General features: G+C 35.5%; 1 protein-coding gene across 3 annotated transcripts; it reads left to right on the top strand.

Annotated features, from left to right (window-relative positions):
- The first annotated feature begins 25,154 nt into the window (after positions 1-25,154).
- On the top strand, positions 25,155-64,072 carry Eip93F (Ecdysone-induced protein 93F). Of its 3 annotated transcripts, none has more exons than XM_081734686.1 (4): positions 25,155-25,730; positions 33,229-33,386; positions 49,098-49,543; positions 60,474-64,072. In XM_081734686.1, exons 1-4 carry the CDS (start codon positions 25,637-25,639, stop codon positions 62,806-62,808), a joined length of 3,033 nt encoding a protein of 1,010 aa, XP_081590812.1. In that variant the 5' UTR covers positions 25,155-25,636; the 3' UTR covers positions 62,809-64,072. The 3 variants fall into 3 exon arrangements, with proteins under 3 accessions (XP_081590812.1, XP_081590813.1, XP_081590814.1); XM_081734687.1 differs by lacking the exon at positions 25,155-25,730 and adding an exon at positions 25,753-26,110; XM_081734688.1 differs by lacking the exon at positions 25,155-25,730 and adding an exon at positions 26,203-26,546.
- Positions 64,073-72,089: the final 8,017 nt, after the last annotated feature.

Below are 72,089 nucleotides of genomic sequence, written 5' to 3'. Positions count from 1 at the left end.
ACCATTCATAATTGGATGTTTTCTTATTATACTGTTTCTATTAAAAAAAAAAAAAGTTGATAGGGAATATAAGAAAAGATCTGACCTATATCCACTGATGGTCCGGATTGAAAATTTCCAAAGGCTTTTTTTTTTTTTTTTTTTTTTTTTTTGTAATATTGTAGGCATTAACATTGTGCACTTCCATTATGAAGAGTGGACATAAGAAAAGTAAATGTCCCAATAGAATTAACATTGTTCTAAAACATATTTTTCTTTTAAAAAATCGTATAGACCTATTTTTACTTTTCTTTGTGCCGACAGTTTGTCAATCTGCACGTTAGGGAGTTTATATTGTGTATAATTGCTTATTAAGGTGAATTACATGATAACGACGTTTAGATTAATTATTTGATTTCCACCTTATCACTTAGAGATTTAGCGCTTTTAGAAATAAGTTCCTTAGATATTAGTCTTTCTTTATGAACTTTCTTGATTTTACTCGTAGTTTCCTAAACGCATTTCCATATTCTAAATCTGTACACTTTCTCACCAACTTTATTAGTTGCTAAAATATTTTATAATTGTAAATAAGTTTACAGCCACTGTCCTTATCTGTACTAGACTTTAAAATACACCATTTGCTTCACGCGTTTGTATAGAAAAAAACATGACGATCACCATGGTAGCGGAGAGGAAATGACGACATCACTATTTCAGTCTATTGTATTTAACTTGTAAATTGTATCTAACTATCTACTATATTATTGTTTTATGCTTGTAAAATAAACTGACAAACCGGCAGGGCTGGATTAACCCATCTGTAGGCCAGGGGCTAGACAAAATATGTGGCCCCTGCTGATTTCACCTAATACATTTTTGTGAAAGTACAATAGGAAAGTTAATAGAATATGTTTCATATTTTTTGTCATATTTTATTTTATGATGATGATTGTATCTTCATGATTCTTTTTAGATAGCCATTTGAGATTTTGATCAATGTAGGTCCCTGTCCACCTGTAGGCCCGGGGGACTATAAACCTCCATCACTTAATCCGACCCTGCAAATTGATACACTACTAGCTATTACTATTGCGGGAGTATTTTTCCTTACTAAGAACCCGTTAAATTATTATGATTATTGTACTTTATTCATTATTAGCTTATATGTAATACTAAATCTAAATTTGATATATTGTATTTGATTGATAACTTTCACTGTTTTATATCTAATGTACCGATTGAACTCTGTTATGAAACATGAAAGTAAATTACAAATTCATTGAGGATAAAATTATGACTTCTTATGCTTGGTAAGATCTGGTGTTTGTTTAACATTTGTGAATCTGTACCCCTCTTCTAACTGGACGCCCGAAAATATCCACTATTTGCGTGGCGAATAAGAAGGTTTTTTTTTTTTTTTTTTTTTTTTACAATACCGGAGTAACGCACATATCCCAGTACCGGAAATGTCGATACCGAAAGTGTCGCACTTCCGTTTTATAGAGGTAGATTTCCCTTGTTCTTAAGTGAATCTTGGTTGTACGTGATAATGTTAATCATTGTTATATTAAAGATGATATGATACGTATGATACGATGAAATATGATGAATAAATACTCAATAAACCGTGTAAAATTGCTAAATATTACAAAATCTCCATACCTCTTTCCGCCATCTTGAAAGCTCCAAACCCCCCATCATTTTATTTCCTCTTATTCGTTCACTCACATTTCTTCTTCCTTAGGAGCCTGACATACTAAAAACAATACAAACTTTACAATTTTTCTTTTGTTTGTTTTTCATAAGTGAAAGAAGATAATGAAATGCAACTTACCACAACTACAGATAATATTATTCTACAACTGAAAATATGAACCTGAAGAATTTTCAGTGTTGCCAGAATAACATTTCCCCAAAATCTAACTTAAGGTAGCGACTAGAGGAACGAACTCAACTGCATTTGATTATGTATCATGTTGGTTTGGAATCCTGTGAACTACTTTTTGTTGAGTTGATTGAGTTGATTTTAGTTTAGCGTCCCGTTCAGCAGCGAGGCTATATAAGACTTGGACCTATTGATTAACGTTGAATCCGAACCACATGAGCTCCCGCCGGGAATGGAGCCCGGGTCTCCCACGCCAAAGGCGCGTACGCTAACCGCTTAGCCACGAGGGAGCTCTGAACTATTTTTTATATAACATTATTATTTAATTTTAATAACTGTATGTTAAAACTATTTTGTTTATTACAAAATGAATAAAACTATTACTTAAAAAGTAGTTCACAGGATTCCAAGACAACATGATACAGAATCAAATGCAGTTGAGTTCGTTCCTCTAGTCACAGTCTTATCTTGGAGTTTGGGGTAAATGTTATTCTGGCAACACTGTAATTTCTATAGATGACATCACTGAAATTTTTTCTAGTTCATATTTTCTGTTGTAGAATAACATTATCTATGATTGTGGTAAGTTGTATTTCATTATCTCCTTTCACTTATGAACAACGAGCAAAAGAAAAATGGTAAATTTTGTATTATTTTTAGTATGAGAGGCTCTTAACCTCAATTAAGGTTTCACATGTATAAGATTTCACATGGTTTCACATGTACCTATGGCTCAGTTATCTTTGTCAACAAACATTGTTGAATTCAATGTAAAAATTGATGAAAATGGTTAATCATGGTGGGTAGCGACTTATGCTGCACTCGATATCCGTATGTAGATATATTATATTCATAAGTGTAATTGTAGTTGCTAGAATCCATAGAATCAAACTGAATAAAAATTGCTTACCCAAGTGGCTTAAATCCATTCGAAGTCCATCACGCAAGATACTCCCACAAGATATTTGAAATATTTCTCAGAGATTGTACTTTAACATTTGTGAGACATTGAAATGAGAGTAGATTTGAAATCATGGATATAAACACTTATAAACAGCAGACACTAAAGCTTGAACTGCTGATAGTATTTGAAAACATAAAAATATACATAATTTATAATCGTTATTATATATATATATATATATATATATATATATATATATATATATATATATATATATATATATATATATATATATATATATATATATATATATATATATATATATATAAACCGTTTTCAGGTATTGAGTGTGCAGGTGAAGATAGAAAATGAAAGAATACCTGTTACTATAATTTGCATGGATGGTACTTGCCTTAACAAGCGGACGCCATTAAGTCAGATGCAATACAAGAGAGAGAGAAAAAGAGAGAGAAGCAGTAATCATTCCAGAAATAAAAGCTGTCCGAGGACAGTGTCATGTAAACAAACGACTTAATAAGAAGCTGGAGTAATTCCAGCGACGAGGAGTGACGACTTTGTTTTACGATTAGCCCAACTGCGTCTCCGTTTACATAAAAACAAGAGTTTTTATAACCAATCAAACGAACTTGATATCCTTTCATATCCTTTCATGCTTTGGAACAAAGAGCATGCATGGAACATCTAAGTAAACATCTTGCTTGTTTGTTTGGCAAAACACAACAGTACTATTATAGTAAGCATGTTCTTTGCCTATTAAAAGCCAACAACGTTTCCGTAACAGTTGTAGCAAAAGAAAAAAAAAAAAGAAAAAAAAGTCCAAATTTGCGATGGCTTGAACTATATTATTTTTTTTATTTGTAACAGCGAAACAAAGATCATCTTCTATAACATTTTACAATAGAGATAGATACAGTGGCGTATTTACGATTTTGTTTGGGGGGGGGCTTTGCTAACTTTATTCCTAGAAATGTGAAAATTCTGCAAGATATTTCATTTATTTTAAAATAGTAAATAAAATTTCGGGGGCTTAAGCCCGGAAGCTCCCCGTTAAATACGCCACAGCATAGATATATCACATCTATCATGATATAATTAATTGAACATACTTCAAATTTAGTAAATCTTAGACTTGCAGTAAACTCAAAGAGAATTTTAACGGAAATTCTTGTAAAACTTAAATAAAAAAATATAAAATACCGTAAAATAGGGTGTAAGATGCAACTTCAATTTTTACCTACAATCATACAATTTCGGAAAAAAATTAGGAATGATCCCAAAAAAGGCATCAAAAGATTGCGATCTTGCCCAATAATTAGTTTTTGGATGAGGGGCCATAAAATTTTTAACGGCCCCTAAATCAAGTTTTCTATTTTTTTCGGAATAAGCACATCATACTGAGTTAAGTGATAATTTGGGTTTTGCTACACTATATGTAGTTCTCGAGATATAACGCGAACAAGAAAACTTTTGATTGAAATATATTGAATCTTTTGATGCATTTTTGGATCAGGGCCCACAAAATTTTGGAAATCGAGTTTTCGTATTTTTTACGGAATAAGCACATCATACTGAGTTAAGTGATAATTTGGGTTTGGCTACACTATAAGACGTACAAGATAATTTTTGACTGAAATATAATGTATCTTTTAATTCAAAAAATATAGCCTATACACAGTGCAGTCCATAGGTTCCCGGAGTAGGGCTAAAATAAGAAAGCTGGTGTTATTTTCTAAAGTTTGTTTATTCAAAATAGGCTCCATTTTAAGCAATACACTGCCGAGCACCTATTTCCAAGTCCTCGATGGCTTTGAGAAACTCTTGTCTAGGGAATCCTCATCCTGTTGAGCTGGTCGGTCACAACTTTTTGAATCTTCTTAGTGGTATCGAATTTTTCACCTTTTAGTTACAACTTCATCTTGGGGAACAGAAAATAATCGGGCGGAGACAAGTAAACGGGATGATGCAAGGTTACAGTTTCTTTTTAAAGTCAGAAACTGTATACTTGCTATTTCTGGTTCGTTGTCGAAACGAGACATCACTTTTAGATCTTTGACCATTTTGGCGATGGCGGCAACGTTGTGATGGGTTCGGATTTTGGTGAGCCAACCAGTGAACTCGTCGTCCTTCAGGGCTGCGGTGGCTCAGTGATAGAGCGTTCACCTCTGATGCATGAGGTCCTTGGTTCGATCCCAGTTCGAACGAAGTGAGCTTTGTGATGGACAAACACCTCGTGGGTGAGTTTTTTAAAATGTTTTTTTCGTTTTCTCCCACTTTCTTTATTCCACCATTTTCTTCATTTCTCATCACCGTCTCCTTTAACCTAGCTATTCATAACCGTGGGACGTAAAACTTAAAGATTTCATTTCATTTTTCGTCGTTCTTCAGTGACTCCCTATCCTCTCGAAACCGTTTGTGGCACTCAGGAATGATTGTTTGGCCTTATGCTGCATCACTGTAAGCTTTCTGAAACATTTATTTAAGTATGTCTGTTGTAGACATACCGGCTTTACAGCAGAATTTAATCGCTGCGCGTTGTTCGCCCTTCTCAGTCATTTCACACTTCGACTAAGAAGAGTGGTGTGAATCACATTTCTTGTCTTCTAAACTACTGCAACTACACGAACGCTAATTATCACTCTTATTAAGTGAATCTTGAATTACGTAATTCAATCGCTGTCCTACAAATAGCGTTGATAAGCAAACGCTAAAAAAGGAATCAGTCCGGCAACTTTTGGACCATACTGTGTATGCATTATATAAGGGGCAATTAGCCTAAAAAGTTTTGTATTCTCGTATGTTTAAGACTCCCAGACGTCTCGGTTTAGCCGGGACAGTCCTGGATTTACATTATCTGCCTTCCTCCAAATGTTAAAAACTTCAGATATATCGGTATCTATCCAAAACGTCGGAGATATTTTTAAAATATCGCTCTTGTTAGTTATTTTTGGTGAGTGTTGACCTAGTATTTAATTCTAATATTTCAGTAAAAAAAAAAAAAAAAAAAAGTCCATAATTGTGAATATACTTGTACATTTTTATAGGATATCCCGGTATTTTAGTCTGAAAATCTGGGAGTCCTCCGTAGTAATGATTTCAGATGGCCAGTGGAGTAGGTTTTCGCCTTGGAGCTGAGAATTCACCCCAGGGCAAATCATCAATCATGTCCGACAAGGGTTACCACCAATATTTTTGCAGTAGTATTTTAGAACCCAATGTATTAAAATTCCTCCCCCAGGGGGGATCGTCTGAAATCATCACTGACACTACCAAGGATGTTATAAAATAGAGGATCTGCCCATATGTATCTTCATCATATGAACTCAATGAAGCCAAAAAAACAACTGAGCATCGTCTGAGCCGGCACGTCTGATTGGCTACTCTCGTTTCCGCCATAATTGTTGGCTCGAAACATTGCGATGTTAGTGGCGCGGAGTGGGCAGAGTAGGTGTGGCAAAGCTGTGAAGTATGGCTTCAAGATTTTCTTGTATGGGCAGATCCTCTATTTTATAATATTCTTGGACACTACGCATGTTGGATTCATTTACATCAAAACGACATATGCTGTAGCTCTGTATCCGATTTCTGCAGCAACTTGTATAACTTGCAGTTTAAAACAATCACTGTAGCTAATTCTTTTGCTGTGCATCTTTCGTTAAACAGACCAGAAAACGACTAACTACTCCCACAGGACCAAGTAATAGTGGCGTGGTCCTGTAATTCAGCTAGAGATGTTTTAAAAGCAATTTTTCGGAGGCTCTTTTGTATAAAAAGTCTTTTTTGGGCGAGAGATGAGAAATTTTCGCTTTTTTAAAAAAATGATTTTCTTATTCAAATACCACCTTCGTTTTCCTGTAGTGAATTCTACAATTACAAAAGTGTTTTTACAATATTTATTACTCATAAGTAGACTTCGGATTTTTGCATATTTGCATGTTTTTTTCCTGATGTGATATTGATATGCTCTTTAAAAAGAAATTCGTTTCAGTTGTTTTGGGGTAAAATAGCAGAGTTTTAAAGTGCATATCTGTGCATATTTTGGAGGTTAGTGCATGTTTATATTGTTATTGCATATAAATGCATATTTAAAGGAACGACCAAGTTGATAATTTTTAACTTTCAACAACTTTCCATATAAATGGAATTTCAAGTTTCTCATATAAATAGACTTAAGATCTTTAAATGGTTCAGTGTTGTCGGTTTAGAATATCTTCCAAGGTCGTGTGCAAGTAGAATAACAAAAAGGGTGAGTGATTCTTTATCCCAGCAATGATGCGTGACTGTCACTCTTTTGGAAGAAGATATAGTATCAAATCACCTACAACAAAATTTCCACGTCATCCATCTCGGAAGTTAAAGTTGCTACTGTTGTGTGTGTGTGTATTTGAAATTGTGTAGCCCTGTGGCAGAATAAGAACACCAAAAGAAAAATCTAGGTCCATTTAGTTGTAGTGCGACATCTACAAAATTGAATTTTAACTAGTTCAGGATTTTGTGCAATTTTTGTCCATTTTTGTCCACCCAAGAAAAATTTGTATCATTCAAATAAACGAAGAAGGGCCATTTCAAAATTTCAGCCACTTCGATCACCTGTAGTGCGACATCTTCAAATTCAAATTTTAATTAGCTCAGAATTGTGTCGAATTTTTGAACATTTTTGTACCACCAAGAATAAATTCCGTACCATTGAAATAAACCAGACAGTTATTTAAAAATTTGGCCACTTGGATCACTTGTAGTGAGACATTTTCAAATTCGAATTTCAATTCAATTCGTTCAAATCACTTTATTCCATTTAAAGTATTAATATTATACATTTTAAATTATTGCTGTTTGAAACGGACAGTGTTACGCTAGAAGAAAATATTCTAGGATTTACACATAATTGGATACAAGGAAGTAATTTTAAATGGATTTATTTTCTTTTAAACAAGAACATAAGGTTTTTGAATATAAGGTTTTAATACAGTAAAAGCTGCCTTCAACAGGCCTCTTATTAAAAGGAAATTTATTTTAAACGGAAATATTTCACGGTCCCATGAATTTAAAAGTAAAAGAACATGGTTAAATTCTCTTGATTAGGTCAAACCTGTGTTGCTGAACAACGGATGTTAAAATATATTTTTTAACGGAAATTTTCAAGTTCCGGAATACAGCGTTCAGAAAAATTTTAGACAATTTGTGAGAGGTTAGGCGTATGAACTACGTTGTCTGTAGAGGTCTTCGTTTACCTTTTACTCAACATATTTAACCTGTAGTTCATCGTCATATAAGGCCCCAGATACCGTGCGAGTTTTTGAACGAAGTGCAATTTTCATAGTCATTCTGAAATACAATAACTAGTTCTCTAGCTGGTCTAGAGACATGGAACAAGGAGCATAATATACACAATAAATCAAAAGAGAGCCAAAAGTAGAGGAAGGAGCACTGAAAAGGGCATAGCATCAATTTTTTATCTTGACCTTTGAAACCGTATGTAGGCTTCTTTCTTCTTCTTCTTCTTCTTCTTCTTCTTTTTTTTTACTGTAACTTTTGCGTGCATTAATTCGTAGCATAAATAAATACTGTAATTGAATATGGTACGCCTATGTATAACATTTTATCTCACTATGTCCATTATATGTATGTACCTTATTTATTGTTTTAAAGCATAAATCTATTTTCGTTAATTTTAAAACCTTCAACAGAAATTTTTGCGAGTCCTGTTCAATTTTGCTAGGCAAGTTTTATTATATTTATTTATTTGCCATCAACACAACAGGCATATGCTTATGTTGGCTCATTCTTTTCTATTTGTATATATATATTTATATATATACATATATATATATATATATATATATATATATATATATATATATATATATATATATATATATATATATATATATATCGAGAGAGAGAGAGAGAGAGAGAGAGAGGTTATATAAGTAGATTTATTTTAATTTCACATATGACTATGAACTGTTTGAACCCAAAGAAATCAAATGTATTCAAGAACCCTTGGACGCTTGCGGAGCTGAAAACATTAAATGCGACCTTACGTTTATCAATACTCATTCCATTTCAATTTCAAAGATCATAACGAGATTAGAAGAGCGATGATTAGGACTTTACAGTGCTTTTGAGCTGTTTGATTCAATAATGAAACAGACCCCAAGACCAATCGGACAACCATTTCTTCGAAACGCGCAGTCAATAGACGCGAAAATCCTGGCATAAAATTCTTGTATAATGTAAAGTGGTCCTGGGAACAACGACGCACGAATTTCAGATTTATCGGCAACTAACATTGCTTCTTTGAAACACTGTCTCTTACCGACCCGTGACACGGAAGGAACATTTTCCATATACAGTAATGTTTTAACTGATAAATGCAGGTTTTTGCCAGAAAAAAACGAAAACTACATAGTTGTGTTTAGGCATAAGTGCATCATAGTTATACACCAAGTAAGTATATGTAGTTCAAGTAATACAACTTTCTTCTCTAAAGATAATAAAATTTCTAATTTAACTTTAGCTTTTGATTAGTGCATATTTACCCTTTTTAGTGCATATTTGCATATTTTCAGTGCATATTTTCGTGATTTTTAGCGCATATTTGCATGCATATTTTGCCGTTTTTTAGTGCATATCGATCCGAAGTCTACTCATAAGTTCTCTGTTCGGTGAGAGGTTGGGTATGTGTATTGGTTTTCGAACCGGTATTTCATGGTTGCCAGCAAGTATAAGATATGCAACTCACACATCAGTTTGACCATGTTGGTTGCCTAAGCGCCTTATCAAGTTGCTGAAAATTTTATATATATGCTGCTAATATATTAATTAAAAACTGTTAAACACTCAACTTACAGTATATTGGTGGAGAGTTTTGATTCCCTCTCAAACAAAACCTGAAATATGATTTTAAATAAATAAATAAATAAATTAGACTGCCAAGCAGTGGCGTATCTTGAGGAAAGTCATATAGGTAAAAATTAATTGCTACTGACTAAGGGAACTAGTATACTTTTATCACCATAAGGTTTATGAAAAAAGTTTATTACACATTTATAGTTTTTTCCGTAGTTACTAGCGGTAAAATGCAAATTATACAGATGTTATTTCCCTCAATATCCACCACTAAAAACTAAGGTCTCTGTGGCAGTGAGAGCGTACAAGTCCATTTCATTTCTTTAACATCTTTTCCGAGCGCAACAACGTTTGTTTCCTTTTCGATATTATCTCGTGTCCTAACTTAGCAATAGCAACTCAAAGTCTTATAAGTATACAATATGGCTCCAGGCGACTAAATTGCCTGCTACGCCTCCGGACATAATATACTGTAATTGTTGATATTTTTGTCGTCTTATGAACGTATGTACAAAGAGACCAATCTTAATTTCTGATTGTCATAAACAATCACGTGACTTGATCCAGTTTCTCTGCCAACACCGTAAACTGCTGCATGCGACATTCAAACTAACGGTATTTCTCCTTCGTTTTGGTAAAAATTTCTTGCAAAACTACACGAAAATAACTTGTCCGATATCTTACAGATATACTTATCTACTTTTTTTTTTTTTTTACAAAAATAACACTAATTGGCCGTAAATATAAGGAAGAACTGACTCATTTCTTTTTTGCTTTTTTTTTGCAAGAGGCAATTTTAAAAATGTATATTTTTTTAGATTAAAAAAAATAAAAATGGTAAAAATAAAGTATCAGAACAAAACTGCATTTTACAAAAGTTACGGAAAGGACGAAACTTTGCAAATTCAAGACCCCTGGCTACCTTAATACCGGTTCATCTTTTGGTCAATGCAAACTGGTTTCATACTGCGTAACGGCCTTGGCGAAAAGTGAACTTAATTTGAAAACAGCTGGAAAAAAATGCACTGGTAGAAAAGCTACTAAAAGAACACATTAATACAAAAATCAAGGTAGCAATTAAAAGTGGCACGTGCGATCAGAAAATACATCTTTTTCGAAGCAAGGATTAAATTAAATTTCTCAAGGTGTGGACCCAAACAGACTAGCAAATTAACCAGTAGCTGAAGAAGAAAAGTGGATGTTATGGTCGAAGTTGAGAATATACGAAGAATAGTTTGCTGATGATTGATAACTACCAAATGTCACAAACCATGTGACAAGAACGAAGTCATGTAAGTAGTATCTGGGGACATTATACAAGTATCATATGTGAAGTGCAGGATACCGAGTTCGAGCTCTTCTGACGGTCGTTATAAGTTTGCTTATGTCCTTTTGGTAGTGTTTTTATAAGTCTGTTCGTAGGCCATACGAGCTGCGTAACGATAAAAAAATTTACCTTTTCGGAATTTCTAGTAATATTTTCTTCTTCTGAATAGACATCGTCATCTGTGTGAGTTGCCTGACTTATGACTGTACTTCATGCAATACAGAAGAGTCAAGAAAATCTCGGTTTAATGTGAACCAAAAGGTGGCCGAGTTTGTGAAAATACCGGGTTATCGGGAATGGGGTTAAAAAAAGAATAAGTATGAATGTTTCCTCAGAAAATACAGCACTGTACTTGCAACGGCGCCGACTTTCCAAAATTTATGTGGGGTGCATATCAATGGCGGGACATGTTATATGTTTTCAGGGAAGCCTCGATATTTGATTGATTTATTTTTAGTTAAATTCTTATGAGCACTGTCATAAAGAGATATGCTGTGATAAGGTAAAATGTACCGCTACTATAAAGATAAGTTGGGACTGTCCTAGCTGAGTCGGTAACACGGCTGTCTTAAACGCAATAACAATGGGTTCAAACCCGGGTCCAAATTAAAAGTCTTGTGGGTGCGCCGCATCCACACGATTATTTGTGTGGCTGCCGGAGCCCCGGAGCACCCACATAGTCGGCGCGCATGTGTACATGTATGTGTTGATTGCTTGAGAATATAACAGAGAACAAACTGCTCAATTACCCTTAAATAAAGGAAAAGTACGTACTTTATGAAGGCATAGAGCCTTTACTATATACATGAAAATCATAATTAATGAATTACAGTAAATAACCTGATAAGTCAGGCTTCAGAAAAATACCAGGAAATGACCTTGAACGGGTCTGTGCGCGGGCTTCTTTCGCCCTGCCAGTGTGTGGCCTAGTTGTCCGCACTATCAGGTTATCGAGTGCCGAGTTTTAGGGATTCTACTGTACGTCAGACGACTCAGATAGGGTGTGTTCCTGTTTCGACTACAACTCTGCCCACAATTTATATAATCTCTATCGTAGACGTAGGCGAAACAGGAATTTCTATTTTTGTTTATCTCTATTTCGCCTAAATACAGCTGGCAATTTATATCATTAGCTCTATCTTATATATAGGCGAAACATGAATTCCTATTTAATTTATTCTTATTTCGCCTAAGCTCTCTGGCAATTTATATCATTATTTTATCTTAGATGTAGGCCCAACAAGAATACCTCGAATTTTGTTGCGATATTCGAATAACGGATATCGAAGATTCAATTCTTCGAAGTAATGAATTATGGGGATTTTACCAGGACTAGTGGAAATCCATTTCCACTACCGGCTTCAATATTGGACTCCTAGAGTAAACATATGGTAAAAGAATAAGAAATAGGTACATAATATGAAATCTCTGCTTTAAGGGTAAGTACCATCATGAAGTCCATGCCCTTACTCAAATTAGAAGTGGTGGAAAACTAAGTTTTTCGATTTCAACACTGATCGCCAAAAGAGGAAAACTAATCGATATCGAGAAGCGGGTTTTCGATAAAAGAATTCAAGTGTCTAAAGAATACGAGGTTCGATCTCCACTCTTATATATCTACCAAAACCGGAAGGGGTAAAAAAATTTACTACTACTCTCGTTTTCGACATTTATTCCCTTAGCGGAAACGATAATTAAATTTTACATTTTTTCTTTTTATCAAAAGGTCCAATATATTTCAATCAAAAATTTCGTTGTAGGCCCTATAGAATATCTGGAGAATCACATATAGTGTAGCAAAACCCAAACTATCACTTAACTCAATATGATGTGCTTATTCCGTGAAACCTCGATTTAGGGGCCGTTCAAAAATTTTGTAGCCCCTAATCCAAAAACTAATTATTGGCCAAAATCGCAATTTTTTTGATCCATTTTTAGTTTTCCTAAAATTCTTGTTTAATATATGGAGTCAGGATTGCAAATATATTATTTCTCAACTCTTACTCTTCCATTGAAACCGGGAGTATAAACCAATTATCTTGATACCCTCTTCTTACTTTTAAACTAATACATTCAGTGACGTAACTATAGGGAAACGGGGCTTGTGGGGGGGGGGGGTCGCAAAACTGGCCAAATATTTTTTTTCACTATAAGGTAGGGAAAGGAGGTTTAGCAAAGTAAAGATTAAAAAAAAAAAAACTCAGAAACTTAACAGGACAACAACGACTTACTATAGAGCGCAAGTTAGCTTCAAAGCTATCTTTTGGGGACATCGTAAAAAGCCAAAAAAAGCCCGCAAAGTTAAATTTTAGTTCCAGCTTTCTGTGTTTTTATTTAGCTCCAATTGTATTAAGAGATTTGCAAAATGTCCGAGTATAATACTCGAGACAACAGCTTAACAGTTTGTCGTAATTAAATATTCTATTCTAAAGCAACAGACTGTTGATTCATTCCACTCATGCACATCTTGATAGAATTCTAAAAACGTTGTGATTTGCAGTTATTATGATAAGACTATAAGAATATGTCAAGCATGCTACTCTCAAATTATTTGACAATCAAATACTAATTAGTTTGTTTTCTTTATCTTGTATTAAAAATTGAATTATGTACTACAATTTTGAAATCAAGCTTTACCACTTAAAAAAAAAAAAAAAAAAAAAAAAGGATAAGAGAATTACTGTGTGACAATACGAAGTGTAGTCGGGGAGCGTTTTGGTTTGGTTGGTCAGGGGAGAGGGGCTAAAGCGAGTTCTTGCCCCAGGCGACAACTAGCCTAATTGCGTCGCTGAATACATTAGGAAATACTGAAATTCTGTACTATGCAACTATTGACTGAGGGACATTAATCGACATACTCTGCAATATCACTAGATTAAGAGTGTTGCCAACCAAAATAAAGTTACATATATTCAAATAGCACTACGTCAGGTTGTTAAATATTTGAAATCTATATGTTAAACGCAGTGGCGGATCTAGCCTGGGGCCGCGGAGCTTAACCCCCCCCCCCTCAGTTTTTTAGTGACAAAAATAATTTAAGCTATTATTTACAAATTGTTGGAAGTTTACAGTAATCTCATGATATACCTACCATAGTCTGAAATCTAGCTGGCTCCCCAGTTTTCACCTTGTAAATCCGCCTCTGGTTAAACGAAAACTTACAATACCACACGAGAATACTAGCAAGCAGCTCTGTAAGGTAATAATCGTTCCACTTTTAGCTCACGTGGTTCCTGTGGTAATTTTCGGTAATGACTCGGCATTGTCAGGCAATTACCAGAATTAAAAGGTACGAAACTCTGGTTTAGAAATCCAAAATTAAGTGTGATAACAACCTATAAATTGACCATCCACGACCCACCTTGAATTCATCTGGCTTGCCATAGCCTTAGATATAGCTATACTGTAAATCCAGAAAATGTTATTTATTATTTCTCTAAGAATAAAAAGTTTATTTATGTAAGTGGATACCTTTGACCTAATTGTAATATTCATAAAGAACTCCCTTTTGTAAGCCCCTCTTGTAACCTTTAAAATACTTTTTTAAAAAAGAAAAACAAAAAATGATCGGAAACTGTGAAGGTCAGAGCGACAGTTTTTGTGTAGATGCTCTATGCATATGAAATACACAATTGTCGGTAGCCTGAAATATTGTCCATTTCTTTCTTAACTAATATAAGAGGTAGGGATCGTGTTACCTCCGGTATTTTACAGAACTCTTGCCATAATCTAGCATTTCTTATCTGGCTGGACTTTAAGGTACTCTAAATCTATGACTGTTGACGCGAGTGTATAGCTCAGTGGTATCATCAGGAAATTAACTTTAAAATGATTACGACTGCGTCACTGTGATAAATTCGGATAAATTATCATATTAGCGTTTAACGAAAAAAAAAACCTGAAAGATTATATATATATATATATATATATATATATATATATTAATGAATATATCTCATTGAGCTGAACGAAAACATATAGGTGATTGTCAATCTTCATGCGTAGTTTTTGAGAAAATTGAAACAATTTTTGTAAACCTAATAATACATTGTGAAACCACAAGAATGCCCAGAGAACCAAGTTATAAATGCCTATCCCAGTCACTCTTAATTCAAACCTTCCTCAATTGGAATTGGTTTTACTTCTATACTATACACTAGAACAATCTGAGATTTTGTACATATCTTCAGATCAGGTCGCCGATCTTGGATGTAGAGCGAGATCTCCTCCCGAAGTTTCATCCTAATACGAGGTGGCATGGTTACCATGCAACACCAATTTTTAGATTTACCAAAAAAAAAAGTATTTTTCATTCCCTCGAAAGCAATGCTTGAGGATTTAAACTGCCTCTCATAATTGTGCAAGGACGGCGATCCTGGGGACTTCCCAATGCTCCCATGTATTTTTTATTGTTCTATTTATTGTTATAAGTATGTTTTTATGAATATACAATATTTGGCATAATTTGAATTCACTTTGTCTAAAAAAAATCCTCATATATGCCTTCTTAGACCCTTGTCTGCAACCAAACACACATCTGAGTGCGTCCCCACCAAAATTACAGAGAAATCGGCGCCCATATATATATACAGGGTGTTAATAAACTATACCGACAAACTGTAAGGGGTGATTCCTCACATCAAAATAAGAGAAAAAGTTCGTATGAACCTATAGGGAAAAGTGCATAGTTTCAGATGAGAGATGACCAAAATCGCGAAAAAGCTAAATTTCAACAGGCCCTATTTCGAATTCCGGAAACTGTGGATAGTGGTTCAGGTTAATTTTATTCAAATGTACTGGTAGTTATTGGTGCACCCCCCAGAATATCCTGTATCCGGTCCTATATATATATATATATATATATATATATATATATATATATATATATATATATATAGCGTTTTATTCTTAAAAATAAAAAAATTCCGGTACGCTGGATCTCATAATGGTTAAAAAGTTGCACACCTTTCAGTATAATAATAATAATAATAATAATAATAATAATAATAATAATAATAATAATAATAATAATAATAATAATAATAATAATAAAGTCTAGTAGCATATTACTACAAACTCGTAACTAATATCTCTTACGTACATATATAAAGATGCTTTAAAAATGTCTGATTATTACATCTTAATTCTATAATAGAATAAACGTAATGATAATCAATATTTCTTAGTGATTTGTTTCTTGCTTTTTTCTCTTGGTAAACGGGCTAAAGTAAGCTGATATTGTTTGTTTTCAAAAGGCATCAGAAGTTCCACAAATACTGGAATTTCAATTACAACATAAATACTGTACAATACTGTACATTGTTCACATAATGTTCTTCAGAATACTTATCATGCTACCAAAATGTTCTATAAACCTCTACTAAATTAATGGATAAGCTTTGCGAAAAAAAAATCTAAGGTATGTTGTCAGTTAACGGGAATTAAATAAAGGCTCCAATGCGGAGAAAGTACAGAGATGGAATCCGAACAGAATTTTTGTACTAGCTTTCAGTTTAGTCTATTTGATGCTGTGGAACCAGTGTTCGTAATTTCATGTTAATATCAAGCTTAAATTGTCAACAAAGATAAGAGTAATCGGGAAAGCTTGATTCAAAATGGATTGAATTTCTAACTCTTATTGCAATCAGAGATAATTGGAGGCTCCGGATCAGCTTTAAAAATTTTTAATTGCAATGAGACAGAAGGACCCAAATATTTCTAGTCCCTAAATACAATTAACTGACTTCAAGAAGGAACAAAGATTTGCAACTCTTTTTCTAGAAAGAAAAAAGGAAAACAATGAAAATTCTGATTTTCAATATGGCCCCGCGTAGCGTAGTCGCTAACGCTCTCGCCTTCGGTGCAAGCGGTCCTGGGTTCGATTTCCGGTGCGAACAATGTAAAAGTATAAAAGCTTTTTCAAGCTAGCCATCCTGAATGCGGTTTCCTGCAAATGTCGGGATGGTACCTAATATAGATCCCGCTTCCTTCCTTCCCCAATCTTTTCTTCCTTCCCTTTCCCCGGATAGTCTGCTCGCTGAGCGACATCATCCCTCAAACGTGACCAGCTAATATGGTTATAGATGCCAAAAGCCCAGAAATCTAAATCCTAAATCCTAAGTCTGATTTTCAATGAAACCATATATTTACTATTTGGTATTTTCATTAAACACTAAAAATATTTTGAATTTCAACTCTTTGCACCTAAACCTAAAATAATAATAACAATAGTAACTTTATGAGATTATAGTCCAGGAAGAACTCTGGTCGTCCAGACGAAACATTAGAAAATGTGTGGTCAGAACAAAATACACCATTGTATCTCTCTCTTCGATCGTACTCTGCTATTACGTATTTCATATTTGGGGGCCACGGTGGCTCAGTGGTAGATGGTTTTCTTAAATGTTAAATAGAATTATTGAAATATAATCTCAAAGGAGAAAGACGATGCTTGTTCATGGGCGGCCGAAGAAAATTTTCTAAAGGGGACGTCTCCCTGGTTGTTATACGACGTTTGGTATTTTTTTAAAATTGTATTAAGAAAATCTTAAAAAAAATGAATACATTTTCGTAAACCAGAGGGCCCAGGGCCCCTTGTACTTATGTTTGTTTATATTTTAGCTTTCATGTTCAGCCACTGAGGCTATATAAGGAGCGAAATTATAGTTTAGGGTGAAATCCAGGTCCTACCGGAATCAATGTTCTTGCACCGGGAACTGAATTCGTGACCACGTGCACCAAAGCTGCGCGCGCTAACCACTAGACCATCGGGGAGGATAAGAAGTAGGATGCCTAGCGTTTCCCATTAAAACTTTTACTCTAACTTTGCGGAAATCACTTGTTGCTAGTTTGAACGAGTTGGTACAGAATCATATTTCATTCCCTTTCGGCGTTCAAGAACATCTGGAGAAAAGCGTTTTGCATTTTTATTTCTCATATCATCAATAACAAAATGGAAACGATCTTCCGAGTGGGAAATATGCTACCTGAAATTTTTTTAGGAGGGATATTCACTAAAACCAGAACTGTCAATAGAAAAAGGTAGCAAGGTGCTGCACATGCGCAGTTCCTTCGCCTCTCCCTCTCGCTTTGTTTTCGGTGTGGCGAAAGCAGACGCTTCGCTTCGCTTCGACTTCTTATTCGTCCTGAATCATTCGATTCGCTTTCTCTCCTCGTTCACATTTTGTACACGCCAAAGCTTGTTGCTTGTTTTGCCTGTTTGTTAGGCAACCAGCATTTCGTTAACGTATTGCGGGTTTCATTGGTGTCAGGAAAGTAATATCTTGAACTTCGTTTTCTATCCTTCACATTACATACACACGCACACGGTGAAGCTTGTTACTTGCTTTACTGTCTGTTAGATAACCTACAATTCATTGAAGTGTTGCAGGTTCCATTGTTGTCAGGAAAAGAAATCTCTTGAAGTACTGCATGTGGAATCTGCAGTTAACGCTGCGAATAAAGCCCACCATTGAATTCAATATCATTGGATTCTATATCAATCCAAACCAATAAGAACTTTTGTCATAGTCCCTTCTTAGCCTACCCAAAGGTATTTTTCCTACAGAGCTCTAGTTGACTATATACCGGGCTTAGATGTTGCTATCCTGTTTAATTTGCTTGTTTGCCTCTTTTGGAAGCATTTTTCCCCTTTAAAGTTTGTTTTTAAAACCTTCAATGTCTCTCCTTGGCTAATCAGCGATCAATTTTCATATCCATACAATAGTACGAGTAGAATAAGACGTTTATAGATTTTTACTTATAATTTTCTTAACGTTAGACGGGACGGTAAGAAACTTCACGCGAAATAGTGCAATCCATTTCCTACCTACTTTGTTTAATTTTCCTTTCAAAATGTGGATGTGGAGAAGAATGGAGAGAATTAGCTGGGTCGAATGCAAAACAAATGAGAGGGAGTTAAAAATGGTGGGGGAGAAAAGGAACAATTTTAGATATTATTAAGAAGAGGAACTGGTTGAGACATTGGCTAACAGGGAACTATACCATAAGAGACGTGCTAGAGGATATGGTGGCAGGAAAGAGAGGGAGGGGGCGAAGGAGACTAAAATCAATAGATGACATCAAAACAGAAAAATCGTACATAGAGACGAAGAGATTTAGCGGAAGACCTTAGAGCATGGAAGATTCTCAGTTGCGGCAAGCGACCTGCCAATAATCGCAGAATACATATGATGACGGGGATCGTCACTTAATTGTCATTTGCTACCATTACATCTAAACATTTCAATTCACAATTTAATTCATGAAACCTTAGCGATCTAAACTTACATGGTATTTCTTATGGGTTGATCGATTTTTTTTATTTACGTCTTTACGCCAACCTACGTTGTGTAGGTTCGATCTACTATTTAAATGAACTCCGGACAGCGTCAGGACTTGAATCCGTTCAGTCGGCGAATACACAGACCTATCACAGAAGGTAACGTTCTACAGAACTGGTTCTTACAGACCATTTCATCTCCAACAGAATTGGATTTTAAGACCACTCTACTGCATCTCGGCTTCAAATTCATTTTCGTTCATTAAAAAACAAAATCTATAATTAATGCTTCAAAGTAAATCATTCACCTGTTTGTTTAGTTTCACGTTTACCGAGAGTTGCTGGATCTCGTTGAAATTCATCGAGACTTGACCTGATATAATGAATTATTTATTTATAGACTATTTAGTTATCCAATGCGTAGTTTTTGAGAAAACTATGAAAAACAATTGTTTTTAGTAAATCTAAAGATTTATGCTATGCGATAACCCCGCCGCTTATCGGGATGAAAACTGACTTATACACTCATCGAGCTCTTCATTAACCCACAAGCAAGATTTTAATATGCTACGAAGATGGCATGGACTAATGAAAATTTGACCCACCAAAACCCATCGTCATCAACTCTGACCCATGACCCACGCCCTCCTCTCCACTGACTGAAGAGTTTACAGTTGTAATAAAAGCAAGGCTGTGAAATTATCACTAATCGGAGCTTGATTTTTCACGATCAATCGCTGAAGCACCTCTCTGTTACAATACCGGTGAATCTGACCTTTACGACATATACCTAAAATGGTAAAATAATTGTCATGGACCATATCACGATGAATTTCAATTTAATTATCATATATAATTATTTCTTTGTTGAATTACAGATACTTTTCAGTAGAAAATAGGGTGAATTTTGAAAGTCTCAAATGAAGGTAAAGTAGATCCACGTAAAGGAAGAAAAAAGTGTAAAATTCGACTGTCTCTCGAAAGCCAAGTAGCAAATCCTGTTGCTACTATTACAATTGCAAATATCAATACCCAAAAGTGCCTGAAGTTCTTTTTTCACTTGGATATATTTATCTCAGGTAAGTAAACAGAAACAAATGAAAAAGTAGAAAAAATGAAGGCCTTGAAAGTAAAACGTAGACAAATTCACCAATGTACAGAGGATGTTGTCTACAATCCGCTGAGTAGAGTGGATCAGTGGGTCAGAGTGGGTCATGGTGGGTCGGTGGGTCAGAGTGGGTCATGGTGGGTCAGTGGACGATTCATTGACCCACTCCATCTCTAGCTTGTGTGGTTAGTGAAATATCGTCTAAAATTAGGATTAACCGTTAAACTTTTAATTTTTGTTTAAGTACAATGTTCTCCAAAGATGAAATACATTAATCTGTAGATTACAACGAGCTAAACAAAGTGATCTGCTTTGAGGATCTATTCTCATGAGAAGTTTTCGAGAAACCTGACGCTAAAAAGGTATATTGTTCGTTCCCAGCGACAATACCATTCTTATTCTTCCAGAACATATTGTTTATATATTTACACACTCTACATGTAAAAATATACACTCTCAACTAAAAGAACACATAAGGTTGTAACATTGTTGTTCCTTGTCTCTTAGCAGTGAGACACATACTACTGGTAGCGTCTCGCATCCGAAATGAATACTTAGAATTAGGATTAGAAATTAGATTTCTGGGCTTTCGGCATCTATGGCCATGTTAGCCCGTCACTAGGATTAGGATTAGGAATTAGATTTCTGGGATTTTCGGCATCTATGGCCATGTTAGCCCGTCACTAGAATTAGGATTAGAAATTAGATTTCTGGGATTTTCGGCATCTATGGCCATGTTAGCCCGTCACTAGGATTAGGATTAGGAATTAGATTTCTGGGCTTTCGGCATCTATGGCCAAGTTAACCTGTCACTAGGATTAGGATTAGAAATTAGATTTCTGGGCTTTCGGCATCTATGGCCAAGTTAACCTGTCACTAGGATTAGGATTAGAAATTAGATTTCTGGGATTTTCGGCATCTATGGCCATGTTAGCCCGTTACGTATGAGGGATGCCCCCCTCTGCAAACACACTATCAGAGGAAACGGAAGTAAGAAAGGGTTGAGGAAAGGAAGAAAGCGGTCAGGGACCTGTATGTTAGATACCATCCCGGTATTTACATGATAACCACTCTATCTATTAAGATGAGACTTATGCTCTATATCTATTATTGTTTGCTTCTTCTAACGGCGACACCATACTGCTCGTGGAGGGCTACAACAAGAAAATAAACTCTTTCCGCCGATATATATTTTATATATGTGGGTAATACCACAGCGGACGAGGGAGGGTAATTATGTACTTTTTTTGTTTTTTGCATCAGGATTTTGGGGATGGCATTCCTTCCCCCTTGGGGATACACTCATAAAATGAATATCAATGGAAAGCTTCATTCTTCAGGAACACATTGCTACCAAAATTATTTTCCTAACTTAATTAGAGGCTGAGTTATTGAGGTTTAAATTGAGTCACATTAAGGAGCGACCCGAATGTGACTATTTCACACCATAAGGCGGCTTAATGGCCGTTAACTCTGTAACGATGCATTTCCCGACATATGGTCATATGAACTTTTTTACTTGTCTACTTATAACGAATCCACCCCTGAAATGTTAACGTACCTTTTTGTTGTACCCGATATATATGAAACTCACTGTTTGTGACTTCATAACCACCCAACCGATCTCGGTCAAATTTTCAACATAGATGGAGTTCGGGCCTGAGATGGTCCTTATCATTTTGCTTTGATGCTGCAACTCAGGGGAGCGGGATATATTGAAAAATGATCGAGAATGATCGATATAAGTGTCGAATTCATAGTTTTCGTGGTCGCTGTGATGAACAGTGACACTTCCGATGCCGTTTAAATCCAAATTCAGCCACGCAACATGAGAGAGGAGGGGGGGAGGAAATATAAAAAATAATCGAAAATGAGTAATATCAGAGAGCGTTTCAGTAGTAGTAAAAAGTAACTAACTAACGAAACACGATACTATTTTTTTTCTTATTGTAACCCAGTGAAGGGAGCAATTGACGCTAGTATAAAAGCATGGTAGAAGATAAAAGAGGATAGTAAGAAAAAGGTTTGCAATTAGTAAACTATATTAATGCATATAACGCCAAGTTAATTATTTTTAACTCACGCTGACTTTGGTCCAGATGGTGTATAAGTTAAGTAGAACTCACATTGTAGATTAGAGTCTACATTTTGTGAGTGGGATACTCCTCACATCTCCCGCTCTCGGACAACCTTTCACACTCACTAAAGAAGATTAAAGAAATAAGAAAATACTATTTAAAAAAAAAAAACATGATAATAGTATATTTTTCATTTTTATCTATTTTTTAACCCATGAACCCCGAAACTCGATGAGGCGAAATACTTATTATTATTTAATTTAAGTTAATATATCCGAAAAGCACTATAAACAAAATTTCAACTTAATACGTATATTTTATTTATTTTTTTTTTTTAAAATAGCTTCCTATTTCCGGGACTCCAATTTTCAAAACAATCTAAACTTAACATGTTTGTTGCCAAAGACGAATAAATGTATCACAATGTATTAAAGCAGCTCCTGCGTACTCGAACAAAAAAGTTTCTAAAAAACAAAAATTTTATATTAAAAAAAAATATTTAAAATTTTCTTCAGAAAATAAAGGAAAAATGGGTAAGCATGAACATTTGATTTTATTACAATTCATCTATATACTCTTTCTCTTATAAAAACAATCTAGTTGTATCATTTTTTTCCTGAAAATATAGGTGGGAGTATTTTACAATTACTTACAGAACAATACTCATTCAATACTACATGGACATAGTGGCTTGTAGTAATGGATTGCCCAACAAAAATTTCTGGTTGCGCGCCTGATGAGACACTGATGGGTAATGGGTTAAATGTATTAGTTAGGGTACTTCTCGTGTCAAAATGAAACGTTTAATGAAAATCCTTAGTGCCTGAAAGAAGGCTCTAAAATTGTGATTACTTGTGGTATTATTATTAATAAATTACAATGTTAGATTATTGTTATCATTATTATTATTCGCCTAGTCTATTTTCGTGGACGCCGAAAACCAATGCACGTTATAAGTTATGAATAATCATAAATAATATTTGTCTTGCCTCTTTATATATATATATATAAAAAATTCTAGTGACGCCCATAGTCGCAACCAAGGATCGAACATCCTACCCAATGCTCCGAAGCTGAACGTTAGATATTCAGCCACTCGAACGCAGAGGTTCCAACTGTGACAATACTGCACATGGTATTGCATACGAAGGATATTTTTGTACGTAGCCGAGACTCGCGAGTGTTATAGAACGCCTGAGAAATTCTCTTAAATGCTTTTAGCATAAATAACGGAAAACGAAAAAAAGCCCACTTGTATACCGTCAACCCACTTGTATGCAACTGAGCCATGACTGACTGATGTTTCGTTATACCTGATGCCCTTGTGAGGCGAAAACAGAAAAAAAGAAAGAAAGAAAACTGGTCGAACTTCCTCTCGATCGAGTGAGAAATCGGCAACGTCCCAAATTGCAAATGCAACGAGGTATTATTAGCTGCAGGCAAAATGTACCTAAATGAATCGTCAATATTATTTTGTTTGCAGGTGTGAAGAATAGAGCAGCACTCTTCAAGTATTTGATCGTTTCTTGCAATAGTATTCCGTTAGAAGTATAAATAAATAATACAGGGAGATTTAAGAGGGGAGAAAACTGCATACTAAAGATCAGGATAGTAGCGCGATCGACTACGTGAGCAGAGGAAAAGGTGTTGACGAATGTTTTAACTGTATGCTCCATGTGCCACCGTTGTGCTGACCACACGTCCTTGCCCAGTAAAACCAGCAACCAGCAACCTGTTGCAACATAAGCGCGCGCTCAAAGATAGTAGATAGAATGAAAGAGAGAGACAAAAAAAGCCTGGTTGTTGCATGGCGTATGCACCTCCTTTCAAAGTCACAGGCGAAACGCAATGGCTTTACGAAACTAGACTCGCGTCGGTTCCTCACTCAGCTTACTATCCACTTATAAATTACTTATGCTTTGCCTTGCTTCATACGAAAACCCAATGCCAGTGAATTGTGTGGAGTCGGAGGCTCCTCTAAGCGAGGAATTGCTTCGTTCATTGATTTTTTCCCTTCCTTTTACAATTTTTCGACCACGCAAATAAAAACACTCCCAAAATTAGAAATATTGCAAATATAATTAAATCAATTTCACTAATAAATGAATTAAGAATTACCAAACCAATCAAATGAAATATTCCCGTGCGCGCAATGGATTCATTTTGTTCTGGTTCGTGATGTGAATAAAATTTTGAGTAATATATTAATACATATTTAATAAATAAAAAGAATAATGTTTACGTGTTTATGAACCCTGTACAATATACCCATAAAAGCTAATGTTTATATTTCAACATATTCTTGGTTATATGAATAAATAGCTATTATGTTTCCTGGTACTAAGTGATTAAATTCATCGCCACAGTAAATTAGGCTTTGAAATCATTATTTTAAACAGGAACAGCACCTAAAGAAGTGGATAGGTTAATAGGATCTGCCACTTTTTTCTTTATTTGGAGTTATTGATTTTTTTCTGTTGCAATGGAGAGGGGGGAATCAGTTACGCTTTGGAAAACGTGGACACGCTAATTTTTCCAAATAATTACAGATTTGCACCAAAAATGCCACGTGTCTTGCGCACTTTGTTATGCATTATTCTCTCCTCACCTTTACTGTCCCGTTATACTTTTGTGGACTGGGGTTTATGGAGCGAGTATGATATTTTCTTTTCGTGTTCACCAGGCGTGGCCTACTGCCTGTTAGGCTGAAAAAAAGTAGAAGAAATCGTAGAGGCCATACGAAACAAACGCTTGTTCAAATTTTAGTGATGGTTCTTGTGTTTGTGCTAAATGCTTTAATGTTTAATATTTGCAAGTAATTGACTGACTTCTACTTATTTTGCAACTAATCTCAGCTGGGGCTTATCACTCGTATTTGCTGGCCATTCGGCTAACTTCGTTTGTACGCGATCCATAACAGGCCGTGGTAGTGGGACGTTCGCAATATTTTGGGGAGTGAACTGATGCATATCCTTCTTCTATGTGCGATTATTAGTATCCAGAAAAAAAGTGTGAATAATTATCATAACAAAAGTGCAGTTTCAAATATTTTTAATTGTTCCCATACAGTGCAAATATGATACATTAGGTGAACTCCTTTTGCAAACGAAGGCTCTGCCGAATTTCACAAGTTCCCATCAAAGACGCGGTACAACGTGTTGCGTCATGAGGACATGACGTCACAGCAGGGTGAAGGCAAAAATGGCGGAGTGCTCGTATGCTCGTTGTGTACATGAGCGGCGAGCAATCAAAAAAGAGCTGCAGAGATGGACGAAAAACGTTGTATATCTTGAGGGTGAGTACATGAGAAACCAAGGAATTGAAGACAAGAAGAATGAATATAAAAATCTCAAAAGTGTCTGGTTGAAGTAGCTTCGCTTTGGACCTGTTGCCAAAATTTGTGAAAGAAGGTTCCGTAATTCGGCAAGGGTCATGGTTGCTTGAATCCTGACTCCCTGTAATGTGTAGTGGTTTTCGTGTAATATTATTTTTAAGGTGCAGTGAAAATTATAGTGCAAGGTTATTATGATTAAGAAAAGTTTATAATTGTTCGTCATCTGTTTTTAAGTTTAGAGTGCTGCGAGTAGAAAATGTAAATCGAGAGTGAATCGTCAGCTGGTTGGGGGTGACCGTTGTATATGGAAGAGCCGGGCCTACTTGTCATCGACTGAGTACGTAAGTACTCCAAAACCATTAACAGTAATTGAAACGCCTATGGAGGAAATCCAAATTTAAAAGAAAATTTTCAAGAAAATTAATGAATTAAATCCTATAGTTTCCACTAATTGGTAATCCCTATGAAAGAATTTAAAATGACTTTGCAAGTGCATAATTGCAGTAACCTACTTAAAAGTTATGATTTGTTGTTACTTTGTGTGCTGTTGCTAAATATTTCATTCTTTTCTACTAATATTTACTAGTTTTTAATTCGAGCCGTATAAAATAATAAAATATAACATTATTCTGTGTGCTTTAAATGTAGGATTATGAACAGTAGAAATGCATTGATGCAGTTGGTCCAGGCCAAGTGCATTACGAAAAAAATAAAAATGCGAGTCAACGGTTCGATGGGAAGTTTGGATTTTGTGATGGACGCCCAAATGGCTTTTTGGTAACTGAAGAATAATAGCAAATAATTTTATTAATACTGCTCATTTAATGAAATACTGATTTTAAATTGACTTTGAAGAAAAAAAATATAAAGTGGGTCTGAACGTGCATTTCATGCATTTTAGTAATGTCGTGATACTGAGATTTATATTTTTCTTTCGCGAAGTAGATAATTCGCCATACGGCATTGGGAAGAATGCGGAATAGGTATTAGGTTTTCTGGTGTTTAAAATTAAAATTACTTAATTGCTTGGAGTGTGTATGAAATATCAGTGAAGTGACGTATGGTTCGTTCCTTATGTTGAAGGTTCAAGGTTTTTGGATGGACCAGTGTAATCGACTTTATGTAACACCGTTACGAAATACCGTAGAATCAGTAAGAATATTCATAAATAAAATTTAAGGGTAAACTTTACAATACACGATCCAGATGCACATCGATAAGTAGGGCCGCTTTAAAAGGGTAGAATAGAGTAAGATAGGAATAAGTAGGGTAGGGATAGGAACGGGATACCTTAAGGTTAAGGAAGTTTTGACCCATTTTCGTAAAAGTAATAGAGTGTAATTTCTCGTTTTTGTGTGTGTATAGCTGGAGTGGGCATTGTAAAGCTAACCCTAAATTAATATTGATATCCCTGTTACGGTGTATTATGTTTGCTTGAAGAGATTTACTACTTATTGCTGATTACTTATTTTTGAGATTTTTTAAAATTACGTATTATGCTCCTAAACGCGGTTGTCATTTGCCTGGCTCGAGATAGGGCATTTATTCCGAAGTTGGGCGTCCGCTTTCGCCAGGTTTTTTCGCTGTTATCTCCTTTCCATATTTTCTGCAATTTGTTATTAGGTTCATTAATCCGTGCTCTTCACAAACTTTTAAAAGATTTTGCTCGTTGTCAACGTATTGCTTCATAAATGTTAAAACTGTTAGTCCATTGCCCTTGTACTTTCGCCATGTTGATAACAGAAATGCTCGTTTCTTTCCTACAATGCAACTGTTCAGTTACCTTGCGCCAAGTAGTTCCCTCCGCTCGCTGTATAGTCCCATGTTTATAACCGCTTATATATAAGAAATAAACAGATTTCTCGAGACTCTTATATATTATCAAGCACACAAACGATCAAATTATCCACATCCTTCCTGTAAATTTTAAAAATTTTGCTGCAAACGGACGCCCAACTATGGAAATTAACCCCGAGATAGTAACATATACAGGTCTATCTTATGTAAAAATTGCACTGTACATTGTTCATGTATTCACAGGGGTCATTGATGATTATTTGAGTTAATATTTTCGTGTCACTTTAGATTTTAGTAGCTTGTGCTGAATATAATTTTTAAAGACATTATATTTCACCCAAGACGGCTAGTTCAAAAAAAAGAGGATTTGAAATGGTGCACATTTTGAAGTCTTACAATGATAGTTAGTTTCCATTGCCAACTTTACCCTTGTACTCTTTGTGATTAATGTGTTTTTACATAGAACTTCGTTGAAGATACGTGCATTTGCTCAGGTTCGAATGTTAGGGTTATGGGTGTGGGGAAAAATAAATTTATGCACATAGTGTTTCCATTTATAGATTTTAATACATATATCTCTTTAATACCGTATTGAAAGAAAAGAGAAACTTCGAAGTCTATTAGTATTAACCTAGCTTTCCGTAATGAACACTAGCATAAGGGGAGGCAATTTCAAAGTAGATTGTCAGTTGAAAATAATAGCTCTTTCCTTTGACACAATATTCACACAGAGCATACTGAGCTTTTCAAATACCAGTACAGCATTTATTTTTTTTAAACATAATAACCAGAATATGATCTTTTTCCTTTAGGAATATTTTTGGGTCTTCGTGTTTGGTCCTGTTTACTTTTTCAATAGTTTTTCCTCTTTTTATCGAATTCTTATGTTGTGGGAGAAAGGAAATAAAATAACGCTTCCCATGCGTTGTAAAAAAGGAAATGTTATCGAATTATTGATTTATTATTAAACTCTGTAAGTGTAGTAATAGAATTTGTACAGATCAAATTTAGTTGCCCATTCTTGTCAGGCATCTGTACCACACACTAATGGGGTGCATTTCATTCACATTTCGTGTAGGTGAAGCTTAGGGGAGCCACATACCAGGATAACCTGTCATGAGAGTTAATTTCGTTGTAAATTACTTTATTGCTTTATGCATTTCTTTGGGCGACAATAAGGTTATTTCGTTTATCTTAATTTCTGTTTTGCATCGGATTTTATATATATATATATATATATATAAATAATTAAAGCTCGAATACTTTTATTTCACCTGTATGGCGGTAACTTACTTATGAATACTCTACTAACATTTCAGTTGTGTTGCATGTTTAATTAAGCTATCTTACCCATAAATGTGTCTTCTTGAACTTATGCATCAGTTGTGTAACTAGTGTGATTATATTACTAACTCCTCACATGAAATTGCTTAAAATATGTATGCCTGATGTTCTTTCAGAAAGAAATTGACGTATTTTTTCTACATGAACTATCAATTTGCAAGAGGTCTCTTTCCAATCATGAACCCTTGCACCAAAAATGCAAAATGTTTTTAAAATGATTCAATCTTTGTGTGACAGTGAACAAGACCAGAGCATAAGTAGCCGAAATAACAGACACAATCAACACAGTTAGCGTTTTCACGTATGTTTCTTAATAATTTTGATGTCTAATACACTGCGCGTGTAAATGTACCAAAATTTTTCGCAGTTGATGTTCATCTCTACTCTGGAGTCTATGTTAGGTATCTGGAGACAGTTTTATCCTAAATATTTTAATAATTACTTCATCTGTAGTGTATGGTTAATTGACTAAACGTTACTCATCCAAAAGTACGATCTGTGTAGACTGTCACATTGAGTGATACCGTATACTATAAATAAATAAATAGTCGTAACATACTGTTAAAAGACAAACGTTTGTGGGTTTGGTCCCAGTCGTTTAGTTTTAAAGGGGCTAAGGAATATGTTCCGCAGATGTGAGCTGCATAGTAGGGTAGACTAGGTTAGGTTTTGGCTCACCAGGAAGCTGATCCAGGACTAAGAGCGTGCGATAGTAGTTGAATTGGGCAGATGTAAAATCATTATTTTTTAAAGAAATAAATATTACTTTCTGTAGGCAAATAAACGTTAATTGAAGTATGCAGTTAATGCACATATTCTTTATACACGGTGGCTCAGTGGTAGAACGCTTATTTCTGGTGCATAGGTTTTCTCGGTATACTCCCGTTCCCTCCCATTTTCTGATTCCACCCAGTCATCGTTCACTTACTTTAATCATCATCTCCCTTAGCCCAAAGGATAAAAATATGTGATTTATTTTACATTATTGTACTCCTGTAAAATTAGCACTGGTACTAGTTCTGAAATAAAATAGCCTACACTTTTTTTTTTTTTTTTTTTCATGCCTTTTATTGATATCTCCAGTTGAGTTTTTATCCTCGGATAAAAGTTTCGAGTAATATTTTGAATTCCATTTCAGGCAGTAGACCATATATCATTTGGCTTTGATGCTGGAAATAAATTTTAAATTCAACCAATCATTAACTTTTTTTTTTAAAAAAAAAAAAAACTTCTTGTAGTATAGATTTCGATATGAAGGTTTGTATTTATCTGCAGGGAATATTTTTTTTAATTTGAAATGAGAGAGAGAATTATTTGGGTGGGTTAATTAAAAATATTTGTTCATCTAGCCCACTTTCTTAAGCGACAAAATCAGTTTCAGTATTTCGCTTGTGACACATCTAATGATACCGGTACTTAAGAAGTGTACTGCTGCAGCTATTACTCCACACATTGATATGTCATAGTTATGAAAGGTGTTATTATGAGATCGAACTTCAGTGTATAAAATGAACATTACTTATTAACATTAGCTTTTGTCTTACTAATTGGAGCAATATTGTACATCATATAAAACTACAGTGGACTCCCTTTGTGCCACGAACTTATTTTCTTTTCAGCGAATAATTTCGGTCAACACTGTGATCTTCGTCGATATCTTGGTACAAAGGCAGGTTATACTGTACTTGGTTTAATTTTTATTTTGAATTCGTATCTGTTGAATTACTTACGTGATGTATGTAAAGTATTTACAGGAGCTGAACATAAATTCACATTTTTAAGATGTAAAACAGATTAACGAACACTCGCTTATTATGCGCTCTAGGAATCCTAAGAGGGTTCAGATTGAAGATTTTTATTAGTATCTACCAGTCGAAGGGAACAGGATTGGTTCCGAAATCATGGTACGAATACAATCCTTTTTTAAGATAACCAGGGCACATAATAGGTGGGTGGGTATCGGTTAATCTTAAAATGTGCCAGATTGTGTTAAACTGAGGTGTTATAAAACGTGTTACTATATGCATATAATTTTAAAATGAAATTCAATGGACGTCCCACGATTGCTTTAGGTTAAAGGAGATGGACACAGAATTTTGAACATATTGTGTGCTGCTGTTTGAATAATACGAGAGCAGGGTGGTGGGTAAATAGAGAATATCCACGTTTCATTTCATTAACACTTCTGAATTTACTCTGTTTATCACTGGTAGTTTTTATGCGAATAGAGTTTAACTTCCCTTTTGGGCTTCATAATTACACGAGTCGTGAACCTTCAGTCTAACGTGAAACTAAATCGTTAACTGTCTCATCAGGAAAGTGTTTATAGTAAGTGCAAGGGATCAATTGGCGAGACTTGAAAAATCCATTCACCAGTGGCGAGTAAAGTTCGATCAATCAAAGACTTGTTTTATTCACCCCTTTTTTCATTGGTGAGAGATATGCAAATAAACAAAATAAAAATGTATTGATATGTTTACTGTGTCGCAAAGTGAGTTTTGTTTTATTTATATCAACACTGTGACTGCAAAATGGTCTGGCTAGTAGATTTTTTGTTCTGGCGAGTACTTGCTAGCAAGATTTTTCGAGCCCTGTCAATTGGAATAATTTTTGGAAAATCCTCAGACTGCTTGTTAAGTATAAAATGATAGTGCTTTTTGCCCACCTCTCCATTTGTGTGTTGATTTTACGATATGTAGATACTCCTGCAGGGTTGGCTCTGATACTGGTTCTCATGTAAAGCATTGATTTCGTATATGTTTTCTTCACGTTTGTGATTTTCGTAGAGATTTAAAAAAGAAAAAAAAAAAAAAATCCTAACTTTCATCTCGGACATGAGAGTCGTAATAATGTACTGTTTCGGGATTCTCTGGTCTCTTTTTCAGTGCATGTTCTGTCATTTCAGTATCCACTAAAATGGTATACTTTTCTGAAGAGGCATAAAATTTACAGGTATTTTATATATAAATTTAGGAAATATGTACCTTTTTAATATACAGATTTTTAGTTAGTATAACAAGATAGATGGAATTAGGTTTAAGCATGGTTACCTTAACTTGCAGGCAGTTAGAATATTTCTTTATGAAAGCTGTTCGACGCATATTTAATATAAGAAAAATATACTGACATTCAATACTTCCTTTGATAAATACTCTTAAGGGTCCTTGTCTTATTGTTGTTGCCAGTTGGGTTATTTCTGAATCTTGTTTCAAACAGATCTCGGGTTCTGAAAAATGGCCTGGAACTTCGATGAGTGTATTCAGAATGTTCATTGAACCTTTTGGCATTAATGAGTTTAATAGTTAAAAAACAGTATTACCTTACTGTATCTTCTGATTACACGAAATGCAGTTTCTTTAATATGTTAGCTAAGAGCTTTGCTTCTTAGAAATGCGCTGTAAGAATTTTATAGAAGTCCAGATGCAGTGGTTGTTTAGACATCCTGATAGTAAATGTAAGACATTTACTCATACGATACAGTGAGGTGTTGTATTATTCTTACATCCACAATGTTTATAATGAACATAAGGTTAATTTAGATTAGGATTACTTTGTTAGAACTTTTTTTTTCCTCATTAGTTTCTAGACTTAATTAAAAATATGTTGTCTAATTTACCTGTAAATTTTTCAAAATAGTGAACTTATTTACAGCTTACCTGTATCTGCTTAAGCTTTTCTACAATTCAAACTATCATAACTATCAGTATGTTAGTCTTCCAACATAACATACTGGTCACAGAGCATTGCAAAGGGAAGACAAAATACCACATCAATGTATGGATTCACGTATTTCCTTTTCTAGTACCTCTATAAGCGAAATTGTTGTTTTCACTTCGAATTTGGCCCTTATTTGGTCAAAGCCTTATGTCCATGCAATTTCCTACTGTTTTCTTGGGTAAAGCTTTTGTGTGTGTTAAAATTTGACACTTTTCGATTTATATCTCGAAATATATAAAAAAAATTCCAAATATAATTTCTTTCTGCCAAACTTATTGCTTATGACAGCGCTTTCACAAATACTAGGTACCGTTGCTGTAATACATGTAAATTTCCTGCGACAGAAAATTCATTCTCCTATAAAATGTAAAAAAGTGAACTTGAAGCCATATCCAACTCAAGCCTTCATATATGTACATATTCGTCAGTTATCTTTCATTCTATCCCCACTGTTGTTCAGTCATGAGGTCAGTATTGGTGAAACGCATTGTATGATGAGCATGAAGTATTTGTGAGAAAACAACAATAATAATCACATAAGAGTAGTTGTTAGTGTGTTGTCTCGTTTGTGATGGTGATTAATTTATTTTTTTAATTCCAGGTTTGGAAAGAGTAGCAGAGGAGTTGATGGGCAAAAGAAAATGGAAGAAATACCAAGAAATTATTTACAACAATCGGGGGGAAGAACCAGAGGCTCACGACTGGGAACCAAATAGCAAATGCTGTTTCTGCGAGGGTGGAGGTCTCCCAGACTTCATGGTAAGCCCAGCCCACTTTCTTCAGAAATATTACAAAAGTGTTAGAAACTTTTTGACTGGCATTTCTATTAGCAATAACATTAATTTGTCATTTTCAAGGACTTTGTTTACGTATGCGAATAAGCCGAGTTGTGTAAACCAGCTCTCTTTCAGATCTGATAGTGTAGGGGAGGGGTCTGTTCTGTGCAGGATGGCCTACGGGTTTGTCAGCTGTACCGCTTTTCAGTTTTCGACTTAAGCAAACCCAAATAATACTTCCGTCTTTGATAACTTCGGTGTTGTAAGGGCGAAAACCAAAATTAATCGATCAACGAACGTACAGAAATATATCAATTGTGTGTTCATGTTTTGTATATTTGAAGAAATGTAAACCGCATCTATAAATGTGTACTTAATATGACACTTCTGTTAACGCTAAAATTGAGCAGTGGAGTTGAACATAAATGGAACTAAGCCTAGAGAAGGTAAATGATTTAGCGAGGAGCAGAAGGCTGTTGGTTAAGTGTTTAGAGAGACTAGAAACGTACGAAAGAAATAAGGATGTTGATGATAGAGTAAATACCACACAGTTAGAAAAGCGGTTCAGTTTCTTCGAAATCAACAAGGAGTTCGTTGGACATTCATAGTTCTGTGTGGGCAGGTGATTTTTCTTTGGTTGGTTTGGAATTTAGCGTCCCATTTAACATAGAGGCTGTATGAGACGTGGTTCTACAACTTAATGTGGAATTCGAACCACATGAATTCCTACCAGGAATTAACCCGGGTCTCTTGTATAGAATGTGTGTAAAGTTATATGTATAGTCAAAGAAAATAAGATATTGTATAGCGTCGTATATGAAATATACTACTTATTTTTGTCGAAGGCTGCAATCACGAATTACTTCCGATCATATAGCTGTTGAACATTTATAATAATTAAAAGTTTGTGTCCAAATATCTTTCGTCCCTTCGACTGTGGTCAGTTCTTCATATACTGCTATTATTGCTTCGTAACTTTCTAGATTTTAACAACCCTTGGACAAATATACAGGGTTAGCATAAATGATTCGTTCGTTTTGAAAAGGCTATATTTTCAAAAGTATTACATGTACACACATGAAAGATATAGGAAAAGAACCACAAACTCGCCAAGTTCGTACTGTGTGGTAGCACGAGTCCATTGTCTTTCCGATCGGGTGTGGCAGCATGAGGGTAGTACCTGTCGAAAATGAAGGGAAAGCAAGAAAAAAGTTTGTGTGTGCTTGAATATGCCAAATGATCATTTATAACTATGCAACTCGCTTTCAGAAAAGAGTATGGAAAAGAACCGCCATGTAAACAAAACATTTTGCGATAGTATCGCCAATTCAAGGACACATGTTGCAGGTTGCTTGTGTAAAGGCTAGCCTCCCAGATCTCCTAATTTAACGCCCTTCTGCTTCTTCCTGTGTGGATGCCCACTACCGCAATCCTTAGTCGAGCTCAAAAAACGCCCCAGTACTGCAGTGCAGAAAATTGACAGGACTATGCTATAAAATGTATGGAATGAACTCGAGAATCGTCGGATTGTGTGTCGTGTCACCAAAGGGGCACATATTGAACATTTGTAGAGGGTGTATAAACTTGGTGAGTTTATGGTTCTTTTCATATATCTTTCATGTATGTACGTGTAATATGTTTGAAAATATAGCCATTTCAAAATGAACGAATCATTTATGCTAGTCCTGTACCTTACTTCATGCATGCCTAATAACTTTTTATTTATTGTTTATTTTTCAGAATATGTATAACTCGGGATACATTTTATACATGAATTTACTGTAAGGCCGGACATGTTTGCAATATTGGTCAAATTAAGAAATTCTCCATTCTTTCTTAGATTCTCAATTTTACTTCGTGAAAAAGACATTCCATGTCTCTAGTAGAAGTTATTGTTCTTGCGGCCTTAATAGTGTGCGGTACATAAATCTATATGCTTGGACCGGAACGTAGGCCTTTTAGAAATGTTAGAAACTAGGGTTTTCTCCTCCTCTTTTTTCTTCTTTCTTGATACTTTCTCTATGATGATAAGAGAATTAGTAGATTTTTTAAAGTTATTTCTGTACCGTAGGGTCTTTTATGGAGGTTTATTGTTTTCGGGTTTCAGTAGTTTGTATCTTTTTCTGATATGGTTTCTCATGATTTATATTAGCTAATTGTGGGTAGTTTTAGTATTTTGTGGTCTGTTAATGTTTTTCTCAGCTGCTTACGGTTCATTTATTGTTTTCCATGTGATCCAGCCCTAAGGTTGTCTTTTATTCTTTTTATATACTTCATCAACGTTCTTAATGGTGATTTTCCAAGTTTTTTAGGTTAGTTTGGAGTTAAACAACCCTTTGCAGCACCAAGGATATACACAACTTATTTTTTTTTTATTTTTTAATTTAACGTCTCGAGGCGAGGGAGGTGACGATGAGGATAATGAACGAAATAGTATAACGAAGAAAGTGGTAGAAAACTGAAGAACCCCGAGAAAACGCACGCACACTGTGTTTCTCTATCATAAAGTCCAGTTGGCGAGAGTTGGGATCGAACCAGGGACCTCACGCACCGGAAGTGAGCACTTTACTACTGAGCTGCCGCTGCCCTACGTATAATTTGCATGGGATCCAAACCACTTCCGCTTCCACCAGGAATCGAACCCAATTTCTCGCTCCAAAGGCGTGTATAGCCTCGAAGGAGCTCATAAGTTTTTATGCTAGTTGTTGTGGCATATGTCTAAGTAATCAGTGAGAAATTCTACACTAGTCTTAATCCAGGTTCTTTCCAATCCCTCATCATAGAAATTGTAACAAATATCGAATGAGTTACCGATACACACACAAATGTATACATATATGTTCAAATTATTAGACTTAACATGCATTTTAGCTCGCGCCAAGTGAGCTTTGTGGTGGACAAACACCGTGTGCTTTTGTTTTCTCGGGGTTCTCCCGTTTCCTCGCACTTTCTTCATTCCACCCTTTCATTCATTTCTCATCACATCTCTTTTAGTCTAGCCGTCATAATCGTGGGACGTAAAACTTCAAGATTTTTTTTAAACACACATTTTTATTGAATTTTACTATTAATGCTATCATACACTGCCTCGACATCTTTCAGTAGGGATTTATGTTTATATCACACAGAAAGACATTTTTATCCGCCACCTTTATATTTCATGCTAAAACAACTCATACTTTACCAACATTTATACCGATCAAATCAACAGCAATACCTATCGAATCACAATCTGTTTGGTATGGGATCCTTATTTTTGATCAGTGTCTGCAGTCGGCGTAGCATACTTGCTACAAGTTTTGTACACTTCCTCTTCCGGTTGATTGTGGACCAGATGGTAGTAATGTCCTGAATGAACTGACATTTGGATGTGATGTTCTTATTGAGATCTGGTTTCATAAAACTCCACAGGTTTTTGATGGGATTCGTATTCAGGCTGTTACCTGACCATGGGAGAACGCTAATAATATTCTCCGTGAGGAATGTCTTGACTTTCTTCAGTTGATGGCAAGGTGCTCCATCATGCATGAAGATGAACTCTTCGTCGTTAAATTAAACTGCAATCTATGGTAGGAGTTGTTCTTGAAGAACTTTGAGGTACTGATCATTTTTCATCGTTCAATCCACTATATAGAGCCCCCAGGCCCAAAGTTAGACATGTCACCCCACACCATGACCGATGTTGGAGGTTTCACAGTTTGTTGTATACACTCCAACTTGAACTGTTCCCCAGATCGAGGTCTAACATACTGAGAACATTGGTCCGATATGACGAAACACGATTCATCACTGAAACTTACCTTCTTTCAGTCTTCAGACGTCCAGTATTTTAAACCTTGTGCCCGTTCCACAAAGAATCCTCACATTCCCTGCAGATACTAATGCTCCATATTCAGCGGTTTTCATGTTCAGTTCTTTCAAAAGTACCTTTGCAGTTCTGTAAAGCTAAATATTTAAGTTTCCGTATATTTCATGAAGATTGCTTGAGTTTTCTTCCACAATTATGAACTCTGTTTTACTGATGTGTTTCGTTTCCTCTCAATATAACACAGTTTTTTGACTGATTTGTACTCTTCTAGCAATTTACCTTTGTGAATATGCCCCTTCCTGCAGAAAACTTCAGATAACCCCATTTTTCTGCACTAACGTACGGTCTAACTACCTAGGTGTGCATGCAATAACATTACACTCACTCCATCTTAACATTCAACGCTATAGGAGTAGGAGAGAAGTGCAAACTGTTAATTATTTTGCGGACGACACACTATAACTTATTATAGTACCCTATGTATAACTGCGATAGCGAAATTTGATATTTTGCGTAAAACCATACCCTTTAATAATATATTTAACACACAGAAAACTTAAATTGTACTTTATTTGCATAATTTTTATTGCTATAAGAAATATGATTGACTTTCTAGTATCAATGTATTTGTCCCACAAGAGAAATGTACCAGACGGCTTGTATATTTCAGTTTTGTATGGTTTCATCACCATCTAGCACTATGTTATCTTCCATAAAACGAAGTGCATCATTTACAAAATGAATTAACTCATCCGATTACTGTTGTAACATTAAAAACACACTTGACATTCGATAGGAATGTAGAAAAAGATACTCAAGCCATAGTATGTAAATTTTGTCCACCTACTCTTACCACATATATATATATACTGATATACTTAGAACAGGTTTGTTTAAAGCAAATTTATTTTTACATGAAAGAGCACACCTTAAACTATTTTTCGACATAGCTTCCACCAATGTTCAAACACCTTCATGGCGAGTGACCAGCTTATCTAAGCCTTCCTCAAAGAAACATCCCGCCGTGAAGATAACCATGACCTAAGCAGTCTGTAACAATCTCATGCAAAACAGTTATCGAAACTTGAAACTAATCAGATTGTGCACCGTCTACTCTCATGTATTTTCTCATCCTTTTTCCTTACCAACTCAATCAGAACATAAGGCCGCCCACTTCATGGTTCGTCATGGACATTTGTCCACCCTTCATCGAACTGCCTCACACACTTCCGTACTCTTCCATACTGGATTGCATGTTCACCGTAATTCTCTACAATTGACGATGACTCTCTTTCGGCGTAACGTTCCTTGCATTCAAAAACCGGATAACAGAACGAATCTCACAGTCGGCGGGTTCAGCAATTGTTTTAAACATTGTGAACGATCACAGGACACTCACGACAATTCAATCGTACTGGCATCAGAGGAGAGGCAATGAACCAATGAAACTAGCGACACTAGCGCTGCGATGGCATTCAAAAGAAACTGTACTTACTTTCCCGACACCCCTCTTAAATTTAATTTTTGATACTTAATATTGAGCTCCCCTCCTTTTTCTAAAATCCACTATTAGAAAATATAGCAATAGTTAATACAGTGTTAGAAAACATTGGAGAATGTTATTAGCATTGGCCGGAAAAAGAAGTCCAAAAATGTGACATAGAAATCAATTGGTGGTATTGAACTGAATAAAATGAGTACGCGGGAGTGTAAAAAGTCATGCGTACTTTTCGAGAAAAAGAAATTGAGTCACTAAAAAGTGTTAACATTCGTTTCCAATAATAATTAAGTTCTGGAAAAAATATGTATTTATTTATGCCTTGTACAATTAGGAAAATACTCTGCCAACTAGCAGATTGTATCTTGTTTGCTAATGAACGCTCTAGGATATATGTTTGTAAAGAAAAGTATTAATATTTTTATTTGTACCTATTGTTATTGTATTCGCACGGTGATAAACACACACTACTTACATACTATTTGTAATAACGTGGTAAAAGCATTTCGAAAACAAAATATTAGGTTTCGGGATCTGTTAAAAAAAAGTGAATTAACGAATAAAATTTACAGAAGAAAATAAAAGGTCTGGAAATTACCTAAAAATAACTATTTACAGGGCCAATTAGAAATTCTATTCCAAACCAGCAGCAAATATACATAAAAATTCTGCTCATTCTTACCTATAAAAGCAAATATATATAGGGTGTTCCAGAGCGACCCGGACACTACCTTTTTTCTCGAGAACGCTACATGCTATCAAGTTGAAATAGGAAATTGCATCACAAATGTGGATCCAAAGAATCCGTAGAAATTATTTACAAAATCCGAAAGCTCCTCTTCATGGTGTAATGGGGGGCACATGGCCCGTTCTTACGATTTCCAAACGGGAACGATATGTTTCGAATGCACATTCGAAAAGGTGGGGGAAAATAAGATTGTCCTACGAAACATTTGTCCGTACTACCTACCATTTTCTGTGTACCAATTGTTTTTTACAAAAAAATGAAGGTGCGCGAAATAGAGTATACGGAGTTTACTAATTAAGATAATGTAAGCACCGTCAAGTGCAAGTTTCGGGAAGTGCAAGACACACGCTTTCCAGTGATATGCCACATGGTGACTCAGGGTCTAAAAAAAGAGGAAACTGCGTGACCCAAAAAGGGGGGTCCAAAGTAAGGTCAGAACTCGAAAATTTCAAATGGAAAGGGGGGGGGGGTGTCGAGTAATACCTCGTTGCAAAGGTCTGCAAATGTTAAAATAATTCAAACACGATTTTGGAATCCACTCACCACTTTCAACATGGCGACCATAACAATATCGAAACCCTGAATTTTGGGTTCGTCTTGAAGAAATAACGTAACTTGGACCGCCCTTCACACTTTTTCCAGGCTTAGGACTGGTAACGATATCCACTCACAATAAGGAATTCGTTGGCATGTTTAACGGCTGCTTCGCCAACTGAAAAGGCCCTTCATTGTACAGAAAATGATTGCCACAACGTTGCTTGACAAGATGATTCCAGCTCTCCAATGATATCACCATCATCATGGAAACGGCTTCTCCATAATTGGTTTTGAAATTTTGAAGAAAAAAAAATAGAAATCGGAAGGCAGGGACTTCCGCAAGGGGTGGGTCCGGACCCTCCCCCGAAATTTCGACTTTTGTGTAAATTTAGCCTAATTTTAGAGGCAATTTTAGGAATTTTAATATAAAATACTCTTATATTGAGTTTGGACCCCTCCCGAAATAAATTCCTACGTACGTTACTGTCGGAAGGTGTGACGGATAAATACGGTGAATTAAAGCCACAACGATGAGCAAAAGTCAGCTTGCATACCTTTTCAATGCTGCAAACCCAGTCTTTTTCCTCCTTAAATTTTCAACAAGTCTCTAACATGTTCTTGTTATTATCTATCTTCTTTGGTAAATAAGAAGCCAATAACTTCACTTTTGTGATTGCAAAACACATCGTGACGCTGCTTGGTGACTCTTACACCATAACCATTTTGGGGTAGATAATGAGGTATATTTTCTTATTTCACTCGTTTCTTTCGTTTCAGTATGAATACCCAATTTTCATGTATGCTCACTAGTCGGCTTAAAAGATCCTCTTCGTCCGTGTGGTAGAGGTCTAAAATGCAGTTTCGTCATTCCACACGTTGCTGTTGGAAAGGCACCGACGACTGAGGAACGAACCCATCTTGCTCTATGCAACATGGTGTATACTGCCCCCCTCTACTAATCATCATCTAGTTAATAAACAGTCACACGTCTGTCTTCAAGCTCTGTTCTTTGTACAAATACCTTGAAGATAGAGAAACTTGATCACAGCTCAATACTAAGTTTTGTCCAGCATGTTCTGGTAGCTCTAACAGTTTTATCTTTTATTTTAACGAGCTTTTCTTATTTTTTATTTTATTTATATTTATATTTGGATTTCAACGTTTGTTATTACTCATTATTTGCTTGGCAGTCCGTGCTAGGACAACAGATTCAGTCAGTTGGTCTTTACAGTAGTGAGGACAAATAAACCTCCTCTATGCTTGCGTCTCCATTAAACTGCCCTAGTCAATCCAGCAACAGGACCTGTAATATAAATTGGCATGATTATATCGAGATACCCAATTTATAATTGTGTAAGAATTTCAGACATCTAATACAGTTTCATCATGATGATGTTAAATACTTCTTGGCTTCTTCTTGTACTCATCTGTGATATTTTTTGAGAAACTCATATGGAAATACAGTGAATTCGTGACCAGGGAGATTATTGTCCAACGTTGTATAATTGGGGCAGAATTTGATGTATCACAGACTTTGCATTAGCAACACTTTCAAGCGTATTTTCATGTTACTACTCGCCAGTCTTTCAGGATGTTCTAATTTCAGATCACACAGGCTGCTTCAGTTGTTTACGACTGTAGCATAAATAGCGATCCTTTCGGAAACGTTCTGGCTTTATGGCATGTGATGACGTCCTCTCATTTTTTTTTTTCAAAATCTTACATTTGAATCCCCTTGGCCTAATAGTATTTTTTATGAAGTAAAAATTGATAGTAATTGACAGGAAAATATCTACATATATCTGAAAAGATTGGGTCTAATATTAATATATTGACAATTTATTATTTTATTCATCTTTGCTTATATATATATTTCTGCTGATAGTACGCAATATCATAATGATAATTCGGGTCATAAGAGTATTGGATTACATGCTGACCAAAGGAAACAAAAATGACCATTTATACCTGTTACTGAGTGCAACAGAAAAGGTAAAGTTGAATAAAGTAACTGGGCTTATCAAAATGGAAGTATTGCGAAAGGGAAAGGAATAGTGTTTAAACTAGAACGAGGTGGAAATAAGTAAGCCAAGAACATGAACAACCGAAAGATTTTATTAAATAGTAGATCAAGCATTGAGTAGTTAGTTGACTTGGAGTTCAGCGTCCGTTCAGCACCGAGGCTATACCAAGTCGGGATCTACAACTTACCGTGGAATCCGAACCACTTGAGCTCCCACTAGGATTAGTACCAGGGTCTCCCGCGCCAGAGGCACGTACGTCAGCCGTAAAGCCACTAGAGAGCACCGTCGAGCATTGAAGATTGGAGTTATTTTTTAGAAAATAATCTAAACAGCGTCTTTTCTTTCCTTGCAATATATTTTGCTATTGTAATCGGATTATTTTAAATTATTACGGGTACTGTCGATGGATTTGAAAAAAAAAATTAAAAGGAAAAAAGTAGTTCTGGGTATTGTAATGTATGGATGCAGTAGTTGGGCGCTAACTCGCGAGGAAAATACAGGGTGAGGGAGTTCGTAAAGAAAGTCTTGGAAAGGTTAAATGAACAAACAGGAATATGGATAAGATTGAGTACATGGAACTAAGGACTCGTCAATATGTTACGGATTAGCGGGTAGTAGTACGTAATGCATCGCCAAAAGCGTATCATTACAACTGCCTACAAGTTACCATTTTCTTTCAGAACTTTTATTATTACTCTTTTATTTTATATGTATTCCAAAAATGTTAGTTTTCGTTTATAAATTAGTTTGTTTTATTTCAAGTATTGTCTTCCCGAATTATCGAGAATAATTCAATGAATGGTTTATTGAAAAGTTGAAAATAATATAGCGAAGTAGCTCAAGTGATAGAGCGTTGGTTTCGCATTCGGGAGGTCATGGGTTCGATTCCTGCTGCCGACCATCCTGATTAGGGTTTTCCCCAGTCCTACCAAACAAATACTGGAATGATACCTAGTAAACTGACCCTGGCCGATACCTTCCGAAATCCTTTCCATTGTTGTTGTTAGCTATTCCCGTATAAAATGGCCTCTGAGCTGTATCTAGTGATTGTTAAATAAATAAAATTCTATGCTATCTCTGGAAACAAAGAAAGAATAAATTAATTATATACAAATATACACAAAATAAACAAAGTAATGTTGCAAGATTTGTAAAATAGTCGAAAACCAAAGCAAGATCTAGTATATATTATACTTTATATATTTAAAAGTCTAGAAATCAAAGAATTTGGTTTAAAAGTGTACAGTTACGTGTGTAATCGCATTGATTGAGAGTGGAATATACCATATTTACCCAAATTTAAGATGTCCTCAAATGTAAGACGCACCCTTGGCAAAAATGAAAAATCTACACTGCATTGATTTTAAAGAATTAAAAAATAATAATAATAAACATGGGAAAACAAATAATGTTATGGGAAAATAAAGAAACATTGAACTTACTGCTGGAATTTACGGTATATTCATGTGCATCTGCTGGTACTTTTTTCTTAATGTAATTACGATACAACACTTGCTTGCGTCATGTTTATAGCAATCCATTATCGGTATCATATTATATTAATACCAGTATGTACACACATACAAACAAATAATTATCCAACAATTATTTAAACTTCTTTCGCTTCTTCTGTTTTGCACTCTCACTCGCAAAAACAACACTGACACGTTACTGCTCATCATCTGATGGCCAAATACACATTCTTTACAGAATCGTCACTAACGAGATTAGCAATTTTTGGCAAAACTCCATCTAATCTGGCCTAAGTTTGTATAACTGGAATCGTAAGGCGCGCCTTGATTTTGGAGGCAAAATAATAATAATAATAAAATAAAAAAGTGCGTCGTAAAATCGTGTAAATACGGTAGTTTATTTATTGAGAATTGTGTTGCTACTACTTTCGTTTTGAATTTCAATGTGACGCCATGCAATCGTGTGAGAATCGAAGGTTTGGTCCCAATCGGATCCTGTACTCGCTCAAGACCCGATATCAACGCCTGAAGAATGAGTGAATTTATGCTACAAAGTAAATCCAGAATTCTAGTAGAAACAAGATTGCATGACAGTTGACGTTTCAGATTTACCTTGGTTACCATGTTGAGTTTATCTGTATGTTTGGCAAGCAACGTTTGATGAACAGTGACACGAAAGTCAGTGTTCCCTGTAAAGAAAAATTTGAAGTTACGAAAAAGTATATGTGCTACTAAGCAATAATTGAAATATATGGAAGATATTAAGTATTATGCCTTTTGGTAAGTCCTGGAACTAATGAGGATATTTTCTTCTTAATTTTCCATTTGGACCTGGAAATGTTTCTATGGAAGATATAAATACAATATTTTAAGCAAATAGTTAAGTTGACGCATAAGAAGCAGTTATGGATTAAAAATATGAAATGTAGATACAGATATACAGCATGTGCATAAAAGAACTATCATAGTTTAAAGTGGTATTAGGTCGCGTTGTATTTAAATGAAATTGGAAACATTTGAAAGAAAAACTCAAATATTTTTTACTATACCTCATAGACATTGAATATGCGTCTCACGAGTGGCGATGCAGACGTCAAAACTATATTCCCATTCACGCCACACATGCTCCAACATATCTGATGAAATATACTGGATGGCAGCACTGATACGAACTTTCATTTCTTGCAGGTTTTGAGGCAATGGGGATACATAGACACAATCATTTATGTAACTCCATAAAAAAAAAGTCACAGATCGTCAGGTCAGGCGACCTCGGCGGCCACTTGTAGAAGACATTATCATCATTTCCGGCATGTCCAATCCATCTTCCTGGAAGCCGCTATTTCAGATATTCCCATCTCGTTGGAAAATAGTCATTGCCTTCTATTTGTGGAAATAACCAATTAGTGAGCACAAAGTAAACATGACTGAATTTACTTTTTTCTGTTTAATCCCCTCCCGGCATATACAAAAATATTTGAGTTTTTCTTTCAAATGTGACCAATTTCATTTAAATACGATTATCCAATGGGACGTAATACTACTTTAAAGTATAATAATAATATTTTTATGAACACGCTGTATATTTATATATGTACGTATATTAAATAATATGAAAAATATAGATTCATCAGAAGCAAGCTTAAGTTGACATGCAGAGGGATATACTATTCTAAAATGTACCATTGTTGATTAATTCCATGATGCTTGCTTCGTCGATTTCGCTGTTTCCTGTATCATCAATAAATTTAAATCTGACCTACATCTAGGAGGGAGTATATTTACCTGAGGGACGTAACTTAACCTAAACCTACCTGGAATACCAATCTGCTTACTTACCTTCCGATGTTGTAGCTGGATGTATACTGGTACGTCGGGAGTAAACAAAATATACCTGGAAAGAAAAGAATAATTTGAATTAGTATTATTGATAAGTGCTGTCCAAGAAATGTATCTAGATGATGGTTTATGCAATTTTGTGGTAACTTATCTTTTGTAGTACTTGTTTCTCCTTTCCCGTGTTAATGTTTTTACAGGTCGGTATATCTTCTGCTCTGTTCCGTTTTGTGGTTTATTCTTAAACCAAAGAATTAGTTTGTCACCTATACGCAGGGTTTTGAAAAGTTCAAAACTATTTATTATTATTATTATTATTATTATTATTATTATTATTATTATTATTATTATTATTAAAGCCATATTTCTGCTTAAAAAAAAAAAAAAGTTTAACATTCATGTTCTGCTGTACATATTTGGAATGAAACCATGGCATTTCCTTGTCACATAAAGGGAATCCGTGAAGACTCATCCACGTTTCATGGGACATATTTTGTACTTCGGATTCACTTATATTTTGATTTCTAGGAAGAGTAACAAAGGATTGGGTAATTCTTACAATATAGAATAGAAATGAAATTCCCCTGTTATACTCAGGATTCAAGAATCAGTCGTCCTGACTGAAGATTTCTTTAACTTCTCGCAAAACATGCCACGCAAATACAGTACCTCAAGTTAGGAGCCAGAGATGGAAGAAAGCGGTTTTATTAAGCCTTTTGGCTCAAACGCTGTCACGCACACATATCATCAATTATCCCTTAAAACCTATATTCTTACTTCGAAGGGATTTTAATGTCTCATGTCCAGAGGGTATGATGTTACAACAAAATGCATTTTCCGCTCTTTGTGTTCGACGATATAAGGTGATGTCCCATCAAGTTTGGGCTTGAAATAAAGCTACGTGTTTTGGGATAGCGAGAAATATTTCTTCTTTTGCTTAGCAAAAGTGGAAGAAAAAGAAAGTTTGAAACAAACAGACTTTGGATAGATTCGAAAGAAGTTGGAAGGGTAATATAGGACAGCATCTAAGGGATTGGATTGTCTTACCCCAGTCACTGTTTCACCTTCAAGAGCTCTAAATATAAGACTATTTAAGTAAGAAGTAATCCATGAAAACAAACTGATGCACGTTGATTAACTTCCCAACGTATTTTGTGCATTAATCTTGGTTGATTCACATAGCAGATGATCTATATGCAAAGTATGAGTTAATCGAACACCGTTCCAATGCGAGTAATGCGATACAATAAAAGACAGAGCTTGGGATGTTTGTCATTGAAGAGGAAACAGTAGGTGCTTCATGACCGATGCAAAGAAGTATGGCTATGGTTTCAGAGATCAAGACGGTATCTCTGAAGGACATCAGATTACAGATAGGTTGACATGTTTGAAATACTGAAAAGTTCACACATAAAACTGGAAACTGCTTAAAGCAAAAGCGTTTACGCTAATATATATTGCAACCTCATATAGTTCCGATGAACAGTATCAACAGCTATATATGTGATGTAAGATGTAGAATAAATTAAAACGAGAAGCATACAAATAATAATAATAGTAAACTGATCAAATCAGTGTTCAATAAATAGAGTTATGATGCTTTCTTTGTTTAAATACTGCTCTGTAAGAACATTTTTATAGCTATATATAATTGGAACCAGCGATTTGAAACAGATAGCACTTAAAAGTGCTTACTTATTAAACAGTTAGTTGATTGCAAACTACCACAAGCTTCGAGATCTTAGAAGGCGAATCATGCCAATCAAAATGCTATGTAAAATCTTCGCTGTATGCCATAGTATATACGGTGTATTCACTACGAGAAATGCTCCATTTAAAGTAGGTTCAATTCTGTGGAATTTTGTGTAACAGAAGTTCTCCAGGTCTACAAATGAAAACCGCTAATCGATTGATAAACAAGTTAAATTGTATGGTAGGCCAGCCATAACCAAAATCTTTCATCGCAGCTAAAATTGCTTCGACCTTATGTTTTTTGTTCGAGTATAATTTTTTCCCTCCATTCTGTACACGTGGTTACTTTCGTTCGGGGAAAATAGTTGAAGTATTATAGTTTGATATTAATAAGAATGCTATTATCAGAGTATAGTAATATATACGACCAACAGAAAAAAACCAGGCCCGTATTTAGGTAAATGCTACTCTGTGCTCGAGCATAGGGCGGCAGAATTTAGGGGGCGGCAAAATTTTGGATTTTTTTAAAGATTCACAATAAAGTAGCAACCTACAGACTCTCGCAAAGCGTGAGAAAATATGTTAATGTGTTTAATTCGCTCTAATTAGAGTAGTTATTAATTAGCTAGCTTATCTGATTATTACTAAAAAGTCATCCTCTCCATCCTCACCCCAAGCTGTGAGGATGAACTTGAACATCATGAAAACTGATACCGTTAAACTCAGTGACCTCGATACCTATAAATTCAACACTAATATCTGTGTTTTCGATTACTTTTAAAATCTCTCCCCTTCCCTGGGGAGTGGAGTATGACCTTGAAGTTGAATTGGATTAAAACTCTCTATTCATCTCAGTCACCCCAAAACTATGAATTCAACTCTAATATTGTTCGTTTTCGATTATTTTTAAAACATCTCCATATTATTCTTGTGGGGACTTTTCACCCTCACATCTCGCTCAGATGTGACCTAGGGATCTGGAACAGGCCATTTCAATCATTTCTCTGAGAGCTTTAAAACATGAAAATTTCATGTTTCTATCTATTATGGATCTCGAGTTGAAAAACGCTACAGACAGACAGACGAACAGCTTAAGAATTAATAGGACGCATTTTCTCTGGACAGTAAAGTAAAACTTACATGAATAAATCACATGTCAGTATTGAGAGAGTGTGTCCGCAATGGATAAATGGCTAAGCTTGTTGCCTTGTAATCAAGAATCAAGGGGCCTCGGGTTCGATTACCGGTGAGGACACAAGTGGCTCGTATCCCAACTTAAGCTGTGGGACCCGTCCTTAGTACGTCATCATCGTCACATGGAAGGCAATGGCAGACTACCATGGGTTTACCTTGCCCAGGGACCTTCGGGTCAAACACCTACTTTCAGGCAGAACATCATACAGTAATCATCATTGAGAGAATAAGGACATTTAAAATTACGTTGCAACTTTTTTAACTTGTGATGCCTAAAGTGCTACCCAACAAGAGCTGGTATGTTTGCAAAATCACGGCTTGTTTCCTTGTTTGAAACATAAGTTTGGGGGGGGGGGGCAAATCATTTAGAGTACAGGGGCCCACAATTTATAAATACAGGCCTGAAAAAGATAGATCGTTAAACTAAGAATACTCTCTACATCTTAAATGCTTGATGAAAACTGCTCGTGTAGGATCGGGTTTTACTTTCTCTTCCCTTGTCAAATTGCTTGTTCATTATTTACATTCTCTAAGTCCATGCTGCATTTTCTCGTTAAGTTATACTTACCAAGATTATGATGTTTCTGTAATATTCGGTTGAGAGTATTTAATCAAAGTTGACTTAAGTATGAAAATGGGTAAAAGCATTTCCCGAGAGTTTCTAGAGATCATGTGCTTTGAAGTGTCCTTGAGCATAATTTATGGTCCTTCATACCCGGAGAGTTTGTCCATCTGATGCATGATATAATAAGAGTAAATTGATCTGTTTATATGAGCTTCTGAAGATCTCTTAGATTTAGTAATAGAAATGTTCTGTAATATGTTGACTAACTAAAAACTTTTGTTTTACATCCTTACGTGTGTTGTTTAATTTCTTTTTTTCAGAGTCCACCTTCAGAAAGCAGCCAAAGCTCTCGTGAGACTCCGCCAGCCACGTTGCCTGATTCTGCAGCTCCATCTCTTCCCCCTTCAACCACGAGTGCAGTCTCATCTCTATCAGCGTTTGAGTCAGTTACGTCCATGGCTGCCTCACTGGCTGCTGTAGCTGCTTTGAGCAGTAGTTCAAGTGCTGGTGCCACTGCCGGCACACCGTCCAGTTTGCTTTATCCCCAATTCCCCTGGTACCTGTCTCCGCACTTAGGGTCCCGATATCCTGCCACAAAGGGTGATACACTTGAAGTGCCATCCTCCAAACAAGAACCATCACTGCCATCCACGGAGCAACCGCTGGACCTAAGTGCCAAGCCTCGGAGCGCGCTTGCAGAGGGCAGCAGTAGTGCGGATAGGTTGTCGTCGTTCCTCAGAGTACCAGACAACAAACACATTTTCAAGTAAGTGTTCTTACTTCTCTTCATACACAATTCCCTCCTATATTCAACAAAAGTTTCATTACCAGTTTATCGAAAGTTGCAGCAACTATGAAAAGTCGTTTCACAAGAAAATTTACAATGCTGCAAAAATCAGTGGAATTATCTCTAACCAAATCATTACGTGGGAGTTTGTAACTGCATAACGTTGGGTGGTTAGACGGTTTCGTATGTAGATTACGGCACACAGTTTTCCATTAATTTTGGTCTTCTAGAAAATATGTATCTGGAGTTTCTAGACTGGAGTTAGATACTTGAAGTAATTCTTCAACTGACTGACTATACTGAATCAATACCGAAAATTGTATGCTTATCGGATTAAAAACCGTGGAGCACTTGAAAAGAATGTTCCTTATTTTGAATGAATACATACGGGGTGTTTCAGTCAATTATAATCCCTTTTTCATTTTATTACTGTGACCAAACGAAATGAAGTACTCGCAAGAACAAAATGGCTTTCAGTGGGTAGTATTCGGAACTGTCCAAACAGTTGTATCCTTTTACTAGTGACGTTGTAACTTAACGTGTGTCCAAAGACGTTGCCATATTTTTGGTTCCCTTTTAACTGTGATTAATGACTTATACATGAGAGCTCGGGAGGCTACTTTGCTTTTTCCTCTCTTTTTCCCCCTCGCCAATGAAAGGTAGATGATCCGAAAATAAACACACTAATTGCCTTCTCAACGGAAAAAGAAAGATTTTCTGCTGAAAATGTCATATAACAAAACAACACAAACCATTCAAGTTTCCAGGCTACTTTTTTCTTCGATCAGCTTTTACTCGCCTCCTATTCTGACCGAGAACTATCAAACAGTTCGAATTTCTTGTCAACACCGGGTTTCGGAGAAAATATTTGTTTCGCTACCATGTAGTGGGAGGAGAAGGGTTAATAATTTAATTCCCTATATCACCCGCTAAGGCTTCTAAACTTTTGCGACAAGATTATGATGGAGCGCTGTTGGTGATATTGTCTTATACACTGGAGTTCAAAGTTTGTTTTGAAATCTGGAACACTTGACACCTATACGGACTTCAAAAATGGCGCCACCCTTGACGGAACAGAAATCACTAATTGCCTTCAAATGTTGTACAGTGGTATCTTGAAATGAAATCGTTCACTACCGTGCAGAAAATGTTCATGAAGAAGTATAAGTGTTCACTTGTTCCGGATAAAACTGCAATCAAAAGGTTTGTGAAGCAGTTCCGTGCCACGGGAAACGTAACAGGATGAAAAAAGGCGGGAGCAAGCCGTGCGTTTGAACACCTGGAAACATCGAGGCCATTCGTCGCAGTGTAGTGGACTCTCCATCGAGAAATTTTTGAGACGCTTGTCTATGAAAAATAGTGTATCGTTGACCAACTTTGACAAGATCTGCAGATGTTCCTCTACAAAATTTCATGTACATTCCATGTGCTAACGAACGCTAACCGTGTTAAGAGGGAGGCGTTCGTACGTAAGTTCGGTGACCACATGAAAGAAAATCCTGATGTGTTGGATAAACTGTGGATGACAGATGGAGCGTGCTTCCACCTCACAGGAAACGTAAACAGACAAAATGTCCGTTTCTGGGGGATTGCAAAATCCACACAAAATCGAGGAGACCAGCCTTCATCCGGCCAAACTGTCAGTGTGGCGTGCACTGTCGATCAACGGGTTGATTGATCCCTTCTTCTGTGGACATGTGACTGCGGAAAATTATCAGGAAATGTTGGCGATCTTGAATTGCGAAGGAACAGGTTCCTATTACGTCGTCAGTGGTTCCAACAGAAGGGAGCTAGACGGCAGACGACTGCAGAAGTGCTCAGTTATCTCCATTCCAAGTTCCAGGATCGCGTGGTGTGAAATCGATTTCCGGCGATCTTTGATTGTGGATTTTCCTGGCCATCCATCAGCCCTGACTTGAACCCCTGGGATTTTTTCTGTGGAGATTCCTGAAGGAGAAAGTGTTCGCTATGGCTTCTCGTACGCTGCAAAATTTGCGTACGACAGTCATTGATTGCTGCAAACTTGTCGATAGAGATATCTGTAGTCGGGTTTTCCAGAACTTCACGATTCGCATGCTGGAGGTTCACAATAGGCGTGAGAGACACATTGAATATGTCATACATTCTGTTCGCCAGTAATGAAACTTAGATCAGTACTCTTTACAGTAATGCTTTGGTTATTTGTAGACTATAATTCGTTTGGTCTCAGTAATAAGATGAAAAAGTGACTGATTGATTGAAAAACCCTGTAGTGATTATTGCTACGAGGAAATAAATACATATTGACCCATAACTTTTGTGAACATGATTCAAGTACACCGACAACGTTTGGGAGGTGATTCCGGACACCAAGATAAGACAAAACGTATAGACTAACCTGGGTGTACGAATGCTTCCTTTCGGAGTTATAGGCTGCCGAAAACATTAATAATAATAATAATAAAAACCTTTAAAAGCCCATAGCTCCAATACTATGGGACCTACCCTAGTCGGCTCAAGACTTCACTTAAGAACTAGTATGTTCTCTATCCAAATATCCATGTTTCAGAATCCTGCGGTACTTCTGCAACAGTTTTTACAGAGGTAGTTGGTGAGTACCGCAGGATTCTGAAACATGTATTTTTGGATAGGGCACATACAGGGCCGGATCCAGGATTGTCTGAGGGGGTGCAACAATAACTACCAATGCATTTGAATTTAAATTTGAGTTTTTTAAACCTTTAGGCATCTGTGATGTGAATGAGGAATTTCTTTGCAAATGCTGTGTCTGCTCTCGATGAATTCGTTTCCTTCAACCTTCAGAAAATTGACTTAAACTATTGATTTTGCAAAACTCGCTGCTAGCTTCTCACTTTAGGTAGTGTATATTTACAGCGAAGGGGGGGGGGGGTTCACATGCACCTTTGCACCTCCCCTAAATCCGGCCCTGCGCACATATTAGTTGCTAGGTGAAGTCTTGATCCGAGTACGGTAGGTCCCATAGTTTTGGAGCTGTGGATCTTTAAAGTTCATTTTTTCATGTTTTCGGCAGCCTGCGACTGCGAAAGGAAGCATTTGTGACCCCGGTTGGTCTATACTTTTTGTCTTATTTTGGTGTCAAGAATCATCTCCCAAACTCATAATAGTCCAGCTTTATTTTCAAAAGATACGTACTACTAGGCGACCATACGCCGAGCCGCTGTTAGAAACTTAAAAGTGATATATATTAATAAAAGAAGTGTAACCGAAAATTAATAAAACTTGTGTAACAATTTCATTGATATATATTTAGTTCTTTGGTCAGTTTTGTTTTAGTAATAGATGTTAATCATTTTCAAAACTACAGAGTGGTCCAAAGTAGGTATACAGTCCTGTATGTTTTATATATGTAGGTCTGTATACCTACTTTTGGGCTACTCTGTATAATGAACAATAGAAGGTTAAATTGACAATCGAAGAATTTTTGTTGTTTCAGTTCATCTTAGTGTTTTATTTTTGCCTGCATGACATGTAACTATTAATAATTTGTTTATTAGTAAAGAATATAAACTAGAAAGGTGTCGTGGTTTCCGTACTTTCCTCTCTCGAACAAAGAGACAAAAAGAAGATTCTGCTAAGAACAAAACTCATATTACTTATTTTTGATTCAAAAGATCCAATATATTTTAATCAAAAATTTTCTTGTAGGTCTTATAGGCCTATCTGGAGAACTACATATGTAGCCAAACCCAAACTATCAGTTAACTCAGTATGATGTGCTTATTCCATAGAAAATACGAAAACTCGATCTAGGGGCTGTTTAAAAATCTTGACATCCAGCGTTCCAATTATATTGTTTAAATGTACTTTAAGGTATTAAAAGAGCATTTCTAAAATATAAACAAGTAATTATGGGTTATCTTCCATCTCAAACTGTTGTCCTTGTTTAAGACTAGCAAATGTCCACACGTGTTATTAATTTCTTCCTTTGCACCTTTTATGTAGACTTCGTCTTAATACGGAAGTTTTGCATAAAATTCGAACTCCTAGTGAGGATATTTTAGCGAACCACCTTCACCCCTTTTTTCTTCCTTTTTCTGGATCAAATCTCTAAAAAAAGTGTTTAATTATTTAAAATAAAAAGTCTGAAAACCAATCTTCTTGTCTCTAAATTTAAAGAATTCCGGGGTATGGACACCTGATTATGGTAACTGCAACCTACGCACCGTTCTTCTTTCCACCTCTTTTCCTCGCTTCTAAGTCAAACAACTAAAAATGATGAAACAGGGGTGTAATTATTTAAAATTAGAAGTGTATATTCCAGATTTCGTGTCTTCAACTTTAGATTCCGAGATATAGACGGAATATATAATAAAAATAATATAATATAGTAATTGTTGATCCCACTCCTTTTTTCGTCCTACCCACTTGTAAGCAAAATATTAAAAATACTGAAATACGCGTCTAATTATTTTATATATAAGTCCATATACTAAATTTCATGTCTAACCGCGAGAGATTTGAAGATACTAATCAGAGATTCGGACATTTTAATATAATAATTGCAACTCTTTTATTTCTCGCCTTTTCTTGTCCGATTGCCAAAAATCCTTCCGTACTGTTACCTTACGTCATAAATCCTATGTATTGTCCAAATTTCGAGTTCCTAGCTTTAGTGGTTTTGTTTGGTCGTTGATCAGTCAGGCAGTCACTCAGGACAACTATTTTTATATATAAAGATTTATCTTCCACTATGTGTTTCGCGGCCCCCTCTAAGGCGTTGGAATGAGGACTTAAAATCATTGTTGTTGTCCCAGTCCTGCAACTGTAGAAATACCCCTAAGTGTTCTAAATGCGCAAACTTTTCAATTAAAAGGTAAACATTCGGTCACTTTCTAAGAACCTGCTTCTGCTTTTCATAAATTGTGGTTAATATACTTTCTCTGTCCTCTTTTATGCTTACCTAAGAATATTCTCAGAAGAAATGGTAGTTATTTTGTAAGTTAATTGTGTGTGGTGAGTTCTTTACATTGTGCATTTGATACATAACAAGAGTGCGAGTTAGGGATTTATTTTATGTGTAGAACAAGGTTTCCAAAAATATATTTAAGAAGGGATAGGTATATATAAGATTATAAACGAATGTGCAACAATTAAATAGTATAGTTTAAGGCGAGATCATAGGACACACAATTCAAAAAAAGCAGATACAAGCTCTTAGAGAACGATTGAATGTTTAGTGTTTAAGAGCTTGACTTACTAAAAAATAATACTTTTTTTTTTGTTTGTTTTTCATAAGTGAAAGAGAGAATGAAATGCAATTTATCATAATCATAGAGAATGTTATTGTACAACAGAAAATATGAAGCTGAAGAATTTTTAGGGTTGCCATCCGTACAAATTACATTGTTGCCAGAATAACATTTCCCCCAAATCTAAGTTAAGGCAGTGACTAAAGGAACGAACTCAGTTGCGTTTGATTACGTATCATGTTTTGGTATCTTGTGAATTACTTTTTAAGTAACATTATTATTTAATTTCAATAACTCTGTGTTAAAACTATTTTGTGTACTACAAGCTAAATACAACTACTCTTGATCCCTTACTGAAACGGATGGATATACCTGTGCTATAAGACTTTTCGTATTTACGCATGACATAGTTTGGAAGACTAAAAAGTGTCGGGTGACTTTTACACTGTTACTCTTCGAACTTAACCGTAGGAAAGAATTTTCGATCAAAACCTTTGAAACAAGATAAATAAAAATAAAAAAGAAACAGAGCAATCGCAGAGATTTTTTTATTTGTACTAACATTAATCGCGTCGTGAACTCCAAAAGTAGGTAGGATATTTCTTTGTGCTTTTTTTTTTTGTTTGTTTGTTTGTTTGTTGTTGAACTTTCTAATCCATATTTGACATACGAAGAAGATTAATACTTTTGATGAAAACCAAGTTTGAATCTTAGTAAAGTAAATGTCTCGAATATAATGTTCATTGTTACATACAAATGCCTAGATTATTATATGCATTGTTAATACCATTAGGTATCGAACAGTGTTGGCCAGCGATAAGGTTTCTGTGTGTAGTTTGGATTTAGAATGTAAAAGTGCGTAATTTTGTTGAAAAGTCCACAGCTGCCCAGGAAACAGTGCGTAAGGGCTTCACACCTGCCTCCATCTTTGATAGTTTACTTTCGTGTTTTAATCCCCTCTTCGTAAAAATGAATTATGACACCTCCACCACCATCATCGAAGCTGGGTGATATCACCTTTTGACCTTAGTAATTTTGGTAAATGTTTAGCACATGGGGTCCAGAAGTACGTAAAAAATACAAAATTTACGGAAGAAATGGAAGATGCAAGTGCTTAGACCTAACATAATCTAACCAAATCTAACCTATACTAAAGTAAACTAACTTAAACTAACCTAATATTAATAAAAATAAGCGAAACTCTATTATTTTTCCTAAGGACCCCTACGCTAATATAATCTAACATAAAGTAACCTAACTTAAACTAATCTAATGTGAGCAGAAACTACCGAAATTGTAACTTTTTAAGAAAAAATACCTGGACCCCTTCTGCTAAACATCGTTCGTATTTTTGTCAGCGGCCTCGTGAGAGCTGTGCACGTTCACTTCTATTTGGGCTTTAATTTTTTCCTCGACCGTAAGAACCTTTTCATAATAAGAATTTGTAAGCAGCCTCTTTGCTTTTGTGTACTTCTGTCTCGCAAACTTGCTGTAAGTCTATGGTCGTTGCTTCGTCGATAAGCTCCAAGTCGAATATCTTGTGAAGGTAAGAGATTTTTAAGCTGAATAAGTTGAGATTTTTATTTCCCTTGCCATGTTTTGCTTCGTAAGTGGATTTATTATGAATTCTTTGGGCAACGGCGTTAATGGATACTAGTGTTCTCGTTTCACTTGGTCGACCTGTTCTTATTTTATCACCAACAAAGGTTATCTCACTGGGGGATTATAGCGGTTTTATGAGCTTCCAAATATTTAGTGATGGCTTGTTATACTTTTATAGCAATCACAGAAATGCAGTTGCATTTGATTTCACACTCCATCTTCAATTTGTAGCTGGTGTCCTCTGTATCATCTTGAGTCATTTGTCCTTGGATTATGTGTACCAACTCTTCAGTGCGATCTGGAGCTACTGTAGAGGTATAATATGTGACACCAACACCACTAGATATATCTGTGCACCAAACTTAAATATTCAACCTGACGAACTATAATCTTTGAACAGTAAGATATTCGTACCGGTTCTTAGTACGAAGTAAAGTTACGTTAAAAAGTGAGCTGGGCACGGGTATGTAAGTTACTTCATTAAACTTACAAGAAATTTTGAGTACGGTTAAAATGGAGAAAGGGAAGTAATTTACAGGCATGTTTGACCAGACAAGAAAATTTAAAGTTAATAATTTCAGACTATTTCTACAATGCAGGAAACTAATCAGATATGTAGTTCTAGATACCTTGTAATTTCTTAGGTGACAATTGGTCATTGAAACGTGTTTGTTGTATTGTTATTTGGGTGCGTCAGGTAGTTTTATTTGTGATTAATGAATCCAATCGTTGTGTGTTATAAATGTCGTGCAAGTTATACCGTATAGGAAAATGTTTCAAATAAGTGAAGAGAGAAAGGGAATCAGCAGTAGTCCCGTCTGGACTGAGGAATATGGTTGGAAAGGCTTAGTGTTTCCGAATTTTTCATACATTCAAGGGCAATAGGCAAAAAAAATGCAAAAGCAGCACTATTTCCCCAATGTATTTTTGCACAAGTCATTCTCAGTGGACTTTCCTTTGGGTTTATTGACTTTCTTAAACATATCAACATTAGATGTTGTGAAACTGTTTCTAAGGAATGTAGATAATAACATGCACAGCCAGATGTTTTGTTTTACACTTCAGGCATCAACGTGCAGAAGTAATTTTCAACATCAGCAGCATTGTTTCAATGTGCCCAAGTTCCAAGATACACAGGCAGAGTTCCCACCAATGGAAATCTTGGAAAAGTCAAGAACTCAGAAATTTTTAAGTTCGGATTTTTACATTTCAGAACTTATTTCTTTGTTTACCTTACCCCGCTCTTTGGTACGGGATGTGTTATAAAATAAATGCTTTGCAAAATTTTCTACCTACCCACTCATTATATACCTATACATGTACACTCACGTCCAAAGTTATTGTCGCATGTCTATAAATATTTTGTTGTAGAAATATAATTTGATAACGAATTCGCCCGGCATTTCTTATAATGTTAGATCGGCAAAGACATGTATGTGGCAAATTTCATGTCAAAGGAGCATTAAATAAGAACAATAAAAGGAAAATAAAACTTTCTTGTCCATCTAGCAACATTTTGTTTTACTCATTCTAATTTTCGTAATTATAATTCTTTTCCTATGAAATTTACCACAAATATACATTTACCGATTATACACATAGTATCAGTATTAAAAGTACCCTGCAAAATCATTATCAAACTATATTCTTACAAGAAGACAGTTATAGACACGCGACAGTAATTTTGAACATGAGTGTACCTAGTAAAGAAACCTCCTGGTAGAGAAAAACATAATTGCTTTCTTACATTATACATATTAAATCATGACCTGAAAAAGTCAGGGAATTCGTGCTCGCTAAATAAAGTAGAACCCTGACGGGTGGCAGTTCAATAAGTAGACCTGTTCAATTTAACAAGATTTATTATGTGAAAATATTACAACTCAACTTCTTTTCTCGTAACTGTAATACATACTACTCTGACATAAGTAAATAAACACCCGACAAATGCTTCTGTGGATATTGTTACATACCAACGTACAGAAGAAACCAATACTAAATGCTGTAGTTTGCACTTGATTGGAGCCTCTTCCACAGCATGTAACATGTCTGTGGATCTCATACGCTTTCTATTCGAATCCATGTCCGGGAATTGTCTGGTCAGCTTTGACCTATGACGTGGTTCGTCATCCATTAATTTGTGTGGCGTTCACATGTTTCAAAGAAGGATATCAATCCACCTTGTGAGGCCGCGGTGACTCACTGGTAGAGCGTTCACCTCTGGTGTATGGAGTCCTGGGTTCGATTCTAGCTCCCGCCAAGTGAACTTTGTGGTGGAAAAACACCGTGTGCGTGGGTTTCCTCGGGGTTTTCCCATTTCCTCCTACTCTTCATTCCACCATTTCGTTCATTTCTCATCATCACCGTCTCTAGCCTAGCCGGCATAACCGTGGGACGTAAAACTCAAATATTTCATTTCATTTCAATTCATCTTGAATACCTCGATATATTGCGTAGCATTGATGATATGCCCATCCCAAAATATGAGTGTAAATAAACTCTTTAAGTCTTGTGCTAATACTTATTCACACAGTTCAGACCTTATACTAACATACACCTCAATTATATAGCCAGTCATAAACATAAGTCCGTTAACACAATCCATTGACATAGCGTCAATAATCAGCTACGCACCATGCATAAGGTTTTATACAATTTTTCAAAACCTTTGATTAAGCTTGTAAAACCCCAAAATTCACTAATTAGAAGTTCAATATTTTGTAACAACTACTACCGTCTTATAAATGAATATCCGAATAACAAAGAATTCCACGACTATTTAATTCAAGAATTCCGTCCCAAAGACTGAAGCACTTCTATCTCGTTCAATAAAACAATGAGGTTACTAGGGCAACCAATTCAAATTGAACTTACAAATTCCACAATTACCTTACTCTGCTATATTTCACCACCGGATAAGAGGATTGTGGCGAATCGGTTCCACATCCACTATCGACCGCTCTCCGAAGTTGAGTAAAATCAGCTTTTGTCGGAAAATGCACTGCTCCGAAACTGTTGTGGCCTTAGTACATATGACGGTTGTCCAATTACGTCTCCATATCATTTGGTTTTTGTAAATTGAAACTTTTGGCAACGCATCGGTACATTCCCTTACTATGCAAATACTGCTGGACGATTCGTGCAGATCTGTCAACCTTGGCTGCAATGTCATTTGGGAGATTTGATTGGATGGTCCTTGTGGACGACCGCACATATCAGGGGTGGCATGGATTGTTGTTGATCCGGTCTTCTGTTAACGGTTGCTATCAATATGCGTAACACAGCACTTAGGGTGAGCTGATTACTGCCACGACTCCGTTCCCAATTATGCGATCTACAGTCATGTCTGTGCACCATTGTGGTAATTATTGTACTACTACTTATCGGCCATTTGCATTCGTTAGGTGTTACTACGAAAGCGTATTACCCTATAGGTGTCTATTTACTCTAAAATTGCTCCTTTTATGTTACATAAAATTATTACTAGATACAAAAATTTGTCATTGTTTATTCAGGACGAACTAGGTGAGCATTCTTGTGGATATCCGTATATTTTCATCGTGGTGGCACAGAAGAGCGTTTAACAGTAATTCCTTACTCAAATTCCATGCGTGCAACATAGTATTTCCATGAAGCTTTCATATGACTTAATGCACATTAATAGTGACGTACTTTCCATAATGAGGACTTCAACATTTCTTTATTATTTTTAGATTATAGCACTTCATAAGTTGTTAAAACGTGTCTTACTAAGACTTAAAATATGGGCCGCGGTGGCTCAGTGGTAGTGTTTACCTTTAGTGCGTGGGGTCCCTGGTTCAATCCCAGCTTGCGCCAAGTGGATTTCGTGATGGACAGACACCATGTGCGTCAGCTTTGTCCGGATTCTTTTGTTTCCTTTCACTTTCTTCATTCCACAACGTTAACTTAAAAAAAAAAAAAAAACTTAAAATTTTATTTTGAAAAACGTGAAGATAGGCAAAAAATAAATATAATATACAAATTGCTTGAATAATTGTGGATCCTAATTAATTGCATGTACATGTATTTAGCATATGTTCTTAAAAAGTTTACTTATGCATCTCGGTACATTTCAGAGCAAAGCCCCGCATGAGTAATGTGGCTGGTCGAAGAACTTACACCGAAGAGGAGTTGCAGGCAGCGTTACGAGACATCCAAAGTGGGAAGCTAGGTACCAGGAGAGCAGCAGTAATCTACGGAATTCCACGTTCAACCCTTAGGAATAAAGTCTACAAATTAGCCATGGAAAAAGAACGGGACCATCAGTTACAAAAAGCGCCAGATATCAAGCGAGAACCTGAAGAGCCAGCAAGTGAGAAGGCTGGAGGAGAGTCGGAGGATAAAAAGTCTTTGTCGATGGAGGATTTAGTGAAGTTCCCAGGATTTTCAGCCAGCGAGTCTTTGAGGCACTTGTTACAAGGTAGGAAGGGCGGTAAGCAAAATGAGAATTTGGCTATGATGTATCCATACCGTGAGTTCGCGGGCTTGGAACGTAGTGTTTTGGGACCATATATATCTCACTTGTTATCTGGCAACAACCAGGACCATATCAAAAACTCAGCAGCTGTTTTGGATAAGTCTGACCTATCAAAGTTTCCCCTTCTGCCGGAGTTCGTTCGTCGCATGACGGAGGAACGACTGGTAGAAGAACAAAAGCGACAACAGATGAACGGTGTACATTCCAGTGTCGGTGACATTCCTGAGAAGAGAGAGAAGCCGAGGACTGCTTCTGTGATACAATCTGAAAAACTGGGGGAAATGTTATTATCCGCTTCGGAACGGGGAGGAGGGACCCCCACGTCAGTTTCTGCATCAAATGTGATACTAAAAATTCCGTCCTTTAAACCATCTAAAAATGGGGTGGCCAGTGAAGAGACTTGTCCGAGTTTGGCCAAAGCTGAGACTGTTTCTGATGTGCTAGAGTCTAGTCAAACAATGATCTCTGCGGGAGCGAATAGTGGCTCGTGTTCACCAGATCTTGTAGCAAGCAAAGCGATTGGGGCTACGAGTGTGAAAGAAGTTATTGCAAAAAGTATCACTCAGAGGGTTCAAAACAGTGAAAATGAATCAAAGGTTCCACAAACGAATGATGACAGCACTGCGCCACCACTTAAAAAACCAAAACTCGGGGGACCACCTGCAACGGTGGCCTCTCCCACTTCCCAAAACAATAACACTGCAGAGGATAAAAATGCTCAAAAATCGAAATCAGGCAAGGGAACGAGGCCGAAACGTGGTAAATATCGCAATTATGACCGGGATAGCTTGGTTGAGGCTGTGAAAGCAGTCCAAAGAGGAGAAATGAGCGTACATCGAGCTGGGAGCTACTACGGTGTACCTCACTCTACGCTAGAATACAAAGTCAAAGAACGGCATTTAATGCGGCCTCGGAAAAGGGAGGCCAAACAGCAACAACGGTTAGAAGAGAAAAAAGATGACGCCGATAAGAAAGCGAATAAATTAAAATACCCGTTGTCAGCTACACCGACTGTGAAAGCGAAACCTTCGGTTCTTTCCCCTCCAAATAACATAGTTTCTCCCTCCTCCAGTGCGACCACCAACGGCTTGAAGATCCCGCCTATTTTCGATCCGACATTGTCCCCATTAACGTACCCACCATTCCCGTTTTGGCCTTCAGCGCCGTATTTACCGTTCGAGTTTTCTCAATATAGTGCAGAGCAGTTCTTCGCATCGCAAATGATGCAGAGGCTGCAAGAAGACGCCCGGCAGCACGAAGGCAACCCTTCTTTCAAACACGCCAAGGAGATGGCTGAGAATTTGTATAATACCAGCGGAAGCAGTTTATTGGATAATCTAATCCGCTCTAGTCTAGAAATGGGACTTCCAAACAAACCGTTTCCAGATATGAAGCTAGATTCGTTTAGTGATGGAACTGCTCCCGAAAATATGTCGAATAAAGCTCTTTTGGATCAGTTGTGCAAGAACAGTCACTTCCCGCCTTTTACTTCTCACATGTTACCAGAAAACTTGAAAGTTCAACAACAACACGATGAAGGCAAGGAGAAGGTAAGTAGTAGTAGTACTAATAACAATACTAGTAGTAATAATAGCCATGCTATAAAAGCGGAAGGCAGCAGCAACGCCAACCCGAAACCCAGTGAACTAGCAGAAGCCGTCGATCTGTCGAGAACCTCGGCTTCGGAAACTACTTTTGTTGAGGAGAGTTTAGATTCGTCGCTGGATCCAACGGATGAGGACGTTGACCAGTCAGCCGGGGAGGTCAATGGAGTGACCAACCCAGAAAGTGCCTGTGATAAGAAAGAAGTTGACACAGCCAAAGATGATGAGGGTGATGATGATGATGAAGAAGATGAAGAAGTAGTAGATGAATTGGAGGGAGATACGCTGAGTACAGACGGAACCAAATCAAACCAGTCACACCGAGACTGACATTTTTCAACTGTAGCACTTAGAAGGTGAAGATAAATATATATATACATATATATATTACATATACATATATATATTAAAGGAATATTAAGGTGTTTTTTTTTATCTACTAAGACATTAGATTACAAAACCAGAGTGATTTAAAAAAAAAAAACTTAAGGTGTTTTTTTCCACCTTGCTGTACTGAATTGTAAATGTTTTAATGTAGTTTTTTCAATGGATAACTCCGTAACGGAGTATTTCCGGTGGTATTTTTCACCAATTTAAATGTGAGAGCTTTTTGCATATTTTGTCGTGTTTTTCTCTTCGAGGTTGACAATCGTGATGTTGCCAAAGGATGTAAAAAGTATGTAAGGTTGTTCGACGAGACTATATATATATATTAATCAGGGTGTTACGGATTTAAAAGAAAATATGAAATTGTAACTTGGGAATCTTTTTACAAAGCCAACAAAGTAAAAAAAAAATATACTTATTATTGAAAAAAAAAAAGTATCCCAAGATTCTTCAAAGCAGTTGAATAATGTTTGGAAAGACGAAATTAATGTACGATGAATGGATTTTTGCGTTTCCCAGTTTTCTTGTGCGATTATGTATATAGATGAGTGTGTGAAAATATTTCTTAAGTTCATTTGTTGTTTGAGTGTGTTTATTATGTATGTATTTATATAAGAATTACGTGCTCCGAAATTTATACTACACGTAAAGTTCTGATTAATGTGTGTGTGTGTGTGTGTGTGTGTGTGTGTGTGTGTGTGAAGGTATAGTCATACGAATTGTAAGTTACCTTCTGCGAATATTAAGTAGCTGAGTTAGTAGATAGCTGTAATTTTTTTTCAAATAAAACTCTTCGTTTTGCTTTCTTCGCGGTATTATTGTGATACATTGTTAAAAAATGATGGCTGGGCCACCATACGTAAATAATGAACTTTCAATTTGTGAATTACCAGTAAAAGAAGATAAAATAGATTCTTCCGTTAGAAGTTTGCAGAATAATACTCAAGATCTATTTGAAATACAATTTCTAGCAAAAAATGTAATCTCCAACATTTAAACCTTAAACTTCAGTTTTAGTGTATGAACCACCAAGCTTTTGACCCGTTCCATGGGATCTTCAACTGCATAAGAAAAGACGGTTTCGTGGGAGAGTCCTTTTATTCCTTTTTATTCTCTGTATTATTATTATTTTCTTTAATAAGTACAAAAGTATAAGTTAATATACCTAATTTGTTCTTCTGAGTTAAAGTTCAGTTTTTTTTTTTTTTTTTTTTTTTTTTTTTTTTTTTTTTTTTTTTTTTTTTTTTTGTGTTCCACTAACTACTAATATCACGCTTAAGTTGAAAATATAATTAATGATTTTGAATTTTGAACAACGTATTATATGGAAAAACGTTTACAAAATGTAACTTTTTTTGTTAACTTTAAATATTTCTTCTGTATAAGACATGTGGTTGATTCACCATAAATTAATTATATTCTGAGAAAGACTTAACATGAAGTTTTTACGAACTGACGAAGTTGAAAGTATTCGCTGAAATCGTATAGTTTCGAATTAAAGCACGTTGCATTTTTCTGTAACTACTGTACTTATCAGTACCTTAATAGCATTCTAAATTTATAAATGTTTTACTGGAAAAGATTTATTTATAGATAGAGCACAATTATAATGTTTAATTCTCTATAACGTCCTGATTTACCTTTTTCTGACTTCTCAAAACCTAATTTCTCTAGATGGGTGTGAAATCTTGATGATTCGTATATTAAAACTTTCGACGTTGGTGTTGGTCAGACGTGTGGTCTACGCATTCCAATCCTCTATTATATTCTCATTTTGTTAGTGAGGAACGAATGAAAAAGCAGTTTTGAGTACAGTTTTTTTTGGCTTATACAGAATTACGTCCTCTCTTCATCAAAGAGAATTGCTCAAAAATAATCCATTCCTTAACCAAGTTATCAACAGAACGTATAGGGGGGAGGTTGCTTTAGGGTGTCGAAGGTAGTTTTTCCCCAATACTTTTAATTTTAGAGATGAGGCATTCTTTGGAAGAAATCCGGGTGGGTTGTGAGTAATATTGTGATATGATCATATTTTGACATATATATATATATATATAAAATATACAATTCGCAGAAACTCGAAATGGTACGCTAGTCAAAAAGAAAGATTTCTTTTTAATAAAACCTAAGAAAAATCTACGTGTTGTGGAAATGAAATTTCCATCTTTTGTGTGGTGCACTGTAATTGATACTTCATTTTTTTTTTTTTGTGTGTGTGTGTGTGTGTGTGTGTGTGTGAGATTGGTACCAAATTTTTATCATTCGTTATTGTATAACGTTGACAAGGACATCATTCCGAAACTTGATGGTGCTTCATATTAATTCCAGCTGACTGTAATTATTATTATTATTATTATTTTTTTTTTAAAGACAGGCAGAATGCACAATAGAAAAATGTAAACGCTGCAGAAAATATTTATTTCTAAATTAGGAATGATAGTTTTATTCCGCTAAGGCACTATGAAGTATACGATTTACCAGTAATATTATCATTATTAATTCTGTTCACATAAATGCTGTTATGATGGATCAATAACGGAAATAGAATGTCGATAAAATATAATGATCTGTATATCTTTGCTTTGGTGCACACACACATACAGAACAATGTTAAATAGAGATTGGCTATATATATATATTTACAGTATTTTATTAGGAGCACTAATTCATATATATAGATATATATATAAAATCTCGTGTGTTGGTTTTGTGTGAGAGCAGAAGAAAGTGGGTAGTGACTGTTTTCATCAATTTCATTCATGGATTTAAGAAAGTAAAAAAGAATTTTAAAGGTTTGAAGAAACTGCTTTGAGTAATAATCTTGGGACACTGATAACTGTCTGTGATGAAGCCAAATTTTAAATGTATATTTTTCTCTATTGATATAAGCTAGTTAGGGTTTTGTTTTTGACAATGAAGTGCAATTAGAAAGGTACAAGATATTTACAAAACTGTAAATGCACCACCGTAGCAGAAAAAAGAAAAAATGTAACATCCCATTGTAACAATAGTGGCTTCAGTAAAAAAAGAAAAAAGAAAATCCATAGATACAGATAAACTCCCTTCTGCAAGCACGAAAAATAAAGTAAAAACTTCCTCATCGAACGTCAAAGTGGTATAAAATAAACAATAGAACATTTACCCGGACAGATATCAACCATCTGAAATGGTCTTTGCATTCCATTTATGATGCTTCTTGAAAAACCAGATCCATTTCTTCACGAACATTCCGTCATGTGCCAGATATACTATTTAAAAAAAATTAAGAAAAAAATGTTGATCTCAGCCTGTATTTCAAGGCAAGATCATATCATAAATATATATATATATATATATTTAAAAAATATATAAAAAATATATGTATAGTAACAGAAGCAGAGCTTCAAAAGCTTTATTCCTCCCCAGTGGACTTTTTTGTGAATACGAAATGAAGCCTTGTGTTTGCTTCTAATGGACACAATTGTCTTTAGTGCAATGCTAAATATATATATATATATTATTTTTTGTATTGTGATGTACAGGTGTAATTGTTTTTCTCTATTTGTTGTTGTTTTGTGTGTGATATTTTCGTAAGATTTTAAAAAAAATGAAGTAGTGTAGGTGATCTTTTCGGAAAGGCTTAAAAGAGGTCTTTTTAAATGAAGCCATATTGTCCGTTGAGAATAATGGCAAAATATAATGTTTATGAGAATTTCGGGATTTAAAAAAAAGTATATATATATGGCCTTGTTCTCTCTCTTTTCATTACTAGATGTTTTTTTAGGATGTGTACAGGTCATAAAAAATGTATGTAATTGGTTTGATTCATCCTTCCTTAAAAGAGAAAATTAATTTCTCAGAAGTAACATTATTAAAAATATGGGATGTTTTGTGAGGTTTTTTTAATAAGCTGATGATTGTTTACATTCAAATTATGAAGAATGTTTACCTTGCATTTTGTTGTGAGCATGTTTTGTCAAGAAATATCATTGCCGTTATCTATGAAACAGTTGGTAGAGTCGGGCTTTCGGGGAGTCTCATGGTATCAAAATCTAAATCTATTGCGAGTAGAACGTCTCATGTAATGGTTCGGACCCCATTAATATCACAGGTCTCGCTTTTTCGTAATCATGACATTAACGCCAAGCAAAATATCACGAATCACATAGTAAAGAAATATTTGTGTGTGTGTGTGTGTGTGTGTGTGTGTGTGTGTGGTGTACGTATACTATTTAGTCAGAGTGATGCTAAGAAGGTATATATAAATAAATATCTGATTGGTCTATTTGTGTATAGCAGTGAAAAGTTTCTGCTGATAAGTAAAAAAAAAAAATCAGTTTCGTCGGATTTGTTGGGTTATGGATTGGAATATATTTCTTTAAAAAAAATTAAATATATTTTATACATAAATAAAATATTGCCTGTGGTATGATTTAATTGATAAAAAATTAATTGTAAAATCAAACTTTCGTAAATGTGTCAGCGAAAACTTGAAAATTGTTGTCTATATTTTATAACTTAAGTAAGTATATAATCTGGCTAAAGCAAACACTTACAAAATAGAGCCCGGATTTCCATGCACAAACCAACCCCGAAATATGCACGAAAAATGTAAAAAATATGCACTAAAAATTTAACGTATGCACTGAAATACATACTAAGAAAGTAAAATTTCGATTTCTATTAATTCCTTAATGACTTTTTTTATTTTTTATTTTTTTTTTTTTAAAAAGGTAAACCCTCTGCGTTTATAAGTGAGAAAAGTTTTGTAGATCGAAAAGTTCCTTTCTATATTAGAAGAAGTTACTGGTGCATGTGAAAAACACCGAATTTGAAAGCAATCGAAAGTGAGTTTATCTAGGATTGTAAGCAACAAACTCAATGCAGTTTTTTTCTTAAATAAAATAAAATAAAATAAAATAAATTTTATTCTACATTTGCGTTTAGAAAGTGATTCAGTTCACTTTAAATAAAGCATACTTTCTTGTGATATACTCTGAAATATGCTAGTATGTAGCAATAAAATTCGGAAATATGCAGTATGCTGAAAAGGGTACGAAATATGCATGCACATCGAAATACAATCAAAATATGCACTTATATGCGCTAACTTTTGCATTTCTAACAAATCGTTACAAGTCCGTCGGAAAGAAGAAAATACTTTCCATAAGTTTCTGCATGTTAATACAAATATGCATTTTGCATATAAATCCGGGCTGTACTTATAAATAATCTGTGCTCGTTTTAGCCAGGTTTTACACTTAATCAAGTTATATGTAATTCAGAAACTAGAATGTACGACATTGGAAGTAAATTTTCTATCTGTGTGTGACTTCTCGATTTAAAATTTTTTAAGTGTCTCCCCTATATAATAGTCATAGATACTAACATTAGCAGTTGCTAATAAACCTTCTCATGACGAGAGTTCTGTTAAATATGGTCTCTTGGCAAAATGCAAGATAAAAGTTCATCTGATTTGAAAAGCTTTGGAAACTGTTGAATAAGGTACGAAACATCGTTTATAATATTGAATTGTGTGAATTAATGTAAGTGCAATTGAGACTTGTCTTTAAATATGAGTAGGCATGGTGTAATGAAAAAAAAATCATTTTATACAATGTACATTATAGTTCAAAAATTCCTATTAAAACAATTTAATCGGTTTCAAAGGGTTAATAACATATAATATTCAGAATACTTAGAAGAATACAGAAGAGTGTTTTGGTTGGATGTGCCTACATTTTCGTCGAATTCGATTTTTAAAAATAACGAAGGGACCAGACATATGTAGATAGTTAAACTATCAGAATGAAAGTTAAGATTGTACGATAACTGAAAATATTTTTGGATCAATTGAAATTAGAATACCTGAAGTACTTTGGATTGCTTGTAATTTTATATTGGAAGTAGAAATATTTAGACTTAAGAAGGGAGTAGAAATTGAATCCAGAATTTGAACACAACTGGAAGTAGTTTACTGTTCTTGAACCGGTGTCTCATAATATGAAGTTAAATTGGTACGACAGGCCTTTTTGGAAATTTTTATGCATTTTCCATAAATTGGAACGTTTTCTGAAAACTGAAATTCAGAGTCATATGTAGAAGGTAGTGTATTGTATGTAATGTTTTTCAGTGTGTTTTTTAGACCGGTTATTATCATAATGAGTTGTTTTTGGGATAGATAATATTGTTTTAATCTCGTAAACTTTCGGTCGTTTCTATGCACTAGAATTTTCTAATATTTTTAAACATCGAGAAGGGGATCGTCAATTTTAGTTGTCATAATTGAACCATCGTGAACCCTAGTTGAATTCGCAGTATTAAGCAAGAGATTCACAATCATGTATAACGTTAGACGCCCAACCTCATCGAACTGTGGAAAAAAAATGGCTGAACTAAAAGTACCACTTAGAAAACTACTTATCTTTAATTGGAGCCGGGAAAGGGGGGAGGAGAGAAACGTACCTTCTCACGTGGAGCGCCAAGGGAAGTGTTTATATATTTATTCGTTTTGGCGTAACAGCGGAAGTGAGAAGGAAATGCTATTTCAATTAGGTAAATATATTACGACTAATCCAAACTCTTTTTCGCGTGTGTTTGTCGTTCGCAGGTTATAAGGGGGAGGGATATTCAAATTCTTTTACATGTGTCGGAAAAATTCTTATTCATAAAATTTCTTTGGATAGTAACGGCTCACATTAAGTTGAAGGAAGAAATTGGAAGGGATGCGCTAATGGAGTTCACCCGTATAATAAAGGATTATATTCACAGTAGTTGTTGCAGCTTGCTGATGCACAACTTGTATATCGAACTTCGTTATATAGCAGTTCGTTGTCAGTGAGAATAAAATTAGTAATTAAAATAGTTAGAAAGGAATCTTTATCGTCTAGTAGTACTTCTCGAAAACTATTATTATCATTGTGCTGGATGGAGCGGTGTGTGTGTGTGTGTGCGTGAGAGAACGTCCTTTTCGTGGATAACTCGTACGATAACCAGCGTTCGTACAAATAGCCAGAGTGCAGATTGAGCAATAGTTAATCAATTTTAATTATCCAAGCCACCAAAAGTTAGTTTACAGGGTGTCTGTCGGTCACGAAATCAGAAAAAAATTCATGAAAAAGTCACGAAAATCAGCGTTTGGGTCACGATTTTTTTTTAATATACAAATATAAGTGCAGATCCGAAAATTTTGTTGTATAAAACGTCAAAATTCACTACCAAAAATGTCTATGGTCGGTTTTAGACGCTACTAAATCCCAACTAACGTACGTTTCTATCGCATGAAAATTCAGCCAAATTCGCACTTGAGAATGTTACGAAATTTTATGGTTTGGAAAAGAAAAGATCACGAAATTTCATTTTGAAATTTAAGTAGACACCCTGGTTTATTTGTATTATTTTTTTTTTATTCTAGATGAGTTATGATGCATCTTTTTTCGATGTTTTGTGTTATGAAAAAAAAAATGTTATGATTAAATTTGACAATATTTCGTAGAAAATGTTTACTATTTACAGATTGAAAATACTTGAATTTTCAGGTAACTATCCTGCTATCTTTTTCTGAGGCAAGTAGTTAGGAATAATAATGGTTGATAAGTTCTGGATTGGTTTCCTGGTGAGCAAATGTTAATACATCGTTGAAGATTCCCCACCATTATCTGCTATTTTATTTCAGTCTTACGAACACATGGTGGCTTAGTGATATAGCGCTCACTTCTAGTGCAATGTGGAAGACCCGGGTTCGATTCTTGGCGGGAGCTCATGTGGTTCGGATTCCACGTTAATCATTAGATCCCGTCTTATATAGCCTCGCTGCTGAAAGGGACATTAATCTCAAATTCAACTCAACTTAACTAGTGAAGGGTTCCCTGATTCGATTTCAGGCCACTGTGAGTTTGTGGCGGACAACGTTGTGCCCATTTGTTTTCTCGGAAGTTTTCCTACTTTCTCTCACATTCTCATTCCACCAAATATTTCATAATAACATCTGTCTCCTTTAGCGTATGGGGCAAAATCGATTTCATTTTTTTTTCATTTCTTTCAGTCATCTTGTTGCTAATGTATTTTTATCGTTGTTGTTACTTGAGTTGTACTGCTCTTCATTTAGCAAATATCAGACTTGTTAAATTCCGCAATAGCTGTATTATCACAGGCTTTGTTACTTGAATGTACGAGGGAGTATCCAGAAGAAACCGAACTTAATTTTTTTTTTAATTAATTCATTCAGATTTTAAGCACAAACCTTCAATCCCCGTCAAAGTACTCTCCACTTGCAGTAATACACTTGTCTGATATTTTATTCCATTTTTGAAAAAACATTGTTTAAATTCATCTCTTGTGATGCTTGACAGGGCCTTCGTCGTTTTTTCTTCACATCAGTAAAATTTTTCCTTTCATGTCTTTTCCGTATCAAGTTTCGTCATCTGTGATATTTTTTGAAAAATGTTTTGATTATTTCTGTACTCTTCTTTCAAAGCACAACATGCTTTCATGCAACCTTGTTTTCGTTCAGCAGTCAGCAGTCATGGCACGAATTTGGCAGCCGCGCTTTTCATTCCTAAGTCTTCTGTCAAGATTCGCTGCATTGAACTCCATGTTACTCCCGACAACTCCACATTTTTTTCAATGGTCCGTCGTTGATCTTCGTTGATGATTGCACGAATTTTTTCCAACATTTTTGTGTGTTCGGGCCGTGGAAGGACTACCAGAACAAGGTTTGTCATCAATTGACATTTCACCATCTTTAAAACGGGTAAACTACTCATAAGCACTTGAGTTTTCCCTCATAGCATCGTCCTTGTACGACGTTTTTAACATTTCAGGAGTTTCTATTCCACTTTTTCCGAGCAAAAAGCAAAATTTCATCGCCGCAATTCACGAAAATCAGCCATTGCAAAACGACGATCACGCAAAACAGTTGTCACTATAAACTCTGCCGAAACTAGTCCTGACCTTCTTTAGCGACGACACTCAGCTTACTGACTCAGGAATGTGCGCTCTATGCGCTCCTAGCGGCAAAAAACGATACTACAAAAGCTCTGCCAACCAAAAGTTAGTTCGGTTTCTTTTGAGTACCACCACGTATATGTTAATTGAACGATTGAGAGCCAGAGCCTGTATTCTGAAAACAAATAATGAAATGGTCATTGGTTAGCACAAAACAATTTGTAATTTCCATCTATCATGTATGTCAGAGGTCTTTAACCTGTCATACAGTACAGGTTTTATTAACAGTTTCACTGAAG

Source organism: Thermobia domestica, chromosome 12, assembly GCF_964235325.1.
Source record: "Thermobia domestica chromosome 12, izTheDome1.hap1.1, whole genome shotgun sequence".
Taxonomy (NCBI): domain Eukaryota; kingdom Metazoa; phylum Arthropoda; class Insecta; order Zygentoma; family Lepismatidae; genus Thermobia; species Thermobia domestica.
Note: the sequence above shows the minus strand (reverse complement) of the source record. Positions and strands in the feature narration are given on the sequence as shown.

What these genes read in the sequence shown, in the direction of transcription:
- Eip93F (XM_081734686.1), top strand. Translation starts at nt 25,637, where the DNA reads ATGGCGGAGTGCTCGTATGCTCGTTGTGTACATGAGCGGCGAGCAATC. An exon ending in GAGGTCTCCCAGACTTCATG is followed by an intron (nt 33,387 to 49,097) that starts GTAAGCCCAGCC and finishes TCTTTTTTTCAG; the next exon opens with AGTCCACCTTCAGAAAGCAG. An exon ending in GACAACAAACACATTTTCAA is followed by an intron (nt 49,544 to 60,473) that starts GTAAGTGTTCTT and finishes GGTACATTTCAG; the next exon opens with AGCAAAGCCCCGCATGAGTA.